The following is a 72,089-nucleotide window of genomic DNA, read 5'->3' as shown; positions in this document are numbered from 1 at the left end:
CGACGTCGCACGACCGCGCAATTGTCCGTTAAATTCGCACAGCGCCGAATCGCAAAAAGTGGCCTGGATGTAAAGCAGGAAAATCCTCCGATGGTAAAGTGGTTAAAGGGGCACTCTGACGGGAACACTGGTGTAAATGGGGCCTCTGATGGGGACACTGATGTAAAGGAGAACTCTGATGGGGACACTGATGTAAAGGGGAACTCTGATGGGGACACTGATGTAAAGGAGAACTCTGATGGGGACACTGATGTAAAGGAGGACTCTGACGGGGACACTGATGTAAAGGAGGACTCTGACGGGGACACTGATGTAAAGCAGGACTCTGATGGGGACACTGATGTAAAGAGGAACTCTGATGGGGACACTGATGTAAAGGGGAACTCTGATGGGGACACTGATGTAAAGGAGGACTCTGACGGGGACACTGATGTAAAGGAGGACTCTGACGGGGACACTGATGTAAAGGAGGACTCTGACGGGGACACTGATGTAAAGGGGAACTCTGATGGGGACACTGATGTAAAGGGGAACTCTGATGGGGACACTGATGTAAAGGGGAACTCTGATGGGGACACTGATGTAAAGGGGAGCTCTAATGGGGACACTGAGGTAAGGGGTGACTCTGATGGGGACACTGATGTAAAGGAGGACTCTGATGGGGACACTGATGTAAAGGGGAACTCTGCCGGGACACTGATGTAAAGGGGGTTCTCTGACTGGGACACTGATAGGGAACTCTGACAGGGACACTGATGTAAAGGGGGTTCTCTGACGGGGACACTGATGTAAAAGGGAACTCTGATGGGGACACTGATGTAAAGGGGGCTCTCTGACGGGGACACTGATGTAAAGGGGGCTCTCTGACGGGGACACTGATGTAAAGGGGGCTCTCTGATGGGGACACTGATGTAAAGGGGCTCTCTGACGGGGACACTGATGTAAAGGGGGTACTCTGATGGGGACACTGATGTAAAGGAGGACTCTGATGGGGACACTGATGTAAAGGGGAACTCTGCCGGGACACTGATGTAAAGGGGGTTCTCTGACTGGGACACTGATAGGGAACTCTGACAGGGACACTGATGTAAAGGGGGTTCTCTGACGGGGACACTGATGTAAAGGGGGTTCTCTGACTGGGACACTGATAGGGAACTCTGACAGGGACACTGATGTAAAGGGGGTTCTCTGACGGGGACACTGATGTAAAAGGGAACTCTGATGGGGACACTGATGTAAAGGGGGCTCTCTGACGGGGACACTGATGTAAAGGGGCACTCTGACGGGGACACTGATGTAAAGGAGGACTCTGATGGGGACACTGATGTAAAGAGGAACTCTGATGGGGACACTGATGTAAAGCAGGACTCTGATGGGGACACTGATGTAAAGAGGAACTCTGATGGGGACACTGATGTAAAGGGGAACTCTGATGGGGACACTGATGTAAAGGAGGACTCTGACGGGGACACTGATGTAAAGGAGGACTCTGACGGGGACACTGATGTAAAGGGGAACTCTGATGGGGACACTGATGTAAAGGGGAACTCTGATGGGGACACTGATGTAAAGGGGAGCTCTAATGGGGACACTGAGGTAAGGGGTGACTCTGATGGGGACACTGATGTAAAGGAGGACTCTGATGGGGACACTGATGTAAAGGGGAACTCTGCCGGGACACTGATGTAAAGGGGGTTCTCTGACTGGGACACTGATAGGGAACTCTGACAGGGACACTGATGTAAAGGGGGTTCTCTGACGGGGACACTGATGTAAAAGGGAACTCTGATGGGGACACTGATGTAAAGGGGGCTCTCTGACGGGGACACTGATGTAAAGGGGGCTCTCTGATGGGGACACTGATGTAAAGGGGCTCTCTGACGGGGACACTGATGTAAAGGGGGTACTCTGACGGGGACACTGATGTAAAGGGGGCTCTCTGATGGGGACACTGATGTAAAGGGGCTCTCTGACGGGGACACTGATGTAAAGGGGGCTCTCTGACGGGGACACTGATGTAAAGGGACACTCTGACAGGGACACTGATGTAAAGGGGAACTCTGACGGGGACACTGATGTAAAGGGGAACTCTGACAGGGACACTGATGTAAAGGGCTCTCTGACGGGGACACTGATGTAAAGGGGGCTCTCTGATGGGGACACTGATGTAAAAGGGCTCTCTGACGGGGACACTGATGTAAAGGGGAACTCTGACAGGGACACTGATGTAAAGGGGCACTCTGACGGGGACACTGATGTAAAGGGGGCTCTCTGACGGGGACACTGATGTAAAAGGGTACTCTTATTGCCTTTTAATCATAGCACAACACGTGGGTTGCAGGTGGTCACGTGTCCACACCTAAATGTGTTAGATAGGAGGTAGCCTGATATAAATTGACACATTGGCATTTACATCTGGCCCCCCAATAGAGCCCACGTAGGTTTGCAGACCAAAACTGAACAGGCACATATGTCACAAAACTTACATCTGTCCTGCTCAGCACTGATTCAACAGCGGATCTGTTCCCGGATTCCCTGCTGAACGGATTGGAGTGCTCCCATCTGAAAAGACCGTTCTGTAACATACCTTGGCGCAGGTTCTGGGGCACATCAGGAAAACAGAAAAGTCAGTCAGCAGCAGAGATGGACTGGAGGAGGCTCAGCCCCCCCTAGACCGCCAGCCAATAGGAATCCAGGAAGGTGTGCCATCCCTCCTCTAGCGAGGAGCTCTCAGCTCACACAGAAGCCAGCAGGGCGGGCTCTAGCAGGGAGAAGGCATTAGGAGCCAATCGCAGCACAGTCCTGACTCCGGACTACACTCACCCAAGTCAGTCGCTCGGTCAACGGTCATACACAATTCACGCCTTAGACACCTATTTGTCACATTTCATTGGCTACATGTCACGTGATTGGGTGACGTCACACCAGTAAGCGGGTATAAAAGAAGCGCTGACCGTTGGCTCGCCGTCTTGAATCTCTAGACTTTGCAGAGAGCGGTTGAGTTTTCTTTGGCGGAACAGAATAGCACTGATAGCCTTATATATTAGTGTCATCTGACGAGGAAAAACTATATCCAAGACTAAAAGAAGTTTCATTTAAAAATATTGTAGTTTTGCTTACAATTGCAAAAATGGAAGAACAGAGAATTCATCCAGTGTGTGAGGGAGGAGATAGCCGAGCAAATCAGAATGCAGAAATGTATGAGAGAGGAGAATGCTGCCCTGATCCGTTCTCTGAGGCGCCAGGCAGCAGAGGAGGAGAGAGAAATGCAGAGGGAGGAGCAATATGTGAGAGAGGCCATTACTGCTGACATCAATTATCTGACTGCCATGGCAGCAGAGAAGGAGAGGAACATGCAGAGGAAGGAGCAATGTGTGAGAAAGGCGAATACTGCCTACCTCATATCTCTGATGGGCCTGAGAGCAGAGGAGCAGAGGAAGGAGCAATGTGTGAGAGAGGAGAATGCTGCCCTGATCCGTTCTCTGAGGCGCCAGGCAGCAGAGGAGGAGAGAGACATGCAGAGGGAGGAGCAATATGTGAGAGAGGCGATTACTGCCGACATCAATTATCTGACTGTCATGGCAGCAGAGGAGGAGAGGAACAGGCAGAGGAAGGAGCAATGTGTGAGAAAGGCGAATGCTGCCTACCTCATATCTCTGATGGACCTGAGAGCAGAGGAGGAGAGAGACAGGCAGAGGAAGGAGCAATGTGTGAGAGAGGAGAATGCTGCTTACCTCATACATATAAAGGAGATGGCAGAGGAGGAGGAGAGGAAAAGAGAAAAGGACAGAAAGAGGAGAGAGCAATGTAGAAGAGAGGAGGATGCTGCCTACCTCATATCTCTGATGGGCCTGAGAGCAGAGGAGGAGAGAGACAGGCAGAGGAGAGAGCAATGTAGAAGAGAGGAGAATGCTGCCTACCTCATACATATAAAGGAGATGGCAGAGGAGGAGGAGAGGAAAAGAGAAAAGGAGCAGAGGAGGAAAGAAGAGAATGCTGTCTACATAAATTATATAAGAGAGCAGACAGCAGAGCAGGAGAGGGAAAGACAGATTCAGGAGCAAAGGAGAAGAGAGGAGAATGCAGCATTCATCAGACATGTGAAGGAAATGGCTGTGAATGAGGAGAGGATAAGAGATGAGGAGACACAGAGAAGAAGGGAGCAAAGGAGGAAAAATGAGGAAGGGAAGGAAAAAGAGAGAGGAGAAATGAAAGCAAAATTAAAGACAAGAGAAGCAGATTGGGAGAGAAGTGTAGAGAAAGGAAATGAAAGGGAGGAGGAGGAGAAGGAAGTAAAGAGGAAGAGAGGATTTCTGTACAAATTATGTGCAATGACAGCAGATTGCATGAGGAGAAGCAGCAAGGGAAGAATGGATGTCTAGACAAATTAGAAGAAAAGGTTTGAGAAGCATCTGAGGAAGAGAGAGGGGGGCAAGATGGGGTCGGAGGTGTGAGGACAGGGTGGGGGGAATAAGGGTGTAAGTGAGGACAGGGTGGGGGGGGGATAAAGGGGTAAGTGAGGACATGGTGGGGGGGATAAGGGAGTAAGAGAGCACAGGGTGGGGGGGGAGTAAGTGAGGACAGCGCGGGGGGATAAGGGGTATGTGAGGACAGGGTGGGGGGAATAAGGGGGTAAGTGAGGACAGGGTGGGGGGGGATAAAGGGCTAAATGAGGTCCAGGATTGGGGGGGGTAAGTGAGGACAGGGTGGGGAGGGGGTAAGTGAGAACAGGGTGGGGGGGAATAAGGGGGTAAGTGAGGATAGGGTGGGGGAGATAAGTGAGGACAGGGTGGGGGGAATAAGGGGGTAAGTGAGGACAGGGAGGGGGGGATAAAGGGCTAAATGAGGTCCAGGATTGGGGGGGGTAAGTGAGGACAGGGTGGGGGGAAATAAGGGGGTAAGTGAGGATAGGGTGGGGGAGATAAGTGAGGACAGGGTGGGGGGAATAAGGGGGTAAGTGAGGACAGGGAGGGGGGAATGTGACAATTAATTAAAAAGTGTTCACCAATGCCAGAAGTAAGCCAAGCAAAATAGGTGAGTTGGTAGCTCTGGTGCACGAGGAGAACTATGATTTAATTGGTATTGCTTTAAAAAAAGGCCTGGATTCTTTCCTAGGTGTACATAATATAAATTGGTACTAATAGTTATAGATAAACTTGATCCAGGGAATATCCGATTGCCTCTCGGGGGATCAGGAAGGAATTTTTTTCCCCTGCTGTAGCAAATTGGATTATGCTTTGCTGGGGTTTTTTCGCCTTCCTCTGGATCAACTGTGGGTAGATTAGAGTAGAGTAGGGACTGGCCAGAGAGGGATTACTTTGACGCAGTTGGCCAGCTTAAACATGTATTGCAAAGTATGTGAACCAAAAATCCCTGTTGTTATGTAAAGTTTGATAAAAATGTGTAAGGGTAAATAAGTGTTGATTCAGATTTTTTGTTATTCACACCACACATGTGTTCACACCCCTTTAGCACCTGATAGATTATATTTATGTGTAAAGCTATGTGGATTTGAGCACAGAAATATCTTATTTCTATTGCAGTGCAGGTCAGTGACCAGACCTGAACCTGTTGGTCACCAATTTGTGTCTAATTGCCACTATAGTGGCTGAAGTAGGCTATAAGCAAGTCAGTCATTTGCATTTTGTAGAGTAGGAACTGGCCAGGGAGGGATACTTTTAATGCAGTTGGTCAGCTTTAACATGTATTGCATTATATGTGAACCAAAAATCCCTGTTTTTATGCAAGGTTAGAAATGTGTAATGATGTCTAGGGTAAGGGTGTCTAACAGGGTGCAGAGAGGTGATTCAAATTTTGAGACTGGAAAGAGGACCCTTTGCTTCCTAAGATGCATATCCTTGATACATTTCACCGCATAAAGTGGATTTCTCTTTAGGACATGTACTATTCTAACAATAGACTGTAATACAACAAAACTGAATTCCAGGTATGGTTGGTATTGCTTGGTTACAATGATCCAGCTTAGACCAATGTAAGTATACATATTCCATACCTGTGGGACTGCTGTGGAAAAAGGTAATTACTGTAGTTATCACAACTACCACAGTGATCGCCACAGTCTTCTATGTCCTGTGCATTCTGCATAGTGAATATAGGGGGTGCTCACTCAGCACAGCCACCATTTAAACAACGGGGTGGGGGTATTACAATCTCCACCTCGCCCAATCATAGCATGCCCATATATATATTGTGACAGCAAGCAGGTAAAATCGCCTGGTTGCATCCAGGATGGCAGGTATGTGTGTCCTACATTCAGGCTCTAGGTGGATTTGTTCCACCAGGGAGAAGTGCTTGGAGTCATTCAGTGGTAGAGGTAATGAGCCCAGCTGAAATAAGTTGGCTCATTAGAGCCTCTACAAAAATTCCCAACATAAAGAGTTGCTCCATCCTAGAACCAGTTTTGTGCTTGTGTAAACTGGGGAGCTTGATACCAGCCTGTGTGGCAATCCTCTTAGACAAGGAGATAGGGGCTGGGGGCAGAACAAGGCTGCACCTAGTTGATAGCCAGGGAATCTATGTGCGTAATAAGTTGCCAAGTTGGCAAGGGTTTATTTTCATGTTTCTTTTTGTTTTTGTTGCCATTTTTTCCCTTGTATATAGTGTAAATAAACGGCACTGTTGTTTCTCTATCATTCATTGACGGGCGCAGTCTCTGATGCATATCAGTAGGTTATACTGCCCCCTACAGTAGTAGGACATTAGGCAGGAAAAAAGGCCTTAGCTCTGCACTGGGTCGACCGCGACATAGTCCCATTGGATGGGGACTGGCCCCGCGAGTTAAACGTCTCACCAACTCGCATACGATCGTGTCTAGGCCTGAGTCGCAGCGTTCCTATTTGGACAATAGACCCTCGGACCCTCTAATTCCCAGGTTCCCCTCTGTCCTTTCACACACACCCTCTTCGACCCACCCCCCTCCTCACACTGGGGGCTATTTGGCCTACTCCCGGGGGCTGGGACCAAGCTCCGGGCCAGATGTGGGGGCGGGAGGTGCGCCGCCGGCGCCAGACAAATGATCATGCGGGGGAGGGTCTCTATCTGTTCCTCCAGGGCTCACCTGCCAATCAATCCCGTTTTGGAGTCTGGGGTGGTCCCCATGAGGGTCCTCGGCTGCTCTGCAGGATGCGCGCAGCCGTAATTTTCTTGTAGCCTCATGTGCTGAGGAGATCGGCGACCATCTTGGCACACCCGGCACTGCCATTTTGTGGTGGTTTTCTCTATAGGAATCAGAATAGAAGTTCCTGGAGGCGTTTTTTTTTTTCATGGGTCGAGCCCCTTCCTATACCCTGGGCTGTTTCTCAGATCCTTCTTTTTTTGGATCGAGCTGCTGCTGACACATGCTGTGCAGATGTCCTGGGCCTCCTGCTGCATCTGGGTACAGTGAGTCTGGGGGTTTCTCTCTCTCTCACTGCTGGGGGACTCCAGTGTGCTTGCCTAACCTCCGGGGGACGCTGTAGCGCTGTGCGGACTTTTTGAAAAGCGTTTGTGTTCCGGGTAGAGGTGGCCTTTAAAGGGCGAGATGCTAAGAAATGCCCTCCGCCTACCCCTGCCTCATCTGATGTCTCAGGTTCTGAGTCTTATTCAGCCACCGCAGACACGGATCTCCCTGTCGGGTCCGCTACCTCGCGCCCTGTCTCCTCTGATAGTGAGGATGACATTTCTACCTCCACTGCCACGCAAGATAAGGCGCTGGTGGACGCACTAGTTGTTTCTGTGCGTGCAACCCTAAACATGGAGGACCTAGCTGCGACTGAGGCGCAGGTCACGTATGGCACTCACAAGCCATCCAGAGCGGCAAAGGTTTTTCCCTTACCCGCGTATTTTGACGCCATGCTTAAAGAAGAATGGGACCACTCAAAGCGTTCCTTTGGGGTGCCTAAGTGGATTGCTAGATGCTACCCCTTTGGAAGAGTCCCTGATAAAAAAGTGGACTGTGCCACCTACAGTGGACCCTCCGGTCTCTAGGCTGAATAAAGCTACCGTGATTCCAGTGGAGGATTCCCCGTCCTTTAAGGAACCCGGAGGATTGGAAGGCGGAGTCTGTGGCCCACAATATGTACTCCCTGGCGGGGTCTGCACTGAGACCGGTTTTTACGGTTGCCCTTGTCACGCAAACATTCACTAAATGGGCTAAGTTATTACGCCGTGACTTGGAGGGAAAATGTCTCCCTCCTGCCTTTGAGGAGCTGTTGGACCAGCTGGTGCAGGGGATGCAATTTGTTTGCGATGCCGCTCTTGACACTTCTCCCAATTTGGGCCAACTGTCGGTTTCGGCAGTGGTCCTCCGGCGTATACTTTGGCTAAAGTGCTGGTCTGTGGATCAGACTTCAAAGAAAGGCCTTGAGTGATCTGCCTTTTCAAGGAGATTTCCTGTTTGGAGCTACCCTGGATGACATCATTAAGGGTCCCACAGGGGGGAAGAGTGCCTTTCTTCCACAGGCTAACAAGGGTAAGGAGCCTCGTCGCAGACAGTGTCCCTCCTTTTTCAGCACACAAGAAGTTTTTTCATCCCTCAGGGTCAGTCGATAAGGCAAAACGCTTCAAGGCTCCCTCGGGCAGTTCCAAGTGACCCTGGTCTGGCAAACAAATATCTTTGCCAGTTTCTGGACCTGTGGCTATCCCGGATACCAGACATATGGGATCAGGAGGTCATACGGTCCGGTTACAAGATCGAGTTTTGATCCATCCCTCCGGTGAAGTTTTTCCCTTCCAATGTGCGACTGTCCCCTGATCGCTTTCTGGTGCTCTATGGGGCAGTTCAGGACCTGGTACAATGGAGGGTAATAATAGTTCCAGTTCCGTGTGTGGAACATTTCAGGGCTTATATTCAAACCTGTTCACAGTTCCCAGGAAGGAAGGCAAGGTGCGTCCAATCCTGGACCTGAAAGCACTAAATTGCTTCGTGCAAGTTCAAAAATTCAAGATGGAATCGGTTCGCACGGTGGTGGCCTACATCAGGGGGATTTCCTGGCCTCCATAGACATCAAAGATTCCTATCTTCACATCCCAATCTGTGAAGGACACCAACGGTTTTTCAGTTTTGCCGTGGGAGAGGATCAATATCCGTTTGTGGCGTTGCACTTTGGTCTCGGGTCTCCAGAAAGGCGTTGGCTCCGTTCCTGGCGCTGTTGCAGCAGCAGGGGATATATCGGTCCTGGGTTACCTGAATGATATGCTTCTCTGTGCAGAGTCTTCTACGGTGCTGGAAACAAATTTGGAAATCACCATGAGAACTCTGGAGGAGTTTGGGTGGATTCTGAACCTTCAGAAGTCATCCTTGGTCCCTTCCATGAGACTGGACTACCTGGGCCTGACTTTGGACTCAGCCAGGGTGTTTCTTCCTCCGAAAAAAACTCCAGACTGCGGTTCAGCTGTTGCTGGCCAGCAAATGGTCATCCCTTCGGACCTGCAGGAGAGTTCTGGGACTGATGGTGTCATCCTTTGAGGCGGTCCCCTTTGCTCATTCCACACAAGGATCATCCAGAAGGAAATCCTTCTCAAATGGAACAAGAATCCAAATCCCCTGGACATTCAGATCCAGCTGAGCCGAGTGACCAAGGAGTCCCTGATCTGGTGGCTTTGGTCCCCGATGCTCAAGCAAGGGAAATCCTTCCTCCCTATATATTGGACAATTGTCACCATGGAGTTCTCGGCAGGTTTTCTGCTCAAGGAGTCTGGTCCCTGGAGGAATCAAGGTTACCGATCAATGTTCTGGAGTTGAAAGTGATCCAGCTTTGCCTAGTCCACTGGACCGAGTACCTGCAGGGTTGTCCAGTGCGGATTCAATCGGACATTGCCACGGCCGTCACCCATGGCAAGGATTCGATAGTTCACTGCCTCATGCCTCCTCAGGGTATAAATGTTCTATTTTACAGGAAAAGCCGTGGGCACCTCCAGGGGCGGACTGAGCCTCCTATGTGGCCCCCTGACCCCGGGCCCTTGGGCAGTGCCCGAGTGTCCGAATGGTCAGTCCGCTCCTGGCTTCACTGCTTCTGCTGCAGACATGCCTAAATGATTCCTGGTGAAGGGAAGTAAAAAGTCCACACTACTGACCTACTGAGTGCAGGATGAAGACAAGGACAGAGCGCAGCCCACCCCCACCCCCCTCCCCCCCAGCATGGATGGTGTACACTGTGTCTGAGCAGAAGCCGGTTCCATGCCCCACTGGAGACTCTCCCCCCCAGCCCCAACCAAGCTGTCCCAGCTCCCCCCAACTGCCTTCTGCTGGCCAGGTTGGGAACCCGGATTCAGCTAGTGGGTAGAGAGTACTTGGGGTGGAGCTTCAGCCTGGAATGGGGAGGAGGCCAGAAAGAAGGAGGGGGGCCGAGTCACTGCACCATGGGCCTCTGGATTGTACTTGCCCTCTAGACCGAAAGTTGCCAGTCAGACCCTGTCCCTGACCCTCTGTCTTGACAGTGCTGATTGGCCCTGTGCTGATCACTTTCACTCTCCCAAGAAAAAAAAAAAAAAATCTCTATTCATACATTCCAAACTGAGCATGTGCAGCTTGTCCCCTAGACTCTGTTCTATCAGGAGATAGATTGGGGATTGTGGAAGAAGGGCAGGATCAGAGATGACAGAATCAAACAGCCTTTTTTTTACAATGCAGAGGATTAATCTCTTAGGTTCCACAGTGAGTATAACAAACATGCTTTACTGTATATACAGACTGATTTTACTGTTGTGGGTTTAGTAACACTTTAAGTCAACATTTTGAAAAAAAAAAAACATACTTATTACACGCTGGGCTTGTATGGCGTGCGGTGGCTGAGATTTTTCTCTTATTGGTTCTGTGGACATGGCTGCCAGCCCCTACACATGTGGGGGGCCTGGGAGCATTTCCAAACATCAGTAAATTCCCAGTTCCAGGGGCCAACTGCTGCCGCCGCCCACAGTCCACCTCTGTCAAATTACTGGTTGCTAGGACCACCTAGCATCTAGCAACCAGTGAAGTGCATGCAGAGGTCCCAGAATTCAGAGCGGAGGAGTAAATTCCTCCTCCAGAGCTGACCTCCGCTACAGAGCATGGCTGGGACCTGGGAGGTAGGTGTGCAGCTGGCCAAGGCTTCTCCCCAGGGCCGGGACAAGAGTGAAGTGATTAACTGTGAGAGGAGGGCACAGTCTGCCCGGTACTGCTGTGACCAGTGCAAAATACATTATGTATCTTATTAGACAGGGGGTCATTGGTGCGCATGTAGAGCAGATTGCAGCCCTACACCCGCCCCTGTCTGCACTTTACTATTCCACCTGCAGAGTGAAACAGGCAAGGCATGTAAGTTTGGCATCATAGAAAGGCATCAGTTATCAATGCTTTCCTACATGAGGCATTCCCACCCCCCTGCTTGCCTGCACAGTGGGTTCTCTCTCCCCGCTCACTGCATTTGTTTCACCACTAGGGATGTTCGAAATTTTCAAAAGTTCGGTTCGACCAGAACACCCGAACTTCCCGAAAGTTCGGCCCGGATTTCAGAACCCCATGAAATCAATGGGACCCGAACTTCGGTAATCAAAAAACACAATTTTGAAGCCCTAAAACCCAATAAATGCCCCTAAAAAGTGCCTAGGGTTCTGGGTCATGCCCCAGGGACTATTAATCACACAAAAAAAGTTCTTAAAAATTGTCATTTTTGATAGAGAGCCAATTATTGAAAAAATTATTGAAAAAAAAAATGAGATTTCTTTGGATTTAGTGTCTGGGGGGGTCTAAAAAGTGTACCTGTGAAGTTTCAGCTCTGTAGCATGTCCAGAACCATAAAAAAAAAAGTTTGTTTGTATTAGAATTGCAATAGAACAGGATAGTGGCTCCGCTATTTTCACACCTTGCCGGTTTTGTAGCAGGCGTTTTTTTGGGCATTTTTTGGGGGTCCTTGGAGGCAGGCATAACATCAGAACTTCTGTGTAGGGGTAAATATACACACACACACACATGTATGTATATATACACATACACATATATAGGTGTGAAAGTAGCAGAAACCTATGCTTGCGCTAATGATATAATTAACACCCATATGGCTTCTCTGCTATAACACCTATATATGTGTATGTGTATAAATACATATAAGTGTGTGTGTGTATATATACCCCTATACAGAATTTCAAATAATGTTTTGCCTGCCTCCTGGGCGTTTTTGTAGCTGGTGTTTTTTTGGGCGTCTTTGGAGGCAGGCATAACATCAGAACTTCTGTGTAGGGGTATATATACACACACACATGTATGTATATATAGCATGGGCATTAACATATTGTACAATGTACCACCCAAGCCATGAGATCTTTCTTTACCCTTTGTTAGGACAGACAATGTGTGCATCTGGTTTACAACTGATAATGAGCTCTACCAGCACAGTGCAAAGAGGGTTAACTTGGTACACATCTTAACAACACAGCTGTGTGGGCACTGAAAACTTACCACCCACAGGAGGCAAGTATAGTGGGGACCAGAAGGGTGAAGGGTATTAGTTCACCTTTTAATTTTCACTGAAAAGGTAGACACTTTAAGCAACAAATTAAAGGTTAACTCCAGATACAGCAACAGTATGTTTTGTTGACAAGGAAAAGGTTTAAGTCATATCAATAAAAGCTGACCGTTGTAAGCACTCCATCAGTGTTTATGGTTTGTTCCAACCCCTCTCACAGCCACATTCGGTGGACAGCGCAAAACCTGGTGCAGCTGTGCATGGTAGCCAATCAGCTTCTACATTCAGCTTCTTCAATTAAGCTTTGACAAAAAGAACCTGGAAGCCGATTGGTTTCTATGCAGAGCTGCACAAGATGTTGCACTCTAGTTTTAGTAAATCAACCCCTTTGTAGTAAATACAATTTTTTTGGGTGTTAAAGTCACCTCCTGCACCCCCACAACCACCAGCCAGGGTTGTGGGTAAGAGGCCCTTGTCTCAATCAGCATGAGTACAAGGTGATTTTGGGGGCCTGGTATGGATTGGAAGGGGACCCCAATGCTGTTTTTTTCCCAACGTTTTTTGTTTACATTCAGCTGGGAACCATTAGTTGTTAAGAACAGGGCGGCCGGCTTGCTGGTCCACTCCTCAACAACCACCCGCCAAGGTTGTGAGGAAGAGCCCCCCCCCCAAGTTGAGGACATATACCCTGTTATGGTTCTGAGGGGGGGGGGGGCGCTCGTTTGTTGGATTAGGCTGCATGCTCAGGTAATGGTCTAGTATGGATTGGGGGGGGGGGGGGAAGGTGGAGGAGCCAGGTCATTTTATTATTTTTATTTTTTTATTTGGCGTGGGGTTCATTTTGACATAGGGTTCCTCTTTATATCCATACCAGACCCGAATGGCCTGGTATGAATTGGAAGGGGACCCCCCATACTGTTTTCTTCCCAAATTTTATTGCAGGCAATTTTTTTGTTTAAATTAAGCAGTCAGTGGGGAATCATCCAACAGCTGATGAGTCATCGGTTGTGAAGGATGCAGCAACCGGCTTGCTGGCCCGCTCCTTAACAATTAGCTATTGCTAAGGATGCCAGCAGCTGCTTACTCCTAAAATTTGCATCAGAACCATATCTAAATCACAGCTGGCGTGGGGTTCTTCTAAAAATCTATACTAGACCTAAGAGTCTGGTAAGGTTCTGGGGGGGGGGGGTTAAACAGCTACTTTGGAAAGTCGCAGTTAAAACGGACCTCAAATTCGCATTTTGGAAACCGGCCTCAACCTCTAGTATGTGGACCACTGGGCATGCCCTCACTCCCCCTCCATTATTCAGCTACTTTATGATTTGCTCAGTGCAATGCTCTCTGGATTACATGAACCTAAGTTCTCCACCATCCCATTGTGGATCAACTGAATGCACATTTCTTCAGCAAGTGATATGTTAGATCTACCCATTGATGACTATCAGTCCTTGTCCTGACCCTCCATGTAAAGTTAGGGATAATTATAAATACAAATCAGGCCAAAACAAGCTGGAAGTAAAATAGGCATTGCTGTCCTTAGCATTCAGATTGCACTGGTAAAATAATGCAACCAACATGAGTGGTTGCCACGTGGCTCCATCAGCTCCACGTATTCTTGGATGGTTGGTATAGGAAGTGGCACCACTGTTGTTTCTGTTTTCTTTGCTCCACTTTTCATAATCAACCCCTGTTAAAAGGACATTTTTTTGTTCACAGTGCTCTTCAAGATGACCAATAAAAGTTCCATTGGCTGTTCACCCACTAGTGTGTCTATTGGGCATATTGGATCCTGAACCATTTAAAACAGGGACCTATACTATGATTCAGCGATTGATGTACTTAGCTAGAAAGATGATTGCTCCTACGGTTGCACAATGGATAACTCAGGTTAATTCAATCTTGTTGAGGGAACAATTAGCTTATCGCCACCGCAATGCTGTTCGGAAATTCTATACGGTCTGGCAGGGATGGTTAGACCACCCGAGACTGGCTCCGTCACAACTGATGATGAGCAGGATCATGCAGGTTTAACTTTAGAAGTTGCTCTTGGCCGGGTTTTACTGGGCCTTCACCTGTTTTCTCCCTTTTGTTCTATTCTCCCTTCTTTCCTTCCTACCCTGTTATCAAGCCATACTTACTTTTCATCTTTATGTGATATGATGTGCCTCCTCACAAGATGAGTAAAGTTGATTTATTCTATGCTTGAAATGTTGGAGGCCACTAGTGGTCTGGATCAGAGATGTATAGTAACTAAGTAGAACTACTTCACTACTGTACTTAAGTACCGAAAGGCGGTATCTGTACTTTCCTAGAGTAGAATTTTTTTCTCCTACTTCCACTTTTACTTCACTACATTTTTTCGATGATTTCAATACTTCTACTCTGATATTTTTTTTTTTTTTGTGCTGCATAGTTACTCGTTACTATTATAAAAATTACCACTGCCAGAACAGTAGATGGCAGGTTTCATGAAGCTCAAAACATGTGTATTATCAGCGCATACGAAAATAAATGCTACTGTATGTATAAATAAAAGCTGCACTTGAAATAATAAAAAACAATATGATGTTCAAACTTTTGACTTCTTTCTTTAATAACTACATAACACAGTACTTGTACTTTTACTTTCAGTACTTGAGTAGCAAATTTTTTTAAAAAACTACTTGCAATACTTAAGTACAAAAAATGTTGAATATTTTAGTACTTCTACTCAAGTCACTTTTTGATTGAGCACTTGTACTTTTACTCAAGTATGGGTTTTGAGTACTTTATACAACTCTGGTCTGGATGTTGGACCCTACTGACCTATGCTGTTATTAGCAGATGTGTAACTTGGAATTCACTGACTGGGTTCTACTGCACTGCATTTCTAACGATGTTTTTTCTATTTGCTAGATTGTGAGATCATTGTTACTGTATGACATGTTCATGTACCATTCTCTGTATGTTTTTAATGTCCGTCTTTCTGGTTGTCAATCAATAAACTATAAAAAAAAGATGACCAATAAAGTTTGTAAATACATAAAAAAAAACACAGCAGACAAGTTCCTTTATCACCTTTAGGGCTCCGTAGGCAGATCTGTGTTGCTCAGCGGGGATCGATCCGCGATCCCCGTTGAGCCGGCGGATGACAGCTCCGTCTCCGCTTGCAGAGCGGACAGGGAGGTGTCTCAGCACCCGCTGCCCTCTATGGGGGATCGGATGAGAGCGGACCGCTTGTCCGCTCTCATCCGATCCGATTACTGAATGGATGGAAAAATAGGGTTTCCATCCGTCCAGATTTCACGCACAGGATCGGATGCGGATGGCAGCGGGTGTCAGCAGAGGTGTCTCCGCTGACACCCGCTGCCCCATAGAGCTGCATGGAGGATCCGATCAGATCCGCCTAAAAAAACTGACAGGCGGATCTGATCGGATCGCCCGTGTGAAAGAGCCCTTATTGATACATGTGACTACTCTTACATAGGCAACTTGCTACACACAGCCTTGTATTAATATCTTTAACACTTTTCATTCACTAGACAAACCGTTATAAGAAGCGCCAATCTTGTGGATGGCGACCACTTCTGCTGTCTGATCTGTGTAAAGATTACTTGGCAAGAGTACGTGCATATAACATGTAACTGAAGAACACTTTGCCACTAAAAAGTAATGCACATAAACATAATAATAATACAGTACTTTATGCAATCAGTTCAAATAAATACCCACTTACAGATGAAATTATTTGCCGTAAAAATATTTTAAAGGATCAATACTGTAAAAGATGAGAATATAAAATCCCAACAACTAGAATTTATACTGTTTTTCCAGCAAACAGAAATCTTTTTTTCCCCCTTTTATTATGCAATTAGAATTTCACGTTACTATATCTGTCATCTTACAAAAATGACATTCTTGTAGTGAGTACCAATTTAAAACAATTGCTTTGGCCTCAAAAAACTGTTGCCTATCCTCCAGGCAGGGCTTGTTGATGCGCGATCAGTTTCTGTTTCCTGCAAACAACAGAGCTTACCTAGGACATGCAAAGAGCAAAGATCAATGTGTTGTTCCTCACATTTGCCAGCCATAGAATATCAAGGCCGCATCCACCACTGTGGAAAGAAGACGGAGTCCGCATATCCCACCATTTGGTGGACAGCCACCACAAATGTATAAGTAATACATCTTGTGTTAATAATAATTAAACAAAAATCAAAGCTATTAATTTTGGTTTGCAATCTTTATTTTCCTCAATCCCTGAATAAGCAAGGATCTGCGCTGAAAAAAAAAAGAATCACTGACCAACGGAATTTTTTACAATTTTTATTTTTCCGTAAATATATACTAAATTTTCCTAAAAATATACAAGATGGTGTTTTTTTTTTTTAAATGTTTTTTTTTTTTTTTAAAATGTTTCATTTGCACTTATTGCTCCATATGCTTTCATTAGATTTCAGAACTGTTTTTTTAATCTTTGCCCTGTCAAAGCTAGTCTAAGATTCCCTCTTCTGTAATATAAAAGGCACTACTGGTATCCGTAACAAAGGCTTACAAAACTTGGTAATCGAATTGAGAATTTAACTTTCTAGGTGTACCATAATTTAGCACGATAATAAAGAAAGCAAAAAACAAACAACTCCACTGGCAACAAAAGGGAGTACACCCCTAAGGCCCCTTTCACACAGGCGGACCGTTCAGATCTGCCTGTCCGTTTTTTTTGGCGGATCTGAACGGTCCCCCCATGCATTCCTATGGGGCATCGAATGTCAGCATGTCCGCTGACACCCAATCCGATCCGTCAAATCTGGACGGATGGAAACCCTATTTTCCATCTGTCCAGCGGATCGGATCGGATGAGAACGGACCGACGGTCCGTTCCCATCTGATTTATCCCATAGAGATGCAAGGGAAACTGACAGCTGTGTCTCCGCACACAGGGCGGAGACACAGCTGTCATCCTCCTGCTCAGCGGGGGATCGGCGGCTCGATCCCCCGCTGAGAAAACCGGAATTCGGCCGACGGACGGATAGTGTGAAAGGAGCCTAAGTGAAAATGTCCAAATTGGGCCCAATTAGCCATTTTCCCTCCCCAGTGTAATGTGACTCGTTAGTGTTACAAGGTCTCAGGTGTGAATGGGGAGCAGGTGTGTTAAATTTCGTGTTATTGTTCTCACTCTCTCATACTGATCACTGGAAGTTCAACATAGCACTTCATGGCAAAGAACTCTCAGAGGATCTTAAAAAAAGAATTGTTGATACACATAAAGATGGCCTAGGCTATAAGAAGATTGCCAAGACCCTGAAACTGAGCTGCAGTATGGTGGCCAAGACCATATAGCAGTTTAACAGGACAGGTTCCACTCAGAACAGGCCTCGCCATGGTCAACCAAACAGGTTGAGTGCACATGCTCAGCATCATATCCAGAGGTTGTCTTTGGGAAATAGAAGTATGAGTGCTGCCAGCATAGCTGCAGAGGTTGAAGGGGTGGGGGGTCAGCCTGTCAGTGCTCAGACCATACGCCAGACAATGCATCTAATTGGTCTGCATGGCTGTCATCCCTGAAAGAAGCCTCTTCTAAAGATGATGCACAAGGAAGCCTGCAAACCGTTTTCTAAAGACAAGCTGACTAAGGACATGGATTACTGGAACCATGTCCTGTGGTCTGATGAGACCAAGATAAACTTATTTGGTTCAGATGGTGACAAGCGTGTCTTGCCTACAGTCAAGCATGGTGGTGGGAGTGTCATGGTCTGGGGTTGCATAAGCGCTGCCAGCACTGGGGAGTTCATTGAGGGAACCATGAATGCCAACATGTACTGTGACATACTGAAGCAGAGGATGATCCCCTCTGTTCAGAGACTGGGCTGCAGGGCAATATTCCAACATGATAACGACCCCAAACACACCTCCAAGACGACCGCAACTTGCTAAAGAAGCTGAGGGTAAAGGTGAAGGACTGGCCAAGCATGTCTCCAGACCTAAACCCTATTGAGCATCTGTGGGGCATCCTCAAATGGAAGGTGGAGGAGTGCAAGGTCTCTAACCTCCACCAGCTCCGTTATGTCATCATGGAGGAGTGGAAGAGGACTCCAGTGGCAACCTGTGAAGATCTGGTGAACTCCATGCCCAAGAGAGTTAAGACAGTGCTGGAAAATAATGATGGCCACACAAAATATTGACACTTTGGGCCCAATTTGGACATTTTAGCTTAGGGGCGTAGTCACTTTTGTTGCCAGAAGTTTAGACATTAATGGCTGTGTATTGAGTTATTTTGAGGGGACAGCAAATTTACACTGTTATACAAGCTGTACAGTCACTACTTTACTTGTAGCAAAGTGTAATTTCTTCAGTGTTGTCACCCCTTCTTCAGTGTTGTTAACCCCTTCCCTGCCAGTGTCATTATTACAGTAACAGTGCAAATATTTATATTTTTATCACTGATTACTGTAGTAATGTCACTGGTCTCCCCAAAAGTGTAAAAAATGTCAGTTAGGGGTCCGATCTGCTCGCCGCAATGTCGCAGTCCCGCAAAAAATCGCAGATCGCTGCCATTACTAGTAAAAAAAAAAAAAAAAACAATAAAAATGACATACATCTTTCCCGTAGTTAGTAAACGCAATAACTTTTGCGCAAACCGATCAAAATACGCTGTTTGCATTTTTTTTTACCAAAAATATGTAGCAGAAAACAAATTGGCCTAAAATGTTAAATAATTTTGATTTACATTTTTTTTTTTTGGGGAATGTTATATAGCAGAATGTGAAAAATATTGCTTTTCTTTTCAAAATTGTCGCAATTTTTTTGTTTATAGCGCAAAAAATAAAAATTGCAGAGGTGATCAAATACCACTAAAAGAAAGCTCTATTTGTGGGAAAAAAAGGACATCAATTTTGTTTGGGTACAGCGTCGCACGACCGCACAATGGTTGTGCGACGCTGTACGCAGTGCCGAATCACAAAATAGGGCCTGGTCATTAAAGTGGAGTTCCACCCTAAAATGACACTTCTGTCCATCTTCTTGGTCCGGGTCACCTTAAAAAGAAATGGATAATCGCATTTTTTTTTATTTTTACTTACCTTGTTTTAGAAGAAAATTTACTTACCTTACTTCCTCTTCCTCCCCTCGGCGGCCACGGCCCGTCATCACTTCCTGGCTTGCAATGATTCAAAAAAAAGAAGACGGAGTCCGCATATCAAAAAAAAAATTGCAGTGATCAAATACCACCAAAAGAAAGCTCTATTTGTGGGAAAAAAAGGACATCAAATTTATTTGGGTACAGCGTTGCACGGCCGCGCAATTGTCAGTTAAAGTAACACAGTGCTGTATCGCAAAAAATGGCCTGGTCATTAAGGGGGTAAAACCTTCCGGTCCAGAAGTGGTGAAAGTGGTTGTAAAGGCAGAAGGCTTTTTTTTATCTTATTGCACTGTATGCATTAAAATAAAAAGCCTTCTGTGTGCAGCAGCCCTCTTTCAGCCCTCCTATACTTACCTGAGGTCCATCTAGATCCAGCGATGTTGCTCAAGAGAGTCGGTTTTCGAAGACTCCCCTCCTCATTGGCTGAGACAGTAGTGTGGCGCCACTGGCTTCCGCTACTGTCAATCAAAGTCAGTGAGCCAAGAAAGGGGGCGGAGCCGGGCCACGGCTCTGTGTCTGAATGGACACAGGAAGCTGCAGCTTGGCTTGATTGCCCCCATAGCAAGCTGCTTGCTTTGAGGGCACTCAACAGGAGGGAGGGGCCAGGAGCACCAAAGAAGGACCTAAGAAGAGGAGAATCTAGGCTGCTCTGTGCAAAACCACTGCACAGAGCAGGTAAGTATACCATGTTTGTTATTTTTAATAAAAAAATAAATAAATGAGACTTTACCTTAGGGGTCCGTTTATAAAAGATTTGCACAGTGAATGTGTGCTGGACATTCCATGTCAGTATTTTACAGCTTTGGCTATCATTATCAAAGAGGAGTCACCTTATGTGTAATGCAGCAGGAGATGGGCTAATCTTGTTTGATTTTAAATGTGATGGTTGAATTTTAGTTTTAATTTTAAATGTGATGGACATATCTTTTTTGTTATTGAAATGTCTCCATTATGTTGTATCCTGATGCGTATGGGTGAGTCATGGTTGAATTTAAAGGCACAGGGTGAATCTTGTTGTAATTGGAATGTTGTATACTGATAGGCAGATCTTCTGAAAATGATAAGCACATGGAATGAAGCCTTGTGAAGGAATGGTGAATGCAAACAAAGGGGTGAATTTACTAAAACTGGAGAGTGCAAAATCAGCTTCTAACTTCAGTTTGTTCAATATAGCTTTGACAAAAAAGAAATGGAAGTTGATTGGTTTCTATACAGAGCTGCACCAGATTTTGCACTCTCCTGTTTTAGTAAATCAACCCCAAAATGTCCATCAAACATTTGCTGTGTGAATCACACAGAGGATCCTTTATAAGTAGACCCCTTAACCACTTTAAGACCGGAGGATTTTGCTGCTCAATGACCAGGCCACTTTTTTCAACTTTGCACTGTGGAAATTTAACTGATAATTGCATGGTCACGCAATGCTGTACCCAAACAATATTTACGTCGTTTTTTCCCACAAACAGAGCTTTCTTTTGGTGGTATTTGATCACCTCTGCGATTTTTATTTTTTGCGATATTAATAAAAAAAGAGCGAAAATTTTGCGAAAAAATTTACATTTTCTACTTTGACTGTTAAAAAATATCCAATATATTCAATTTTTGTCATATATTTAGGCCAAAATGTATTTAGCTATGTCTTTGACAAACAAATTCTCAATGAGCGTATTTTTATCCACTTTAAGAACGGAAGACTTTACCTCCTTCCTGACCAGGCCATATTTCGCGATTCGGCACTGCGTTACTTTAACGGACAATTGCACGTTTGTGCAACGCTGTACCCAAATAAAATGTCCTTTTTTCCCCACAAATAGAGCTTTCTTTTGGTGGTATTTGATCACCTGTGCGATTTTTAATTTTTGAAAAAAAGAGCGACAATTTAAAAACAAAAAACAATATTTTTCACATTCTGATACAGTGCATTGCGAAAGTATTCGGCCCCCTTGAACTTTTTGACCTTTTGCCACATTTCAGGCTTCAAACATAAAGATATAAAACTGTAATTTTTTGTGAAGAATCAACAACAAGTGGGACACAATCATGAAGTGGAACGAAATTTATTGGATATTTCAAACTTTTTTAACAAATAAAAAACTGAAAAATTGGGCGTGCAAAATTATTCAGCCCCCTTCAGTTAATACTTTGTAGCGCCACCTTTTGCTGCGATTACAGCTGTAAGTTGCTTGGGGTATGTCTCTATCAGTTTTACACATCGAGAGACATTTTTGCCCATTCCTCCTTGCAAAACAGCTCGGCCATTTTAACACCTGGATATGTTTATTTGTGAACCATTCCATTGTAGATTTTGCTTTATGTTTTGGATCATTGTCTTGTTGGAAGACAAATCTCCCAGTCTCAGGCCTTTTGCCGACTCCATCAGGTTTTCTTCCAGAATGGTCTTGTATTTGGCTCCATCCATCTTCCCATCAATTTTAACCATCTTCCCTGTCCCTGTTGAAGAAAAGCAGGCCCAAACCATGATGCTGCCACCACCATGTTTGACAGTGGGGATGATGTGTTCAGGGTGATGAGCTGTGTTGCTTTTACGCCAAACATAACGTTTTGCATTGTTGCCAAAAAGTTCAATTTTGGTTTCATCTGACCAGAGCACCTTCTTCCACATGTTTGGTGTGTCTCCCAGGTGGCTTGTGGCAAACTTTAAACAACACTTTTTATGGATATCTTTAAGAAATGGCTTTCTTCTTGCCACTCTTCCATAAAGGCCAGATTTGTGCAGTATATGACTGATTGTTCTCCTATGGACAGAGTCTCCAACCTCAGCTGTAGATCTCTGCAGTTCATCCAGAGTGATCATGGGCCTCTTGGCTGCATCTCTGATCAGTCTTCTCCTTGTATGAGCTGAAAGTTTAGAGGGACGGCCAGGTCTTCGTAGATTTGCAGTGGTCTGATACTTCTTCCATTTCAATATTATCGCTTGCACAATGCTCCTTGGGATGTTTACAGCTTGGGAAATCTTTTTGTATCCAAATCCGGCTTTAAACTTCTCCACAACAGTATCTCAGACCTGCCTGGTGCGTTCCTTGTTCTTCATGATGCTCTCTGTACTTTAAACGGACCTCTGAGACTATCACAGTGCAGGTGCATTTATACGGAGACTTGATTACACACAGGTGGATTCTATTTATCATCATTAGTCATTTAGGTCAACATTGGATCATTCAGAGATCCTCACTGAACTTCTGGAGAGAGTTTGCTGCACTGAAAGTAAAGGGGCTGAATAATTTTGGACGCCTAATTTTTCAGTTATTTATTTGTTAACAAAGTTTGAAATATCCAATAAATTTCGTTCCACTTCATGATTGTGTCCCACTTGTTGATTCTTCACAAAAAATTACAGTTTTATATCTTTATGTTTGAAGCCTGAAATGTGGCAAAAGGTCGAAAAGTTCAAGGGGGCCGAATACTTTTGCAATGCACTTTATATAACATTCCCCCCAAAAAAAGAAAAATTAAAAATCAATTTTTTTTTACATTTTAGGCCAATTTGTTTTCTGCTACATATTTTTGGTAAAAAAAAAATTGCAATAAGCGTATTTTGATTGGTTTGAGCAAAAGTTATCGCGTTTACTAACTACGGGAAAGATTTGTAATTTTTATTGTTTTTTTCTTTTTTTTTTTTACTAGTAATGGTGGCGATCTGCGATTTTTTTGCAGGACTGTGACATTGTGGCGGACAGATCAGACCCCTAACTGACATTTTTGACACTTTTGGAGAGACCAGTGACATTACTACAGTAATCAGTGCTAAAAATATGCACTGTTACCGTAATATTGACACTGGCAGGGAAGGGGTTAAATGTATGCCTCATGCTTACTGACGTGTGTGTGGGGGAGGGGGTTCTATGACACAGACACAGATCGCAGGTTCAGCCAGGGGAGGGCTGGCAGCCTTAGGCCTGGGGGGCAAGTCCAGTCAAGTGGCCCATTGAACCATGGAATCAGCTCACTATCCATGCCCACCTGGTTTTGGACTGACAGCTGTATACAGTGTCTGGCCCCTACATTAATCCAGCCCTGAGTGCGGCCTTTTTACTAGTTTTTACCACTTTTCAGAGTGGCCCGGGGGGCAATTGCCACCCTGCCCCCCTTGCCAGTCCTCCCCTGGGTTCAGCTATGCTGAATCCTGTGATCTCTCCCTGTCTGTCACTGAGAAGATCCGCCTGCTTTGTTTACACAAGCGGGCGGATCTTCTCACACTTTCCCCGACGATCGGGGGAGAGAGGCGGTGACAGCCGCCTTTCCTCCTCCAGCCCGACTCCCGCTGTGTTAAGCTTCCGGAAACGCGCGCCACTGAGACAGCTAGGAGTCCAGCGACATAGGTCTACGCCGCTGGACCCAGGGGAGCCACTGTGCCGCAGTAGCAGCACAGTGAGCGGTCGGCAAGTGGTTAAAGAAACTCATGTTGAAAAAAAATTATTCATATTTAAAACACATATACAAGGTAAATAACAGGAATATATTTTTAGCTGTGCTTTTAAATCATACCTTTGTACCATATTTTAGAATGTAGGTCATCTGGTGTTAAATTGACACGATTACTGTAATCCTTCCTATGATTTTAATCATGAAAGTAATGCAATTAATTCTGGCTGTAAGTATTCCTAGGGAAGATAAAGGCACCTTTTCTTTTGCTGTATAAGGAGATTATTATTTTCTAACATGAGCATATTACCAAGATATGGATAGTGTTTTCCCAGTCCACATAGTTAGGATTGTTTTAATTGCTTTTGTGAAAGATCAAAAGAATATACTGAATGTCATTTTTTGTTAAATACATTCAAGCTGTAGGTAATGTTCTATGAGTTCACTGAAGTTTGCGAATGTAGGCATTTTGCTATGGGAAAATACATCTAGAGAAGATATAGGTTTTGCTAGCGTTCACTAGGGCTGAATATCCATCAATGGTGTCTTGAGACACAACCTTTGCCACCCAAGAATTTTCTCTTTAGCACTGTGAATGTCTGTTTTACTGGTCCCAGCTTAGCATATTATAACTGCCTAAATAGGGAGATGACCGCACATCTGCTGATTAAAATAAATAAATAAATAAATAAAATGGGCTATCAATATGTAGAAGGGTACAATAATGCCCCGTACACACGCAACGATTATCGGCCGACCGATCGTCCGACTTTTGTCCAGAGTGATGTTTTGTTGGTTGGAATGTGCCTAGACTGCACACGAATTTTCTCGGCCAACAAAAATCAACTGCAGAAGTGATGTCATGTGCTGGTTTACTTTCCGTGTGTTTTTTCTTCTCTGAGCATGCCCAGTCTTGCTCATCAGATTTTTGTCTGCCGAAATCTGTACTGACTGATGGAAAATCGGCCGTTGTGTTGACGGCCAACAAAAAATTTATATCCTGCACACCAGATTTTTTTCGGCCGAAAAGTCGGAGTCGGTTGTCGGAAGCATCATACTAACAAGCTGAAAATCGGCCGATCGGACGTTGGCCGAAAATTCACGGCCAATTATCGACGCGTGTGTACGGGGCTTTAGTCTTTCCACCTGTAGGTAGCCTAGTGTCATTGGTGCATGGGAAGGGGAGTAAGGGAATTGATCTCTTATTGATTCCATCCAGTATCTCAAAATGGACAGTAGTCTGATTGGACAAAGAACTTGGTGGCAATTTGGGGTGAAAGAACCTTTCAAATAAGGGAACCCATATAATTTTTTTTTTTTTAACAGATAATTTTTTATTGATTTTTTAAAGAATAACATGACAAAGTGTACAAATAGTAGAATAGTCATACATAGGAACATGGGGGTAACATCAGATAACAACAAAAGCAGGAACCCATATAATTTTGGTGCACTTCTGGCGAGTGGTAAGGGACAGGGCCAGGGCCAGGGAGAAGTTCAGGTTAGAAAGGATAGCTCAAGGAAGGCTCCTTCTTCACTTCTCATACTCTCTGGTAATAAGTCCAGAGGTGTAGATCCAGTGAAGGCAACAGATTTATCCTGACATAGGAAGGGACACTACCCCTGATAATTGAAGCCATCATCTGCTAACATACCTTGTTAAATACTGATACTGTAAATTTTCTAGATTGCTATATATCAGTGCTACAAATTGGCTGATCTGTTGCTTCAAACAAGCTTGATGGCAGGTACAGATTAATGCTTCCCCAGTTGGGAAGATGTTTCCCGGTTCTTTTCTTGGCGTGCTTTCCTGGGTCCAAGCCATTCATTCTGTGTATTATAAGAGGGACAGTGGTTTCTACCCAGAGAGCGGAGGAAGTGGAGGGGGCTCAGGGACTCTCACGCACACCGAACTCCATCCTGTTGGCCTGGTGAAAATGCAAAGTTCGGGATGACAAGTGGTGCACATCTGCCCTCAGGTAACTGCTACAGTCTGAAGGAGCTGCAGAGACTTGCAGTCTGCCCTAAAGATGCTAATCCTGGACACTACCATTATAAACTCTGCCAAGAATGGATTCCTTTCTGTGCAGGTATGCTGGGGCAGCTACAAGCCTGAGTTAGGACTTGGAATGTTAGGAAAAGACTGCACTTTATGTTGAACTGTCATGTGTAATTTATTCTTTAGTAAGCCTGAGTTAGGGACTAGGAATGTTAAGAAAAGACTGCACTTTATGTTGAACTGTCATGTGTAATTTATTCTTCAGTAAAGCTTTTGAAACTTTGCCTTTGCCTGGTCTGAAGTTACTCAAGAAGTGTAATGCACGTAACTGACACATGTAGTTACAACACGGGTCACTAAGCACTTTGGGGCATGAGGATAACGGTACAAGAGTTAATACAGTGTGAAGATTCAAGTGGTTACCAAGAGTAACAAAGGTTTCTCTAGCAGCAGACTAATTTTAAGGCCTCCTACACAGCTCTAGGCCTGGGCCCAACCAGTCCTGACCACCAAAATTCCCCAGGGTCTGCCCACTGACCTTTCCACTAAATCCACCCACTGGCCATCCCACTGAGTCCTTCAGTGCACCCACTTTTATTTTAACACTCTTACACTTTTCATTTTTATATATTTAATAATATTCCAAGTCATCAGTGCTTTCAAGATTTACAGGAAGGAATTATATTTTAGCCAAAAAATATGAGGCCTGCCTCCACAACAATGTAGACTCTTTTGAGCAGGACCCTACACTAACTCTAACTGCACTACCTTTTCATTGACCCCCCCCATCTATCCTCCCCTAGCATATCTAAGAAAACAAAAAAAATAATATTTTTAGCAAAGAGACATTCCAATCCAGCAAAGAGATGTCCCAATCCAGTAGCTCTACTCACTCCTCACACCTGTATACACTTAGTTACCCCAAACCTGTACGCAATTAAGCCCTTCCTCACACCTGTACACACTCAGCCCCTCGTCACACCTGTACACACTTAGCCCCCCTCACACCTGTACGCACTCAGCCCCCTCCTCACACCTGTATGCACTCAGCCCATCTAACACCTGTACGCACTCAGCCTCCTCACACCTGTACGCACTCAGCCCCCTCCTCACACCTGTATGCACTCAGCCCATCTAACACCTGTACGCACTCAGCCTCCTCACACCTGTACGCACTCAGCCCCCCCTCACATGCGTATATATGACACACACACACGCACACACACATGTACACACACACACCTCTCACTTGTACAACAGCCCTTGTAAGATATTCTTCCTAGTCTCAGCACTTGTTTCCGGATGTCGCTGAGACACAGAGAGCCAAGTACAGTCCACAAAACCATACAGGCAGCACATATGAGGAGTGCACATGCAGGAAGTACCCAGAAGTGGCAGCAAAGAGCCCAATGTCCGCTCAATTACACAGAGCTGCAGCAGCTTCCGACTTGCACGCATACAAAAAGCCAGTGCAGCCACGGAGCGCTCCTGCACCTGCCCCTGCCTTCTCCCAGCCCTGCCAGGTGGCTGGGCCCCTCAGGATGCCCAGGCCCTCTACAAGTGTTTGGACTGTCCCCCCTGATGACAGCCCTGGGCTGTCGTAAGCATGTACATGTGACATGTGGGATAGCTTCTAGCAGAAGTAGATGTCGTTGGCACTCTCTCTCTGAGAAGGTCTTTTTCCCATAACAACGGAAGCAGATCAGCACCGCAGAGGTTCCCACCTGTACACAGGTCCAGAAGAGATAGAGTTAGGTGAAGTGCATACATGGAGTTTGTGCTAGGTGCACAGCAGGGCTCAATACCATTACTGGGAGTGACGTAGCAGTGATATGCTGGACAGGTGGAGAGGGCAAGAGCTCTGTGTGTCCCTCCTAATTGCACAAGTAACCATAGGGATTTATAATACATCAAGAGAGTTAATTAGAGTTAAGTCGTCTATTCAAGTAAAAGTACGCCGTGTGCAGTGACCCTAACCCAAGTGCCCTAAGAACCCACCCTGGGGTAGGCCACTCTTGTCACCCTTGCTTGGCACCCAATGAGGAGGGAAACATGGAGGATGTGACTTTCACCACACGACCCCTGCCCCACTACTACAAGCTTACTTAATATTCATATAAAAGACACCAGTACACTATAAACTGTGTGTGAGTGATTTCTCCCAAAATAGGTAGGCTCTGGCATTCAGGGTTGAATGTGTTGAGTTATTTTGAGGGGACAGCAAATTTACACTGTTAAACAAGCTGTACACTCACTACTTTACATTGTAGCAAAGTGTAATTTCTTCAGTGTTGTCACATGAAAAGATATAATAAAATATTTACAAAAATGTGAGGGGTGCACTCACTTTTGTGAGATACTGTATGTAAGTAGGTGTTACGTCCTTTATAGAATGACCCCACATTGTTCCCTATTTGGGTTGGAACCTTTCCCTGGGCAGTTAGAATAAAATAGGTAGGACAGGCTTGAGGAAGAACAAATATGAAGAAGTAGTAGAGGGGCATTTAGAGTTTTCCCCTTGGCAAGCCCTGTCCAGTTCACCTTCATGGTATAGAGAAGTAAAAAGTAGGAGTTGAGAACAGAATGCTAGCTGGCAGTCCGTCTGTGTAGGATGCATTTCTCTGTCAGCTGTAAGATGTTCCCTGAGACGGTGACGGGTTATGTCCTTACTAAGGCCCCGTACACACGTAGCGATTGTCGGCCGTAAATATTCGGCCACCGACCGATCGGCCGATTGTCGGCTTGTTAGTATGATGCTTCCGACAACTGACTGTGACTTTTCGGCCGAACAGAATCTGGTGTGCAAGCATTAAAATTTTTGTTGGCCAACACCAGAACGGCCGATTGTTCGCAAGTCAGTACAGAATTCGGCTGACAAACAGCAGATGAGCAAGACTGGGCATGCTCAGAAAAGAAAAAACACACGGAAAGTTAACCATCACATGACATCACTCCTGCAGTCGGCTGTTGTTGGCCGACAAAATTCGTGTGCAGTTTTTAGCACTTTTCAACCGACAGGACAGCACCGGACAAAAGACGGCCGATCGTTCGGCCGACATTCGGTACGTGTGTACGGGGCTTAAGTCAATAAACTGTTGGAAAAGGAAGATCTGACAAGTCATTCTTTGTTAGGGAAAATGATTGGGATTTCTGTTGCAGGGCTTTGGATCTGGTGTGTATGGAGACAAGGATTTAGGATTAGGTTTCATTCAGCCATGTTTTTATCGGACAAAAAAAGAAAAAAAAAACACGCTAACTCCTCCATGTTTTTCTTTCAAAAATATTTTTTTATTTTACAGTTTTTCTAGAGTTCACTATTAGTAGGTGAACTGCTTTGGTACATTTTTATAATCCAGTTCTAAACAAAATTCTAAAAATATCTCACGCCAAAACTTTTTATTTTTAGTTAGAATTCCTCAGGTTTTTATTGCTATCTATTTCATCCGGGGATAGTTGTCACTGAGACAGAAACTGATATTAAATCCAACATTTTACAGTTGTCACTGGAACAGGAAGTATGGAAAAATCTCCCAAAAGGGACATCTGCTCTGGTGACAACTAAGATAGAGACACTTTGGAAAGATTTGCTGTTTCTTCCCATTATGAAGGAAGTGAAACAATCTCCCGAGACAGCAAAAAAGAAACAATTTTAACAATTTCTTACTCTGTTCAAAACTAAAGAATAAGGTTCTGCCTTTAGGTACATTTTAAACACAGTATATACTTACATCCATAACACAGAAACTAAGCTAAAGTTACAGGTATAACAGTGAACCGCAATAAACAGATATTTTGAGTCCCATATATATATCAATATAGTCTAGAAGACAGAAAAATGTAGGTATCACCCTGATTTAACCAGTAAATACAATGATGACAATCTGGGCACCTGAAACAGTTTTAGCAATATAACCAACAATGAATGAAAATGTGTAATATTGCATTGCCATGGGATTAGCATAACTTTGGCTGAATATTTGTCACAGGCGTATATATCCTTATAAAATGAATATGTTGTAAGTGCAAGGCTTTGCAGTATATACCGTAATCAGCAGTATACCCTCACCAGCCACTTTATTAGGTACACCTTGCTACTACCTGGTTGGACCCCCTTTTGCCTTTAGAACTTAAGCCCCGGTTCACACTTGTGCGTGTGCGGGGTTCGCATGTAATGTCGGAGCGCACTGCTCCGACATTACATGCGATCGGCTGTGCGGTGCGAGTTTAGCCATACAGTTTGTATGGCTAAATTCGCACCGCAGCCGCACCAAACACGCACAGGACCCTTTTTGGCAGCCGCATCAGGATCGGATCGCACAGCGGTTCACACTTGTGCGATCCGATCCTGTGCGAACTGCACGATCGCACTGCGATATGCGATCAAACTGGGGGTGTCGTTAACATTACATTGACACCCCCAGCGTATCGCATATGGCAGTGTGAACTGCCGGGGGTGCGTGTGCGATGCGGGAACAGGCTGCAAATTCGCAGCCTTCCCGCATCGCATAAGTGTGAACCGGCACAATTCTTGCAGTGTTGGAAACATTCCTCAGAGATTTTGGTCCATATTGACATAATAGCATCATGCAGTTGCTGCAGTTATGCTAAATAAAAAAAGCCTTTTTATCAGAAATTATGACATGACGTGCTTTTTTTAAGGGACATATCACAGAATAACATTTGTAGTTATTCCTAATAAGTTTAACCCTAAATATTTCAAGTTTGTGTTTTTTTTTTTAAAGAGCCAAATTAAAAAGCTTGTGGGGACCGGTAGTAGCATTTGGCATTTTTACCTTGGGTTCCAGAGGACCTTGTCCAGTGGTGGGATTCAAAAATTTTAGTAACCAGTTCCAACTGTAGTAATGTCACTGGTCCCCCCAAAGTGTTAAAAATGTCAGTTGGGGGTCCGATCTGTCCAATGCAATGTCGCAGTCCCGCTAAAAATCCCAGATCGCCGCCATTGCTTAAACAAAAATGACATTAAACGTTCCCCTAGTTGCAGACGTGATAACTTTTGTGCAAACCAATCAAAATACGTTTACTACAATTTTTTTTTACCACAAATATGTAGCAGAATACAAATTGGCCTAAAAGGATGAAAAAAATTTATAGCAGAAAGTGAAAAAACATTTTTTTGTTCAGAATTGATATAAAAAAAAAAAACGCACAGATGATCAAATACCACCAAAAGAAAGCTATATTTGTGGGGAAAAAAGACATTCATTTTATTTGGGTACAGCGTCGTACGACTGCGCAATTGTCAGTTAAAATAACACAGTGCCGAAACGCAAAAAATGGCCCCCCGAGCGTGACTCGGGGTGAATTTTCCATGCTATTATCGGTATCCCCGAGTCACGCTCGGGGTAGATGTGCAGAGCGAGCAGCGGTGTCCCTTACCTTCTCCTGGCGATCCAGCGATGATCTCCCATTGCTGTGATCGACAGCCGAGATCCCCGCCGCTCGTCCGTCGGTCTGAGGACTTCCTGGTTCCGTTCCCTGCAGCAGCAATGCTGCATGGGAGCGGAACTTGGGAGGGAAATTCAAACGTTGCACAAAACACAAACACATAACATTTATATTATATATATATATATATATATATATATATATATATATATATATATATATTATATATATATATGTGTATATATATATATATATATACACACACACACACACATATATACATATATATATATATATATATATATATATAATATATAACGCATGAATTATAATCTAATCAATAATATAATTTTATTATATGATATATATATATATATTATAATAAACTTATATTATTGATTAGATTATAATTCATGCGTTTGTGTTTCAAATTTATCACATCTGGGATGTCTACTAGAGTCTTGTTTTGGTCAGGTTTAAGTCAGTAATTACTAAGAATTGTAGGCCTATAATACATAACGCCAAATTTCCATGCAAAAAATTGTACCGCTTTTGGTACAGAATTCCTGACATAATCATACCGCCAGGGAGGTTGAGAGGGAAAATCTTCTGGCCCAGAAGTGGGTAAGTACAGTCACTTCTTAAGGGTCAAAGAGGCCTAGGTATTTAAAAATGATGCCGCTTTGTAAAACATTTACCATGATGATTCCTATACCATGTGTGTTACACTTCCCAGGTGTCAGGAACAAATCCTCCTGAAGAGCGAACACATTAGCAGCGCTATTAATGTGTTCGCTCTTCAGGAGCATTTGTTCCTGACACATGGGAAGTGTGTGTAATGTAACACACATGGTATAGGAGTCTCTGTTGCCTATCTATCTTATTTCACTCCTTTTGCATAAAACATTTTTTACGGTCAGTCAGTGACTCATACCTGTGTAGGCTGAAGAGTGAAGAACATTGGGCGGGCGGCTGCCCCTCCAGAATCCTAGTGTTTCCACAAGTACTCCTCCTCACGTGCTGCACGCTGCGCACCTGCAGGCAGCCTGCAGACAGTGCTAACCATGCTGAAAGTGTAGTAGGCGGGGAGGCGGTGGCGCGGCGGCGGCGCGGCGCCGTGGAGGAGAAAGGAGTGACGTCACTGGTTGCTAGACGCCAAGCGGCTCTAGCAACCAGTGCTGTGTTGTGGGCTCCGGCCCGCCTTCCCGCAGCAGAGAGAGCGCCGCGGCCACAGGCAGAGAGCCAGCCAGAGCGAATGATGATCGATTCCAGATGGTCAGTAAGACAGCGGTTCGGCGAACTTGTAAATGTTTAGTAACAGGTTCTGTGGAACCGGTGTGAACCGGCTGAATCCCACCACTGACCTTGCCCTGGCTCCAGCTATAGATACATACATTTTTGGGACAGTAATAAAAACTATGGATTCTTATTCATTATTGTTATATATGCCAATATGAGATCAGTTTTGCAGTAAGGAAGATGATGTTGAACAGGGGCATACACGTAACATTAACTCATGCAGGTGCCACTTGGTCTTTACGTGAAGTAGAGCTGGCTGAATTCGTGGTCACTGTATCTGCTGAAGACACCGATTTTTCAGCCCATGGGTTCCTTCCACAGCACAGGAAAGGGATCACACATTCCTGGAACTGCAAATATAAAGATAAAAAGAAGTGAAAATCATAGACCGCACATAAAAGAAGGTACCAATCTTACTTTCTGCCCCCTTGCTATCTGGGTATGGTTCTGGGTAAGTGAGTATATATAATTATCCACAGGTAGTGACTCAGGAGTTTTGAAGAGACCACCCCAAGCATTTCTTTAGTTTTTCTCCCCAACCCAGACACACATATAGATAGAAGCCATTCCCCTTGCATTTCTGTGCTTAATAAACCTATTATACTTACCAATTTCTTATTTCCAAACATTTCTCTAAAAAAAGAGTGAGGAACCTATTTCAGGCGAACCATTGCTTTACCCACACATAGTAAACCAGTAAGTTCACTTTAGTTTAGCCCTCCTCTGCAGCATATACAGTAAAACCTTGGATTGAGAGTAACTTGATTTAAGAGCGTTTTGCAAGACAAGCAAATTTTTTTTTTCTAATTTGACTTGATTAACAAGCAATGTCTTGACATTTGGGCCCTCTGGATTGATTTTGCTGCTTCGGATGAATACCGCCGTCTGCTGAATACTTAGTCTGGACACGTACCACCCTGACATTCCTGTCTTCCGGCCGAAGTCTGGGGGAGTGCACCCACGCTCCTCTTCTCCTTCCCTCCCTATTTCTGGTTTCTATCCCCCTCTTCCTACTCAGTTTGCCTTTCCTGCTCTCCTATCTCCCTTTAAAAACCGCTTCCCCAACCCGCTGCCTCGGAACGCTTCCGGCGTCCGCCTCCCCCTTTAGTTTTTTTCCTGCCCACCCCCTAATCCCCTTTACCTCCCGTACCCATGCTCAGTGAGGAGCGGTCCGTTCACATTTGTGGATGGTGGTCCCCTGGTTCTGGACACAGCGTGTTACCTTTGGGGGTGTCCATTCCGGGGGTGTACCTTCCGAAACTGTCATTTTACTGCCCCCTGACTGCCCCCTTCCAATAAAGAGTTTTACAGATTGGCCCCTCAAAAAACAAGCAATGTCTTGAAGTAGCGTCACGTCACAACTTAGTATAAAAGAGAAGAGAGGCGCCTCTAAGTAAAGCAATATGATTACATTTAATGAAGGTACAACATTTAGCAACTCACATGGTTGATGATTGAAACAGACACATCTAAGTATGCAGGCATCTGGGGTAAAGCTGTCCCCATAGACTGTCCTCTGCACAACCATCAACGTCATCCCTTCCACACTGCGCTCCCCGAGCGGTTCAAGCCTCCCTTACAGTTCGCTCTACTGCAGGGTAGTCTTTCCCGTCACAACTGCAGATTGACGGCGGTGTGAGCCAGATGGTGCGGAGGATGGTCTATATGGACAGCTTTACCCCAGATGCCTGCATTCTCAGATGTGCCTCTTTTAATCATCAACCATGTGAGTTGCTAAATGTTGAACCTTCATAAAAAATAACCATATTGCTATACTTAGGCTGGCCAAACATTATACAATTTTCTTCTATAGTTTTCCTTTAGATTTACCAAAACCATATAATATGAGGTCAAACCTAAACACTTTCAATTCATATGCAATCAGGCAGGCCCTTTCACTACATAGTTAAAGGTAAATCTAAAGGAAATTGAGTGAGACAATTTTATAATTTATGGCCAGCCTTAGAGGTGCCTCTCTTCTCTTTTATACTCTGTAGCTCCTGCTGGATTTTACTTCTAATCCCCTTGTGGAGGCGCCATTTGTGTATGGAAATTTTATGGTTATATATATATATAATTATTTTGTATGGGGAAATTTGCTTTGATATAAGAGTGCTTTGGATTACAAGCATGTTTCCGGAACTAATTATGCTCGCAATCCAAGGTATTACTGTATTTTTCTTTCTTTTATTTTCTTTCAAACCCTCACCCCCTCTGCTTGATTCAGCCACTGGGAGAGTATAAGTCGGTGGAGTCATAGCTTGCACAGAGCTATGGATTTCCCATGAGCTGATAAGACCAGAATTGTCCAATGAGGTGAGTTACATGGTCCTCCATAGCTGGAATCCCTGGTTATTTCCTTTTGCTCTTGGTCCTGAGTGCAGCAGCAGGGAAAAAAGTGGTCAGTATATGCTGGGGTTGGGTGGGAGCGTTTAAACAAACCTGTTGCTTTGCCCTAAATAGAACATTTAAACTAAAATAGAACATTTAAACAGAAAATGGAGAACACACAGAGGATGCTGAAACAATTAGGCTCGGTTCACACTTATGCGATGCGGGAAGGCTGCGAATTCGCAGCCTGTTCCCGCATCGCAAACGCACCCCCGGCAGTTCACACTGCCATATGCGATATGCTGGGGGTGTCAATGTAATCTTATCGACACCCCCAGTTTGATCGCATATCACAGTGCGATCTTGCAGTTCACACAGGATCGGATCGCACAAGTGTGAACCGCTGTGCGATCCGATTCTGATGCGGCTGCAAAAAAGGGTCCTGTGTGTCTTTGCTGCGGGTGCGGTGCGAATTTAGCCATACAAAGTGTATGGCTAAACTCGCACCGCACAGCCGATCACATGTAATGAAGGAGCAGTGCGCTCCGACATTACATGCGATCGCCGCAGCTGCATCAGTGTGAACCGGCACTTAGACAGTTTGGGTGAGCATAGACCAATATTTTGGGTCATAGGAAAAAAGAGTGAGGTCATCATCTTCCAATATTTTGTGCAGTGACTGTCTCCTCCATTTAATAATTGCATCAAGTTTTTTTTTTAGTGTATTTCTATTGCACATGTGAAATCACTTTCCCAAGTTTATTGTACATGTTGTTCATGGGAAAACAACAGCAGTATTGGTGTGCCATTTCATTTCCATGAACCTATCTGAAGCTTTTTCTCTTGCTAACACATTTCTATATGCAATGACCGCATTGGTTTCCCACAAGCTTGTTTGGCAGCATCTTACCCTGCCTGTCCATATGTACATTGATTGAATAGTTAGTCCAATAAAAATCAATACTCTTTAAACCTTCCAAAACACAGAATAATTTCATGCATAATATCAGCCACTTATGTAACATACATATAAAACAGCTACAAATGATTTAAACTACAACCATGGTCAATGTTAAAATGGATTATGAAAAGCTAATCCTTATTTTGGATTGCTTTTTCAAAAGGTTCTGTCAAATTTGGAAATCATGGATCTTAATTTTAACACCATTCAATCCCTAATGCTCTAAGGCTACAGTTCTGCTTCCTTAACCGCTTGTCGACCGCCGCACGACTATTTACGGCGGCGATCAGCCCCTCACAGGCAAAGTGACGTAGATCTACGTCGCTCGCCTGTGAGGCTCTAGGGGGCGAGCGCGCGCCGCCGGAGGCCCGCTCCCGCCCCCGCTCGTTCCCTAAGCAGTCCTCGCGAGTGACCGGCGGACCCGATGTCCGCCGGTCACTCACGATCTCCTCATGGAGAGGGAGAAAGGCAGGCGGCTAATGTAAACAAAGCCACCTGTCATTCTCCCCTGTGTAAGAACAGAGATCATACGGTCCTGCTATGTAGGATCGTATGTCTCTGTTGTTACACCACTAGCCACACCCCTTTACAGTTAGAAGCATGCCCCTAGGGACACACTTAACCCCTTGATCACTAATAAAGTTAACCCCTTCCCTGCCAGTGTCATTTTTACAGTAACAGTGCATATGCATAGCACTGATTACTGTAGTAATGTCACTGGTAACCCCAAAAGTGTCAAAAATGTCAGTCAAGGGTCCGATCTGTCCGCCGCAATGTTACAGTCCTGCAAAAAAATCGCCGCCATTACTCGTTAAAATAAAAAACAACAAAAATGACAGAAATCTTTCCCTTAGTTAGTAAACGCAATAACTTTTGCGCAAACCAATCAAAATATGCTTATTGCGATTTTTTTTTACCAAACATATGTAGCAGAAAACAAATTGGCCAAAAATGTTAAAAAAATCTGATTTTTACATTTTTTTGGGGAATTTCATATAAAAAAATGTGAAAAATGTTGTTATTTTTTCAAAATTTACGCTCTTTTTTTGTTTATAGCGCAAAAAGTAAAAATCGCACAGGTGATCAAATACCACCAAAAGAAAGCTCTGTTTGTGGAAAAAAAAGGACGTCAATTTAATTTGGGTACTGCGTCGCACGGCCGCGCAATTGTCCGTTAAAGTCACGCAGTGCTGAATCGCAAAATAGGGCCTGGTCAGAAAGGGGGTAAAATCTTCTGGGGCTTAAGTGGTTAAAGAAGAAGTACAGCCAGAGCTTATTTGGTTGGACTTCTCCTGTGGATCACAGGAGTGCAGTTTGTTCTTAACTCCTGTGACCCATTTTCAGCAGACAGCGGGCTGAAGCCTGCTGTTGGCTGATGTCACAGAGCTGGCCCAGGCTGAGGAATGATTGCGACAATATGTTTGGGATCTGCCCACAACAACGGATCAACACCTGGCTCAGCCTCTCAGCAAGCCACTGGGAGCCCGTGCCAGCCGCTCCCGCCCCCTCCACAGCCCAGTGCTCCAGGGAGGTTTAGAGCGGACAGAGGGGACTAACAGTCACCAGCTCTCTGCTCACTGAGCTCTAAAAATCAAGTGATCAGCACTGTGTTTGATCGCTCAGTTCTCAGTCTTAGAGCTGGCGAAGAACAGGTGCAGCATCGAACCAATGCTGCATCTGCCTAGGTAAGTATGATTCTTAAAAAAAAAAGTCAAACTCAAAAGTCCTGAACTTCTCTTTTAAGAAATCTAGGATGACCCTTTTATAACTGAACAAATCATGTTTTTATTCTTGCCTCAATACTTTTTGCAATGTTACAATGTAATTAATTTCAATTAAATTGTCATGTGTGTACATTGTAGGCTTTTTATCTAAAAGATACAGATCTGAAGTTGAAAATAAAAATATCTCCAAAATACAATCACATTGCCCTCTCACCAAGATCTTGTTTTTCACTCTAAAGCCTATCTTGCTCATCCCTTTACCGATAGGAAGTTTCACTATTTTACACATTCATTCAGAGAATAACACTATATGTTATTAGCCATATATGCATACATTTCCGCTGGCTGAATAAGAAAATAGATTCCTCCATACATGCTGAATAGCTTGAATGGAAGAGTCTCCGCTGCTGGCTATTGTACTCAAGCAGCCGTGACACCCGCAGCTGCTAGCATACCTGTACAATGATGGCACCTGAGAGGATGCAATCACTGTTTCGCTTACAATCTTCCAACTGGCTCCTTTGATTTTTCAATCAAGGTTTGAACAGCTGGCTAACACTAGCTGGGCTACCCATGGCTTGAAGTTCAGACAATGTAGCAGGAAATGACCAAGATTTGTGCTTTGTATAGCCAGCATAAATTAGCTATGTCACTGATACAGAGGCAGCCCAAAAGCTATCTGAAGGAGAAGACATGGCAGGCTGACAATGCTGCTTCTAATTCCAAGGATGTGGCATAGTATTTTCTGCCTGCAACATGAAATGCTGCCACTGGTAAAACTTCTAGGCAATAAACTTTACAAAAGAAACACAAAAATTATTTGCAGAGGAAATCTGTATAAAGTATGACATGATCCCAAGAGGGTTGATTTACTAAAGTCAAATAGGCTGTTCAATATGCAGAAGTTGCAGTTTGCAAGGGAATTTTCCCCAGAGCTTAGTAAATGTGGTAAAAATTTACTTTGCAAGGAATACCCAATCACATGCATGGAAAATATAAAAAAAGCAATGTTTTTGCCTACACTTGATTGGTTGATGGAAGTCAGCAGAACTTCACCTTATTTGCTTACTTCTGGGAAATATTAATTTGCAAAGTGCAACTTCCCTTGCAAAGTGAACAAGCTATTTTCCTTTAGTAAATGAACCCCCAAATGCCTTGCTAAGTAGAATTTGGGATTACATGGCCATTAAAAAGTTTGTTCATCGAACAGGGATTCATTAGCCTGTTTTTATGTGACAAAGCTAATCAGATGAAGAGAACACTTCCACACTTGTGACTGTGTCTAGAAACACTCTCTTCCTTTAGCCTATCAGGAGCTTGATTGTCATGCCCTGCTTCTGATTACTGAATTACACTAATACTGCACTAGATAAAGAAGTGTCTGGGTAAAATTGCTTACTGTAAGTGCTATACGGTTTACATATGATTTGTTTAGCAATTCAAGAATACGTTTGCCTAGATCTAGAGCCATCCATTAACAAGTTGTCCTGCTTTGGTAAGGTTTGAATTACACTCCTACAACTCTAGGCTCATAATTTAGATAAAAACCTTTATAATGGCATTTATACATTTTTATTGAGGACAAAAGTAATTTCTTTTGGATGTTTGTCCATATAATACAATATTTAACCTGTTCATGCTTTATAGTCTTACCTGCCTGTTCATAAATATGTAGATAATGGGATTATAGACAGTGCTGGTTTTAGTTAGGTACATTGGCACAGTGGCTATAACTGGATCAATGTACATGCCAGGATTTGCCACAACCATCATTGCAAAAGCCGCATAAGGGAGCCAACAAATGAGAAATGCCAATATCATTACTAGGACCATACGGGAGACCTGGACCTCAGCTTTGCTGGTGGTTCCTCCTTCTGCCACCCCAAGTTTGGCTACCTAGGAAGAAGCAAAGAGAAAGATTTATTTTGTGAAATAAGCCATATTTAGAAAATATATAATACATGGCTTTCATTGTGAGATACCTTAAACACTTGCCGACTGCCTAACGACGATTTACGTCGGCAGTCAGCCCCTCACAGGCAAAGTGACGTAGATCTACGTCGCTAGCCTGTGAGGGTCTAGGGAGCGAGTGCGCGCCCCCGGAGGCGCGCTCCCGCGTGGTCACGGACCCCCCCGCGCGTGTGACTGGCGGACCTGATCTCCGCCGGTCACTCTGCGATCGCCGCTGCAGAGGGAGAAAGTCAGGCGGCTAGTGTAAACACACGATCTAAGTTCTACTATGTAGGACCGTTGATCATTGTTCCTACAGCCCAAGCCACAGCCAATCACAGTTAGAATCACGCCCCTAGGGACACACACAGCCCCTCCCTCTCAAATAAAGTTAACCCCTTCAGTACCAGTGTCATTTTGCAGTAACAGTGCATATGTACAGCACTGATTACTGCAGTAATGTCACTGGTAACCCCAAAAGTGTCAAAAATGTCAGTCAAGGGTCCGATCTGTCCGCCGCAATGTTGCAGTACCGCAAAAAAATCGCAGATCGCCGCCATTATGCGTTAAAAAAAAAACAACACAAATGATAAAAATCTTTCCCTTTGTTAGTAAACGCAATAACTTTTGCGGAAACCAATCAAAATACGCTTTTTGCTATTTTTTTTACCAAACATATGTAGCATAAAACAAATTGGCCGAAAATGTTAAAAAATTTTGATTTTTACATTTTTTTTGGGGAATTTCATATAAAAAAATTTGAAAAATATTGCTATTTTTTGCATAATTGACGCTCATTTTTTGTTTATAGCGCATGATCAAAAAATCGCACAGGTGATCAAATACCACCAAAAGAAAGATCTGTTTGTGGGAAAAAAAGGTTAAAGAATATGTAAATCAAACATTTCAAAACCTAGCAACAAGCTAGTAAAACCAAGTTGCATCATATTTAACTGTTTTTGTTACCTCTAACTGACTCTTTTACGAAAAAAGGCCCACAGGATTTCCTAGTTCAACCAATTCTAACAGCTGTCACACACTAATTGGGAGTATCTGGCTCTCTTAAAGTGGAACTTTACCCAAAACAATTTGATAAAAATAATGTTCTTCAGCAAGAAACTCATTAATAATCCTACCAAAATGAACGTGTGCTGTGAATTGCCTCCAGCATTGTTCATTTCTTCTTGCTGGAGGCTGCCATTTTGCTGAAGCCCTTAGACCCTGAACAGCAGTAAATCTTTAGGCTTTCAGCAGATCCGCTTCTACATTTTCAGCACAGTGCCTAAAAATAGCGAGCAACTGAGCATGTGCAGAACAGGGTGAGACAATGTATTACTGAATTTTAAACAGTATTTTAATGTTTTACATAGCTATACTTGCAAAAGGAGCCAAACTGAAGTGACCTAGTAGGACTTTATTTTCTGACTAAAGTTCCACTTTAAGCTGGCCATACACTCACTGAAATTCAGCTAGTGTACACTGTGGACCCCAAAATAAAAAGGCTGTAGCAAATTAAAATACAATATACCTACCCGAAAAAAGAAACCACTGAAACACTTGTATTAGTGTACTTAGAGAGTGACCACAGATTAGAATAACTACACTTAATAACTTAATGTAGAATACACAATATAACAATGCTAGATTACTATCAGAGTGCACTCTGCGTAATAACGGGGGCCCCCTTTATGCTGAATTGCAAACGTCTCCTGGAGAGTGAGGCCTCACTAGTCTTCTCCGGGAAGGAAATCACATCAATCCAAGGAAAGTAATTGTAATCCAATAAAGATAATGATGATGAACTGTATCCCCCAAAGCAATCAATAATTGTAATCCACAAAGATGTAGGCAAACAGATCCTGATGTGTCCCAACAACTAACAGTCTAAGACTGAGGAGAGGGCTTGAGGCCTAGTTCACCCACCTTGCACTATATGTATAACTGCAGTGTCCAGTGGTTTAACTATATGTCAGTATGGCCTTGTTGAAGCAAACAGTTTGGTAGTTTTGCCCTAACTCAGCCTAGGTCTGTGATTAATGTAGATGTAGATACTGGATGTCTCTCACCCAAACCGGGAACTCTGCTCTCCACTGTGGCCAGGCCCCACTCTGCTCCGCGGCTCCTTCTGCCTGCCAGCAACCTTCCGCTCGGTCACGCTACTGAGACTTCGCCACACACTCACACCGCTCGCTTCAGCTTCGGTGTCCGCCACTAGGCCTCATCCTATCCTCCTGCGATCCGCAGCAGCTCTTCCTTTCAGTGTGCTGTCCTCGAGGCAAGAGAGCAAGAATCGATCCTGCCTCCCTTTATAAAGACACTCCCAGCAAGCTCCGCGCATAGCATTGCTCCCTGGGAGAAGAGTCTCTCTCTCTCTCTGCAGACTATGATCCTGGCTCCTCCCGGACTATATCTCCCATTATTCCAAAGTCACTGTCTTTGCAGAACTTTAATAACAGATAACAGTTTGAACAATGCCAGCCGTGCGACCCGGCTACACTTAGAATGCACAATATACCACATAAGGTTTGTATAGCAGTTAACGCTCCATATAGACTGCCTGATATACTGAAACTACTTCAACACACACTGATACATGGCTGCTGGCAACCCAACCTATTGTAAAAACTGCCTTTATTGGCCCTGCTAAACCAGCTGATATAGGTTTAAAGGAAAGGCAGTGCATGATAGTTGCAACGAAATTAGGTGTCCAGAATTTCTTTATTATTTACCTGAACTACAAACCTTGAACATGCAGGATTTGCCTTGAACAAATGGTAGTGGTAAATCAAAATGGCATTCCAAGTTGGGAATCATGGCATGAAAATCTCACTGCTGAAGTATCAAAGACATAAAAGACCAGGCTCCTCATATAACATAAAACAGTTGACTACAGCTCGCCATATATAAGAATATCTCTGTAAAAAAAAAAAAAAAAAAATACGCCTCTTTTTAACCAATGAAAGCACCAAATCACTCATTCACTTCCTTGTTGTCTCTCGCCTTGACTATTGCAACTTCCTTCTCGTGCACAGGTTATCCTCCAATTCAGTCCATCATAAATGCTGCTGCCAGTCTCATCTACTTTACTCAACCACTCAGAGTCTGCAAACCCTCTCTGCAAATCTTTTCACTGGCTTCCAATTGCCCAGTGAATAAAACTCAATATACTAACAACATACTGTAAAGCTAATCCCAACTGTACCCCAAGCTACATCACCAAACTTATCTCAATACATCGCCTGAGTCATCCTCTTCACTCCTCCCAAAACCTCTTGCTTGCTATCTCCCTTGTCTTCTCCTCCAATGCTCATCTACAGGACTTATCAAGAGCCTTTTCCATCTTCTGGAACTCCCTACCTCAATCTGTTTGGCGATTTCCTATGCTGTCCACCTTTGCGTGATCCATGAAAACTCATCTCTTCAGGGGTGCATATCTCGCCGCTACTAGAAGAGATTGTGCAGGCACCAAGTCCTGCTAGCGGTGGATTTAAAAGGCACTTGCATAAACACAAAGTATAGGTTAAAAACCTATACATTATATAAAAAATACATACTTGACACCATAATAATTAAAAACACAACACACATATATTATGTGTTGGTTGCATATAAAGTCAGTGGCATAAAAAAAAGACCTCTACAAATGAACTTCACATGAGACGTGTAGAATGGTGTACTGTTCAACGCGTTTCGCTTCGTCCTTCCTCAAGACCAGCCACAAGTATGCCACATATATCTAATTACAAGACAACGTTTATTATTAATTTCACATTGAAAAAATTAACTTTATTTAAATTGTTTATTTTACTAGTATGATGCATAAGTTACAATCAAAGAATCATCCTCCACATACCACATAAAATCAAAACGGTCACATACGCCTGGGGGCGGACATAGGGGACAGATGGCTGCATAGGGCTCAGCTGCAGTATTGTTTTTGCTTTGAAAGCTACATATAGCAAAATGGAATTGAAAGACAAGAAACAACATATTTAAAAAATATATTCCTATCTAGCAATATGGAGTCAGTACAGAATGCATTCTACATAGTTCAGTGCTATATTGTGAATTAATAGTTTGGCAAATTTTAATATTTACATGGAAGTTACCTTAAGTTAGCAAGAGTAAAGGCATTCGTATAACTCCTTAAGGGTCAATACATCAATAGGGGGGATACTTGTATAGTATTGACATGAACTTCCTCTATCTGTATAGAGAGGAGGAACAGTCATGTCAATTACCAAAAATTGCAGTAGCCATTTCTAGCTTGTTTGCGACACTGTAAACAAGAATACATACCAGTATTATAGTTATTCAAGGAAAAAGTCTCTCCTTGAGTCCCCTTGCATAATAAATAAAAGTCTAGAGCAGATATGCCCCACGAACGCCAGCTCCCTGTTGTTGCCATTCTATCAATAAATTAATCAATGTTTAAAGATGTTCCGAGTATACACAGCTTAATGTATTGTTGATATGATTGCCTTACCTGCAAAATCTGCCCAGTTAGCAGCCAGAAAGCTGCCCCTAGAGGCAGAGGACTGAGCCCACTGCCGTTTTATCCCCCATGATGCCATAGACGCCAGCCAGTAGGCACCAGCGAGCTATCGTATGCGCCCCATCACTGCGCTTGCGCAAGATGGCGCCAATTGCAGTGAGGCTAGAACAGGGTGCGTGATTGCTAGCTTCCGCCCATAAAAGTGCAAGGAAAAGAGGCAATCGTAGCCACCCGAAGGAATTGTGCCCCTCTTTCCCAGGGGGGAAAGATACGAGGAGCATATGTCCGCCCATCAAGCATCAGGACCGTAGTTCATGCTCATGTAAAGGATGACCATTCTAATTCTAATCAAACAAAACATTATTTGAAAAAGCAGCAAAGAAAAATTACAAAATATATAAACAAACGTAAACATAGAATTATGAACTAACAAGAGAATATATCTTGAGATTAAGCTCAAACCGCAGCGGGGCCATAAGGGGCATAAATACAGGCATTGACATGGGTGAATCCCATCTACCCCCTATGTTATTATTAGAGTATATAGGACATCATTAATAGATTTTTATCATATTAATGCTTTAGCACAGAAACTCTGAGTTTTAACGAGAAAACATAAAACATAAAGGAAACAAAAGGGTCAGGTATTTGAGGTACTCATAGAAATGGTTTGAAGCTTATAGCTTCATTGAGACCTGGTGGTTTTGTCGCTTCTAACAGATACATCCATCGGGTTTCTCGTTGTAAGATTTTTTTGGCAAAATCTCCCCCTCTAGGATCTGCTATTATCCGTTTTAACGCTGCAAACTTGAATACTTCCGTATTGTGATGGGGAGCAACATGTCTGCCAATGGGTGTATCGAGGTGGTTACTAGAGATCTAGTATACATGATCTTTAATTCTACGCTAAAAATTGCGTTGAGTCTTACTGATATAAAGCGCTCTGCATATACAAAACATAATGTATACAATGCCAATTGTTTGACAATTGACATGATACGTAAGGTTGTTTAGTTTACCATTAGGTAAGTAAAAGGTCTGCTTCTCGAATGGCAGAAGTTGGCAGTCTCCCCCCTCTACCTAACAAATGATCTTTTCATTCTCCAATCAGCTCATCCTGCACATAAAACAATAAATCCTACGAGCAACCAATTGAAAATATAATTGCTGCAAACAATCCACTATCTCACACAGTGTAAATAAGATTAATAAACACAATTTCTCATGAGAGCTTTAAATTGAATAGTGGTTCAAATGATGATAACTGTGCAGGATAAGTTTAATAAACAAAATTGCTGATCATATCCCCCTGATGAAGACACTATGTCCCTTGTGCTGTCACGCGTAGGGGAGGGGCCAGGATGGACGGAACGCTAAACTGAGCATCTCTGTTAGGCTGTCAGCTGCTTGAGAGAGGATCGGGTTGAGATTTCTCACCACACCACCACGATTTGCTTTTTGATATAGAAGGCTGGTTATAGAGTGGTGCACTGGAAGCACCTTTTAAATGTGAATGTTACATTTTATTTCATCAATTAATATTTGTCTTAAGGATATCAGCACTATGTGGGTTTTCTTCCTTTGCATATGTAAAACACCTGATGGCTTAAGGGGGAATTGAGGTTTATGGAGGATCCTCACCCAGCAGCATTAAGGAAGGAGGCTATTTTCCTTGCATTGCATTTACACCTGAAAGCTTGTGGAAGGAGCCAATGTGTTAAAGGAGCCTTATCTGGGAGCATTAAGGAGATCCCATGAATCGTTTTTTGACTATTGCTTAATCGCATAGTCGCAGGTCTTAAGGTGAGCGCTCACTCACAAGGGGGTGCACGGTTTGCTGTGACACTTCATCATCACCTTGGCACTTTGAAGCACAGGTCACTTCATGTGACCTTGTCATTCTGCACTAATTTGCACTATTGGCACTTTTGGAGGATTCGGATTCATCTATTTGCACCGATTCAACAAGAACTGTTTTTCTGCACATGATGAACTTTGCATTTATTTATCAGTAGTGGTTTAGTCTGCACTATTGGCAATTTTTAAGAGGTTAATACACACTGACACTTGGTCAGTTTTTGGCACTATTCAGATAATAGTTTTTTTTTTTTTTTTTATGATTACACAGTGGGCACATTAGATTCATATTATTTTATTTACAATATTTATCACTATTATTTATAATTTCCTACTTACATCTATGTATTAATTTATTGGATATTGATTGCATTTTGGTTATATGATATTTTTGTGCAGCAATTTTGTTCAGTTCATCAGTTCAGTCACGTCAAAATGTATCCGTTTTTCATCCGTTTTTTCATCAGTTTTTCATCCATTTTTCATCCGTTTTTTCATCCGTTTTTTTATTCATTTTTTTTACATCCACTACCAATGCAAAAATAGATGAAAAACGGACCATTTGTCGGTTTACATCTGTTTTTCGTCTGATCCTTTTTTTGACGGATGAAAAATAGGGCATTCATCCGTTCCAAAAAACGGACATTGATGGAAGCGGATGATCATCCGTTGTCATCCGTTTTTACATAGAGATGCATTAATGTCTGTTTTTTATCCATCAACGAATGGATGAAAAACAGACAAACGGACCGTATGTGTGAAAGGGGCCAAGCTCATCTTGCAAAGTTCTCATCATTTGAACCACTTGAGCCCCTCCCTATTCAATTGTAGGGACCGCCCAACCTTCTTTTATTGTGCTGTAACTGTACTGTCTCGCTATATTGTAAAGCACTATGCTAACTGTTAGTGCAATATAAATCCTGTATAACAATAATAAAAATTTGTTCAGCAGGTAGCTCTGTGGCCTGGCTCCTGCCCAACATCCTTCAAATGACAAATCAAAGAATCCAGGCAGAAAACTGTGGGTCAAAATGTGGCTGCCTGCAATCAGATGCTGCCACTGTTCAGGTATTTTGCGGGTCGGCTGTCAAAACACAATAGGCACAGCGGTAGAATTGTCCATGTGCGCTGTGTATTTTCATTCAGCCTGCAGGCAAATAGTTGTATGGTCAGCTTAACTCTTTTAAGCATCATAATAAAAGTTAGAATGATAAAAATCACCTTCAAGTGCTATACTCAAAACTCTAAAAATAACCACATGATGGAATACTTAATGATCCAAAGAATTAAAGCAAACATAAATATTAATATAAATTAATTGCTTTTCACACCATTGAACGTTTTACCTAGTTTCATCTCTAGCTACATTTTAATGGTCTCTGAGTAATTATCAGCTCTCAGTAGCTATTAATTCAAAGAGAGTTTCCTCTGGTAAAGCTGGCCGATTGGATTAGATTAGAAGAACTTCTTAGGCCGTGCACAGTTCTGTGTCACCTCAGGGAACATTTAAAAAGAATCCATTTGAACAAGTGCAACCCTGGTAGCAAGCCCCTGGCACTGGCTAAGTGTTTTCATAATGCTAGAGTCCAATCATTTACATTTCTTAAAGAGACATGGATTAATGTTCATTTTATGGCTAAATGTTAAGCCGTGACATTTCATTTTATTGCAGTTTGGTCCCTACTGTTGTAGTAGATATTCTAAAGTCATTTCCTAATTTTCTTTGCTCTTCAGAAGTTTCAGAAAATTAATGCAATTCTGCTTTATGAGCATTCTTTCTTTAAATCTTAACATATTAAACAATCCCTGTAAGGGGTAACAAAGAGAAAAAAAAAGAAAATGTCAGCCGTTGCTCTTACCCCATTGTTGGATCAGTCACTACAGTCCCCACAAATACTTTGTGCTTCGGGGTATTGGCTGCCCCATGCTAAGCCTCCCTGCCTCTCATAATGAAGTACTGGTAGTTTTAATGGCCAATTGCCAGGCCCAGGGCTGTTATGTCAGGGAGTTTCCTTAGTAATAATTGTCATGGGTGTTTGGTATTAAAGCTTACTAAATGTCAAGTTGAGAATATGGTCAAAGTTACCACGTTCGGTGGCAGGAAGAATACATTTAATCAAGACAGTAGTGTTACCCAAATGTTTATATAGTAGTTATACTAAATCGATGTTTAAAAAGTTCAACTCGCAATTTATAAAATTTATATGGACTTATGGTAGATCCAAACTTTGATCGAAAACTGAAGCAGGGATGGCACTTCCAAATATATATTTATATTACCTGGCAGGTCAGTAAAAACAGCCACAGGCATGCATAAGACAGGAAAGAACAGGAGGAGTGGAAAAATACCTGTTGGAAATACTTAATGTAGAGGACTTAGTGGTAGCATTGGAGGCACAGTCAGCGAGGTTACCTAAAATGAAGATCCCCATGTTTACAATGGCACGAATGGTATGAAGAGAAGCTAAGAGAATAGTAGGGTTTAGAGATATCCCCCAGGAATTTCCCATCTGGAGTAACCCAGCATTTGAACAGCCGAGAGGAAGTCCAGATGGAAACTTCTGGAAACAGAAAGGAGTGATTGACCTAGAGCAGGTGTATGAACATGGCATACCTGAATAAACAACATAGCACATAAACACTTTTATACATTTTTAAAATTAGGACATGCCTTGCAGGTGCAATTTGGCAAGCAGAATCTTAAAATATAATACCTTCATATAGGAATTCCGAAGTTACAGGGGCCAAAGAGACTGATATCAATATTGTACTCTTTCCTATTGCAAGCTAAAATAGGCAGAGAACCATTGAAAGTAATAGATAAATGGCAGGTATTGATCCCAGAAATGACAGATAAGAAATGGGAGGAGATATGTTCCTCGCATTTGGTTGTATCGCCAATAGATACTAATAAGATGACCCATTTGTATATCATGCACCAGATATATCTTAGCCCTATTAGATTATATAAAATGGTTAGAAGGCCATTATCAGAATGTTTGCGATGTCATCAAGATGAAGCGGATTTCTGCCACTTGATTTGGTCATTTAGAGAGGCAGGGGCGTAACTACAGGGGTTGCAATTGCAACGGGGCTCCATGCTCCAGGGGGCATGTGTGGATCCCTTGTACACCTGGATAGGAGGGTGGTGGGGGTAGCATGTAGAGAAATCACTGTCCTCCTTTTTCCTCCTGTAACTGCAGGAGGAAAATGGAGGAGATTGGTTCCTCTGTATGCTCCCCACCCCTGTCACTCTTCCTATCCAGTTCACTTGTGTTCTGCTGTCTCTGGGCCCCTGTGTGCTCTCCTGGTCCCCCCAATGTGCTCCCTCCCCTCTCCTGCCGGCTGCTGCAGGGGATGTGTCACAATAGAGATCCAGGAAGGGGTCGGTAAATATGTAATTTACCAGCTCCTTTCTTTTCTGAATGGACAGAGTCATAGTCGGTGACATTGTAGAAAAATAAAATAAAATAAAATGATAAAAAATAATACCAAAAAATAAAAACTACTGACACCAGTGTGTGAACTTCCAGGATCGCAAAGGTCACACTTGCAACTGGACTCTGGCATTCCAACACCATGGGGAGGCCCCAGGATGGCAGGAAGGGGGCCCACTGCAGAACTTGTCAAAGTGTCCCGCTGTGGGACTGTTATAAAGGGCCCCACAATGAGAGTTAAGTGCCCCAGGATCAGTGGGAAGGGCCCCGGCCAAGGGTCCGGGGGGCCCTGCATGGTTTCTTGCACCGGGGCCCTGAAGGTTCTAGTTACGCCTCTGTAGAGAGGTAATGGGATATTGGAGTCAAGTTTTAAAAAAACTATCTGAAATTATTAAAAGACCGGTGCCTTGTACGCCTGAAGTATGTTTGCTGGGGGGGTTCAATGATGAAGAATGGTCAGGATATGTACAGATCTTTCTTCAGGCTTGAAAGCAAATTGATAAGAGATGGATGCAAGTTGTAACTTCTTCTATCAGAGAATAGATGAATGCAGTTAATCATATCATAGCATATGAAAAAGTTATGTATGAAAGTAGGGGAAACCTACAGAAATTTCAGAAAATTTGGAGTAAATGGTGTAGTATGGAAGGGACTAGTGAGAGATAGAGTAGATGAATAGAATGATCAACTTATGAAAACTGTAAATGTAATTTGTATTATTATTATGTTTTTGATATGCAATAAAAATAAATATATATAAAAAAAAGCTTACTAAATGTCACATAGTTTTATCAAGTGTGGAAAACCATTTTTGATACGTTCAGCAAACACTTGATGGGTGTTTTAAATACCTGTCCATAGGGTGATGAAGTGATACAGTGGATGGCATCACTAACCAAGGCCAAACTATACATTATATTGCCAAAAGTATTGGGATGCACATGAACTTCACACGCACATGAACTTTAATGGCATCCCAGTCTTAGTCCGTAGGGTTCAGTATTGTGTTGGCCCACCCTTTGAAGCTATAACAGCTTCAACTCTTCTGGGAAGGCTGTCCACAAGGTTTAGGGGTGCGTCTATGGGAATGTTTGACCATTCTTCCAGAAGCGCATTTGTGAGGTCAGGCACTGATGTTGAACGATTCTAATTCATCCCAAAGATGTTCTGTCAGGTTGAGGTCAGGACTCTGTGAAGGCCAATCAAGTTCCTCCACCCCAAACTCGCTCACCCATGTCTTTATGGACCTTAATTGTGCACTGGTCCAAATCATTTGGTGGAGGGGGGATTATGGTGTTTTTTTCCATATTATTATAATTATTATTATTTTTTTTAATAAACTAATTGTATATGTCAATTGCAGAATTAAACAGAAGCACAATATCATCTTTAGGACTGTAGTAGCATCAACAGGCTAAGGGCTGTGATTACTATAGCTGAGACCGGGTCAGACAAAAAAGGGGCCTCTCAAAGCCCCCCGATGTTAAATCCAGTGATTCTGAACACTGCCGGGTGCTGACTTCAAAGGAGACTAATAGACAAATTGTGAAGGAAAAGAATGGAAGTACAGAATGGGAGGTCACCCTGTTCCATGTGTATCACACAGGCTACAGCTTCCCCTTCTCCCAAGCCTTGCCCCTGTAACAGGTTTCATCTGACATTATAAAATAATGTCACGTATGATGAAACGCGTCGGGGTGAGCTACGCACACACGCTACCACACAAGCGTGGTCAATGTCGGCTATCTTAACTACCTGATAGACGGCTTTTTTTACTACATGCTTATCCCAAGTTTTTAACATGTGAGTGTTACTCCTTTCTATATTCGTTAAATTTTAAACAATGTTGGTAGTTTTATTTTACCTGAAATCCTGGCCACCTGAGCTCTCCTTGGCGCAACTATAACGAACGGGGGATGCTGTCTGCTTGTTTTTTGTATGTGGTGCCGTTCATCTGGCTCGAGGGAAGGCCTTCCCAGGGATTTGGATTCTGTCCCTATCCCTATCTATTGTAAACAAAGCGAATGAGACCTGTCTTATTAGGGGGGGTCACTTTATACAGGGTAAGCGCAGTGTAAGATCACAGGCTGGTGACACCTCTGCTATTTTTTCATCACGGTCCACAGATTGAGGGATTTCTTATCTTTCTTATCTCTTTTGATGGGACTGTTTTATATGGACTTTAATAGGTTCATTTACTAATCACTATCAGACCCCATTCAGACTAGCGCGACTTGTCAGGCGACTTGTCAGCCTGACAAGTCGCAGTCGGTCGCTCGCCATTGATTAGCAAAGGAGCCGTTCTAATAGGAGCGACACAAAAAGAAAAAGGGTCCTGTACTACTTTGGGGCGACCTGGGAACGACTTGCATTGACTTCCATTATGTGAAGTCCCTGCAAGTCGCGCTGAAGTCGCGGTGCACGCTGTGCACCGCAACTTCACAGGTCGCCCCTCGAAGTCGGATCGCCTCAGTGTGAACCGGCTCTTAGTGCTGCACTTTTTATGTTTATGTTAATCCGGAGTCTGGATTGTGTACGGCTGCTGACATTTTATTTGTTTTCACCATTTGCACAGATTTGTTTTTTATATACTCAATTTGCCTGCCAACTATCCAGGTGAGCCTGTACTTGTGCACTTTGCAGCATATACTGTATCTAGGTGACTCTACTATCTATAAAAAACATGCAGTGCGAAAATGTAATCATTAACACAGCCATCACAATTAATACCTGTAACTGTAAATGTGTTCAGTATGTGTGGAATTTAATTTTCTATTTATTGCTGGCTCCATCTAGTGGCCATAATGTGGGTTTACCCTAATTGTGGTATTTCAGAAAAAATATCTCATTGTGGCCACTAGAGGAAGCTGTCGATCATAAATAGATAGAAAATTACATTTCACACAAAATGCACAAATTAGGAATGTTATTTGTGATGGCTATGTGAATGCGGAGACATTCACCTAGCAGTTTTTTTTAATAAGTAAACCCCTAAGAGTGTTATTGTTTCTCTTTTTCCTTTTATTCTCTCTTAAAAAAAAAAGAAAGCTGATTACCTGACGTAGAGTCCACATGAGATACCCATAAGAGACCAGGATAGTGAGAAATGGAATTGCAAAGCAGAATGAGAAATAGCAGAGGATGTAAGACATATTGACAGGGTCAGTATTGTACCAGTCTGGAGCACAGGAGGTCTCCACCCCTTCCAGTTGATAACTACCCCAGCCAAAGAGAGGTGGCGTGTTCCATATGAGAGACCAGATCCAGGAAACAGCAATTCCAGCCAGGGCCTGCTTGGTTGTAAAGGTCATGGTACCCATAGGCTTACACACCACAAACACACGGTCCACTGCAATCACAGCAATAGTGCAGAGTGCTGCAATTCCTGCAACAAAACAGAGAATGTATTATTCTGCCAGTTAGCACTTCAAAGAGCAATGAAACAACACAATATATAAAAAAGACTCAAACTAAGGGTAAACACTAAAAACTGTCGTTCTCATTGGTTTCTTATTTCCTGCTGCCCTGGGTACTGAGTGCCCTATGGTAAATATACAGCATCTCTGCTCTGTATGCTCCAGAGTACCTCTCTTATAGCTGAATTAGTCAGTATTTCAGTTATTTACTGCCCTGTCTTATAGACCATGGGTGTTCAACCTGTGGCCCACAGGCCACATGCAGCCCAAGAGGGCTATGAATGCAGCCCAAAACAAAATCGTAAACTTACCTAAAAATGTTATTCAAATCAGCTACGTTCCAAAATTATGAAAAAAACATGAGGGTATCTATCTAATGGAAAATCCACAATGGGATCACAAAGGGGAGATGGGACTATACGATACCCAATATAAACAGAGAAAACAGCTTCTTTCCTGTTCAGGGGAAGAGTCATTTCCAGTTTGTCACACAACTTCAGGTTCTGGTCTTTGGGGATAATTCTGGTCCCCACCTTGCACATTTTTTGGAGACTCCTATTTGGAAGTTCCTTCTTCAATCCTTCAAGATTTTGGATTTGGTCTCCTGTTTGTCACATGATCCCATGCGATATTTTGGGTCCTCGGCTATTGCTTGTGAGGTGCCGTCCTTGAGCCTCCGACACACAGATGGGTTTTTTTGTTTGTTTTTTTATGTTTACACATTCTTCATGTTTGACTGGTTAAATAGATGCTTGTTAAGTCCCCATTCACACTAGCGCGACTTGTCAGGCGACTTGGTCGCCTGACAAGTCGCGGTGGGTCGCCTGCCATTGATTAGCACAGGACCCGTTCTAATAGGAGCGACACAAGTCGCTCCGACTTAGAAAAAGGGTCCTGTACTACTTTGGGGCGACCTGGAGGCGACTTGCATTGACTTCAATGATATGAAGTCCGTGCATGTCGCGCCGAGGTCGCGGTGCACACAGGTCGCCCCGGCAAGTCGTGTCGCCCCTATGTGAATGGGCTCTTAGTGGACATTTCTACCCCCAGAAGAAGACTATATGTTGAAACGCGCTGGGGTCTTTCTGTCCACATATTTCAACTGTATTTTGTAAACTGGGGTTCACCCCATAAATTTATAGTCATTCGTGTGTTTGCATTGTTTTTAGCATGCATCCATTTATGATTGTTTATTAAGATGCCTTTAAGGCTTGTCGTACAAATAAAGATTATATAATTTTTTATATATCTGTTATCTCCCTAATTTTTGCCTTTTTTGCATTTTTCCTCTTATCTGTTTGTATTGGGTATCATATAGTCCCGTCTCCCCTTTGTGATCCCATTGTGGATTTTCTATTACGTAAAAAATGTTAATTTTTTTTTTTTTGTAAAAATCCATTTACACTTAGTGAATACACGTGGCCGAAGAATAACTTTACTTTTACTGGACTTTTATCTTCACCAAAGAAAAATCCTACAAACTTCACATTCACGCCGTATTCATGTCACCAGTACACAGCAGTATCTATAGTTGGGAGCAACTATTTTCAAGGGTGAAGCATACGAAGGGCAAAATAAGAACCAAAATATCTGATGAGCACCTACATCCATCCAACCAGATATTGATATTTTAGTTTATCAAAAACCCTGTTAAATATCCGTGTCAATGTTGCTCTCTTTTGCTTTTTTATAATAAAAAATATTACAAAAAAAAAAAATTTTATTGCTCAAATCGGTACAATATCTATATCAGTGATTGTTAACTTGTGATCTGCCTGACATTCTCTGCTCATTAGCTATCCTTATTGTTAATGTATTTTATGTGTGGCCCAAGAATTTTTCCAGAATGGCTGAGGGACATCAAACGGTTGGACACCCCTGTTATAGACCTAGCCATTGGATGACATGTCTAAAATTTGTAGATGATGTAAAAGCTTGAAATATAGAACACTGCAAGCATGTAGAAATGATACAATTAGATCAAAAATATATTTTAACACCTTCCCGCCCAGCCTATAGCAGAACAGGGATTGGCAAGGTGTCCGTAAATGGACACTGGTGTCCGTGAGTGGTGCTTCCAAGGTCTCACAATGTCCTATCAATCAGTTAGGTGCTCACTGCTTGCGTTGCCCCGTCCCCAGGCCCTGACCTTCAGAGGAGGAGAACAGAACTTCCTCCTCTAACCTGCCCGTGCTCGCTGGTCTGGCGCAGTGTGACCCGGGCCCCAGCTTCCTCGTCGTGAGTCGTGTATGTTTGTGTCCTATTCTTAAGCTATAGAAGAATCAGATCATAATGGATCTATGGGGAACCCTGCTGGCCTGCTCTAAAGGGGGATCTATGGGGTCCCCTGCTCTAAAGGGAGGACCCTTGCCTGCTCTAAAGGGGGATCTATGGGGACCATGCTCTAAAGAGGAATCTATGGGGACCCTGCTCTAAAGGGGGATCTATGGGGACCCTTCTCTAAAGGGGATATATGGGACCCTGGCCTGCTCTAAAGGGAGACCTATGGGGGACCCTGCTCTAAAGGGGGATCTATGGGTATCCTGCTCTAAAGGTGGATCTATGAGGACCCTGATCTAAAGGGGGATGTATGCCATAGATCCCCTTTAGAGAAGGGTCCCCATAGATCCCCTTTATAGCAGAATCCCAATAGATTCCCCTTTAGAGAAAGGTCCCTAATGATCCCCCTTTAGATTCTATGGGAACTCTTCTCTAAAGGGGGGTCTATGGGAACCCTTCTCTAAAGGGGATCTATAGGGACCCTTCTTTAAGGGGGGATCTATGGGGACCCTGGCCTGCTCTAAAGGGGATCTATGGTGGACCGTGCTCTAAAGGTGGATCTATGGGGACCCTGCACTAAAGGGGATCTATGGGGACTCTGACCTGCTCTAAAGGGGGATCTATAGAGACTCTGCTCTAAAGGGGTATCTATGGGGGACCCTGCTCTAAAGGGGGATCTATTGGGACCCTTCTCTAAAGGGGGATCTATGGGGACCCTTCTCTAATGGGAGGTCTATGAAGACCCTGGCCTGCTCTAAAGGGGATCATATGCTACTGTGATATTCAGCCATATGAATGCATTTAAAACTTCTACAAGAAATGGCCTTGAGAACGGTTGTGTTGACGCATGTTTGCAAATTGCTACTTCATCCACGTGTACAAAGTACTTTAATGCTGCTGCTGCGTCTCAATACAACTGAAAAATACAAAAGGATAGAAAGAATTTTGAAAATCTTTTAAACATTTTATAAGAGTATACCACAAGCAGTCTTTATATAAATGTTATTGTACATTTCTTTGTACTTGTAGAACTAGGCCAGAGAGTAGACAGTGTTTTTTTTGATGGTTTTAATTTGAAATGTACCTTGGTGTCCTTTACTAAGGTCTGTATTTTGGAAAATGTCCGCCACAGCCTTGGTCCATGCCTATCCCTGTAGCAGAATGATGGCCGGGCGGGGGCTCCATTGTCCTGACTGGACGCCATATGATGTACTTCAGAACAAGCCACTTTGCGCGACCCCGTTGGCGTGAAACGCGGTGATCTCCAATTGTGGTAAAGAGCCTATGACGTAGTGTTTAATCACAGCTGATCACAGTGTAATTAGGAAGTGCTGGTGCATTCCTTTACTCGCGCTGACAGGGCAAGAATAGAGGAGAAACAATAAGTGTCTCTCCTGACAGGGGGGGTCTGCACTGATAATCAGTGTATTGATTATCAGTGCAGCGTCATCAGTGATGCCTGCCAGTGCCCGCCAGTGATGCCCACTCATGTCCGCTAGTGATGCCCACCTGTGCCCAACAGTGATGTCATTCAGTGCCCACCAGCGTTGCCAATCAGTGCCCATCATTGATGCCAATCAGTGCCCATAAGTGCTGCCTTTCAGTGCCTCCTCATCAGTGCCGCCTGTCAGTGCCATCTGTTAGTGCCCATCAGTGCCATCTGTTAGTGCCCATCAGTGCTGCCCATTAGTGCTGTTTATCAGTGACCATCAGTGCTGCCCATCAGTGCCCATCAGTGCTGCTTATCAGTGCCACCTATCAGTGACCATAAAGGCTGCCCATCAGTGCTGCCTATCAGTGCCCACCAGTGCCCATCAGTGCTGCATATCAGTGCTCATTTGTGCTCCATATCAGTGCCGCAGAAGAATATTTAGTGCTAATTCAGGGAAAACAGGCTACGTTCTGATTGGCTCCAGTTTTCATCCTGGCATTTATCTTGAGTAGCTGGCTATCCTTCTATATACTGTATATCAGAGGTGGGGGACTTGAGTCATATGACTTGACTTAAGTCAGACTTAAGTCACCAGTTTGAGGACTTGAGACTTGCTTGACTAAAATTAATAAAAGACTCGACTTGACTTTGACTTGGTATTCATGACTTGAGACTTGACTTTGACTTGAGACATATGACTCGAAATTACTTTACTTTTTTAAATTATTAAATATTTGCATTTTCTCAAGATGTGTTAAATCAAAATGAATGTGCCTGTTATGTTTCTGACACCACAGTCACTTAAAACACCTCAGTGTATTCTGATTTTAGGACACTGGCTGTTTACCAATGGAAATACTTAACATGTTTTTAGTGACTGTGTTGTTGAAACTTGACCGGACTAAGGATTTTGAGCTGTTTGGGCATTCAAAGTGTTTCTTTAATATGCCAAGAAAAAAGCACTAAGCGGTTTTGTTAATATTGAAGATAAATCAAAACCTTTCCTGACCCCTGACTTTTAACTGACTTAAAGGTGAAAATTGGGGTATAAAACATATAATTGCTGCGCTAAAATACAATAAAAATAAGTATGCGAAAAGCAGCCAACACAAATCTTTGGAACAGAAAGATCAATAATAATAAAAATACAAATGTGGCGCTAATCTGGTAGCTATAATCAAAGAAATGTCCTTGATATGCGTGGATGAAAAAGCAACAGTTCAGATTCTTTCTCGTACATAAACAAAAAACTTCACAAAGAAGGGAAGAAATGTGAAGATCCTCAGCAAGGGAGACCACCACCAGGCACCCGCACACACTGATCCTTACCAGATCACATTGACCCTCATCACAAAGGTCAAAAGAACGCCCATGGTACAAGCATTGGAAAGCCGGGATCATTCACTCCTCCTCCTAGGAAATCTTCCACCAAGCGGACAGTCCTTAGGTCCTTACAGGGTCCCCATGTGAGGAAACAAAATACCAACACATAGTGTACACTGCTATGAAGTTTATTGCTCCCCAAAGATAATAGGTACACTTACAGGATAGCCGCACTTAGAGAGCGTTGCTTTATCCACCTCCGAGCGGTCGGGTGCTCGCGCATCCCACCAAAAATATGGCCGCCGTGTCTCTTCCTGGTGTGGCGTGCGTCGCCACAGGCTCCACCCGACGCGTTTCGTCAGAGTTGACGTCGTCGTCTCTGACCCCTAGACGATGTCAACTCTGACGAAACGCGTCGGGTGGAGCCTGTGGCGACGCACGCCACACCAGGAAGAGACACGGCGGCCATATTTTTGGTGGGATGCGCGAGCACCCGACCGCTCGGAGGTGGATAAAGCAACGCTCTCTAAGTGCGGCTATCCTGTAAGTGTACCTATTATCTTTGGGGAGCAATAAACTTCATAGCAGTGTACACTATGTGTTGGTATTTTGTTTCCTCACATGGGGACCCTGTAAGGACCTAAGGACTGTCCGCTTGGTGGAAGATTTCCTAGGAGGAGGAGTGAATGATCCCGGCTTTCCAGTGCTTGTACCATGGGCGTTCTTTTGACCTTTGTGATGAGGGTCAATGTGATCTGGTAAGAATCAGTGTGTGCGGGTGCCTGGTAGTGGTCTCCCTTGCTGAGGATCTTCACATTTCTTCCCTTCTTTGTGAAGTTTTTTGTTTATGTACGAGAAAGAATCTGAACTGTTACTTTTTCATCCACGCATATCAAGGACATTTCTTTGATTATAGCTACCAGATTAGCGCCACATTTGTATTTTTATGAAAATTGGGGTAGATCAGTATTTTGACTTGATTTGTGACTTGACCAAAATAAATGACTTGACTTGACTTGCTTGACTTCTAGCAGGGACTCGACTTGACTTGCTTGATTTTCGCCACAGTAACTTGGGACTTGCTTGAGACTTGAAGGTTAAGACTTGAGACTTGCTTGTGACTTGCACATGTGTGACTAAAGGCCCGTACACACGTACCGATCGTCGGCATACAAACGTCGGTGGACGAAGGATCTGCCGATTGTACGCGTGTTAGTATGGTGCCTCCGACAGATGTCTTCGCACAATCCGCGGACAAAAGTCTTTCTTGCAAACATGAAAATATTTGTATGCCGACACCAGAACGGACGATTGTTCGCCTGTCAGTACACAATTCGGCCGACAGACCGCAGATTTGCAAGACTGGGCATGCTCAGAAAATAGAAAACACAGGGAAAGTTAACCATTACATGACATCACTTCTGCAGTCGGCGGACAAAATTCTTGTGCTGTCCTTGTGCTGTCTTTGCACTTTTCAGCAGACACCGACATCCCGGGGAGAAAAGAGGAACATTTGTAAGCCGACCATCGGTACGTGTGTACGGGGCTTTACTCCCATGTCTGCTGTACATAGTTGCTATTTATTTGCATAGCTCTTGAATCTAAGCCTAAAATATGCTGTATGTTTGCTGACTCCAGCAAGGTTCTCTTTTCCTAAGTCCAGAACAGATTTCAGAAATGCAAAAAAGCAAGATGGGAGGGTTGTCCAGAGAAGTGATCCTGTCATAAGAACACAGTCAACCGATTAACTCCAAGAATATCTCGATTAATCTGTCTGCAGGAGGATGGGTAAAACTCTGATGCCTGGTGGTAAATTAGTAAGATTGCTTGCCTCCAGCTTAGCCTAGTCCCAGTTTATTCATTGCTATATATAGATCCCAAGTCAAAAAATTCAGATTAGACCACACATTGCAGAGATGACTTGATCTGGAAGTGTGGGTTCACATGTATGTATAAATGCATGCAACAAAAAACGTAACCTCCCTGGTAGTCTGATTATGTCAGAATTTTTGTGCTAAAAGCAGTACATTGTTTTGCATGGAAATATGTTGTTTTATATTTTAGGCCTGTAATTCTTATGAATAACTCATTTAAATCTGTCCAAACAAGAGTCTAGTAGACATCCCAGGTATGATAAAGTTTGAAACATGAAATCATAAATTATAATATAATAATAATAATAAATTTCATCAAATTCTTCATTGTTTTCTAAGTGGAGATATTTCATTATGAGGGAGAATCTGTACTCTGACATGACCGCGCCAAAGAATGGAGTGGCAAGTAATGTATTGGTTGTCCAACACCACTTCTGCAGGGGTTTCCCCACCACTCCCTGAAGAATTATTAGGCCCTGAAATTTCCAAATGTCATCTTTGGTCACTGGTTCCCACTTTCTGCATCTTGCAAGCGTCCGATGCGTAGCCAATTGTTGCTCTTTGTACCGGTTGGCCTCTATTTTGGCTAACTATTTTTTTCAATAACCTCATCGGTCAGAAATAATTGTAGGTATGCCAAGGGGTTGTCATGGTCAACATCAACTTTCATACCAGGTGCTCCAGTAAATGGGAATCTTGGGGGCGCTGCCTGATCCGTACCGCAGTCAGTAGAGCACCAAGTCTGCACATCGCTGAGCTCAGTCACAGAATCGTCGCTGTTGTCACTTTCCGTATCTGATGACGAATTTTCCCACAATTCCCTATCGCTCAGTTCTTCAAATATTTCCGATTCACCGTCGCTGTTTTCCAGTTCGTCCAAAAGCGTTTTTGAGCTAAAAGAACGCTTTTTGGACACCATGGATGTTATCAATTTTCCAGGCACACAGTACCGCAAAAAGTACAGGCAGGGCACTGGAAAGGCCACTAGGTCAAATGGCATGATGCAAAATTGTAATCCTAACAGATTACACTGTATCATGTCTTTTTTTTTTATCTCCCGCCAGTTCCACCCCCCTGCGACACGGCGCTCACAGGGAAGGGAACCAGAAGAAGGTGCCGGCATCGGCCAAAAACACAGCGAGAGGACAGCGGAAGGAAGACTGGAGGAAGGCTGGGTAGGACGGCGGGGGATCGCAGGGGAAGGTGAGTATCATTCTGGGATAATCCCGAGTGTGGCTCGGGGTTACCGCTTGTGGCACTGAATATTAACCCAGAGCCACACTCGGGAATACCGCCAGGAAGGTTAATGGCAAATGGTAAATTTTATGAATGTTGCACAGACATGCCCCTGCCCCTATGATATACATGCTTTGGCATTGAGCTCTGCACTGTGAAATGCGTTAAATAATATGTAAACCCAACATTTCATATTCCTGATATGTGCCTGCTGTACCATGTACTTGTATGAAAAAAAATATCCTGTTCTCTTTGTATTGCTTGCTTTATGTGAAATCCCTGGTGTTCCTGCCAATAAATGGTTCTGTCAAAAACTGACCACACTAGGCATGAAACCACAGCGTGGTTAGTTTTTCTAGCTGCACTGGAAACTCAGCCTGCTCTCCAATGATTAGACTTGTCCTGACCCCCCCCCCCTCCCACATAGCCATTCAGTGGAAAAACCAGTGTAATGCTGTTTCTCCTCCCCCAGCTCTCGGAGCTCCTTATGCAACTAAGAACAGAGGGTATGTGATCATTTTTTAAAAAAAAGGAAAATAAATAGCCTATACACAAATGTTTTGCCTTTCATTTCTATTTTAAACAGTAAAAGTTATTTTACAAGGTGAGGGTTTACATATACTTTAAGGGGTGTACCTACTCTGCCTCTTGTGCTTTCCAGTGTTTTATTAATGGCATTGGCACATCACTGACTGATCAAATTAATGTCTGTAGACGTTCTTTAACCACTTCTGGACCGGAAGGTTTTCCCCCTTAATTTGGCACTGTGTTATTTTAACCACTTCTGGACCGGGCCTTTTTCTGACACTTGTTGTTTACAAGTTAAAATCAGTTTTTTTTTTGCTAGAAAATTACTTAGAACCTGCAAACATTATATATATATATATTTTTTAGCAGAGAACCTAGAGAATAAAATGGAGATCATTACAATATTTTTTATCACACCATATTTACGCAGCAGTCTTACAAACGCAATGTTTTTGTAAAATATATCCTTTTTTTTAATAAAAAAATAAGAAAACAGTAAGGTTTTTTTCTAGAATGTGAAAGATAAAGTTACCCCAAGTAAATAATTACCCAACATGTCATGCTTCAAAATTGCGCACGCTCGTGGAATGGCGACAAACATTAGTACTTAAAAATCCCCATAAGCGACATTTTAAAAATTTCTACAGGTTACCAGCTTAGAGTTACAGAGGAGGTCTAGGGCTCACATTATTGCTCTTGCTCTAACGATCGTGGCAATACCTCACAAGTGTGGTTTGAACACCGTTTACATACGTGGGCGCAACTTGCATATGCATTCTCTTCTGCGCACGAGCTAACGGGGGCGGGGCACTTTAATTCTTTTTTCCTATTTATTTTATCTTTTATTTATTTTTTTACACTGTTTAAAAAAAAAAAAAAATTGTATTCCTATTATGTAAACATCCCTTGTAATAGAAATAGGCATGACAGGACCTCTTTAATGTGAGATCTGGGGTCAAAAAGACCTCAGATCTCACATCTACACTAAAAAAGAAAGGAAAAAAAAAACAAGAATTTTTTTTTCATGATATATAAAATTGGCTCTTTAAATCCGTTGCTAGGAATCGATGTATGACGTCGCTCCGGTCCTCCAAGGCCATAGAGTCTAGTGAGGGCCATCTTGCCCTCACTCGACTTCCTGCCTGAGAGGAGAGCGGACCTGATAGTTTTGCCCACTACAGGTCCAGTAAGTAGGGAAAACGACCAGGAATCTGCAGGAGGGGGGGGGGGGGGGGGGGATTTTTAGCAGGAATGCGACATTGCGGATTGGACACCTTACTGACATTTCTGACACATTTGGGGGAACCAGTGACATTACGACAGTAATCAGTGCTAAAAATATGCATTGCTACTATACTAATGACACTGGCAGGGAAGGGGCTAACACCAGGGGTGATCAAAGGGCTAAATGTGTCACTAGGGGGTGCTTTCTAACTGTGTGGGGGATGGACTTATGAAATGAACACAGGGACCTATGTTCCTAAGTAGGAGGAAAACAGGAGCCCTGTGCTCATTGATGACAGAACAGCGGTCTGCCGTGTTTACAACGCTAGACTGCCGTTCTGTCTCCACAAGGAGCGATCGCGGGTGCCCGGTGGCAATCACTACCGCTGGCCCTGCACATCAGCTTCCCCTCTGGCAAATGGGCACGCGTTCGCCCCCACGAGCGCTCCCGCGAATCGATGTACGGGTGCGCTGATTCACGGGAACCTGCTGCCGTATATGTACGGCGGCTGGTCGGCAAGTGGTTAAAGTAAACGCATAGAGGTCACTGCTGGGTAGTAGAAAATATCCGGAATCAGAGCATATTTTACAGTAATCCTCCTGAGAGGGGTTCTATAGTCTCCTGAATTATTCTGACTAACAAGAGGCAGAGTAGGCACATCTCTTAATGCAACTCACAATGCAGAGCTCAACGCCTGAGCAACCTCCTACCAAGCTCAAGGACCGTCACCTGGGGGCATGAAGTGTGTCTAGGCCTATGCAAATACTGTATTATATAGATAGTACATACCGTACAGTACATAGGAACTTCAAGAGGCTCTGCCAGAGCTGTTAGGACTCTTACTACAAAAAATGTGTTATTTTATGGCTTCTTATAGTTATCTGAGTTGTCTACTTTATTTTAAGATACAGGTGTACTTTGTGCATGCAGGGAAAAACAATAAGGGTCCCTTCACACGGGCGGTCCGTATGTCCGTTTTTCCTCCCATCCGTTTGCGGATGAAAAACAGACATAATGTATGTCTATGGGATTGCGGACTTTAGCAGATAACCATCCGCTGACATCCGTTTTGCGTTCCATCACATTCAGTTCAGATTTTTGAGACGGAAGAGAACCCTATTTTTCTTCCGTTTAAAAAAGGGAATGGACGCAAAAACGGATGTCAGCGGTGTCATCCCCTAACATCCGTAATCCCATAGACATATGTTTATCATCCGCAAATGGATGGATGAAAAATGGACATACGAAACGGACCCTACAGAAGTGTCATCCGTGTCCGTTTAAAAAAAAAAAAAATAAGTCACAGAGCGGAACAAAAAACGTAGCTGACCGTGTGAAAGGACCCTTAGTTCAATTTATTGACACTCCCCACAGCTGAAATAAATATGTAATATACCTAGTGCTTCCAAGCAGGGCTGCTGTTAGAAATCATGGGGCCCTGTACAGCCAACCTGGCAGCCCCCCCCCCCCAAATATATCAGGACAATATTTTCACTAAAAATACACTAAAATCATTATTAGCGGACACAAGCATAACAGAAAACCTGTGCGAATTAAAAAAAAATGTATAATTTTTTAAAAATGTTTACAGTTATTTTATTTTACGATTTTTTAAAATAATTTATTACAATGTTATATTATTATTATTTTTTTAAATATATTTTGTTATATTTTTTACAGGACAGGGAAGAAGGCAGCGCTGTGGGAGGGGGGCACACAAGGAGAGGGGGGGGGGGGTCAGAAGCAGACAGAACAGGGAGGGGGTTCGGTGTCAGAGAAGCCCTGTGTCTGTGTCTCTCCTGGCATCAGCTGAAAGCTGGCAGGAGGGGGAGAAACTGTCTTTCAGCTGCTGCAGAGAGCTGCACAGGGCTTCCTTCTGTAATTGCCCTTCCGCCCGCCAGCACCGATTCCCCGTGCTGTTGGGGCCCCCCCTGTGTGTTCAGCCCCCTACAGGAGGACTGGTGGTCCCCCCCCCCCCCATCAGCGGCCCTGCTTCCAAGTATGGGAAGCATGTGACTCACTCCCCTTCCTGTCACAGCATTGGTGCTTGGTAATTTGCCCCTCAGTTGCTCAGCACTATCATACAGGGGCAGGGAGAGCATCTTCAGTTTTACATAAACTCAGAAGTTTGACTTGGAGCTTACACGTGGCTTCTATTTTCTATTTATCTTGTAGTTTCCTTATGTGACAAGTATATTCACAGTTTATTTTCTGTAGCATTGGTATCAAGCTCTCTGTTCTAAAGTTCTCATCTTCACTCGCATCTGTCAATTATGACAGTGTTTCACTCAAGCTTCTAGATTTCTACTATTTACATACACTAAATAAATTATAGAGATTATAACTTACAATGCTTGGCTTTCTAAAGGCCTAGGAATAAAGAAGTGACAAAAACACCAGTAGGGCAATTTTGCTGCTGGACACCCCAGGAAAGGGTTTAAAAGCCGTGAATTATTCAAACCACTAAGATGTATTCATTACACAATTTGGTTGTATTTGGCTCTTACAAATTACATACTGTTCATATAAAAAAAAAAAAAAACTTACCAAAAAAAGCCACAGCAAACCCTTCTATGACGCATCCTATTCTTCCAAGGTTAAAGTAGCCAACGGCATTGGTTTCAACGGTCAAGAGGCTTCCTAATATGGTGACTCCCAGGTCAGCAACTGCAAGGTTGACTAAAGAATAATTGATGGGATGCCTTAGCTGACGAAACTTAAATGTCACCAAAATCACCGTAATATTGAGGAAGAGGGATGCCGCACAGAATATCGCCATTATAATTGCCAATATTGTATAGCCAATTCTTGGCATAAGGACCTTTGGTGGCTGGATTGTCCCAGTGCTAAAATTCATCATTGGCAGTAGGATGTCTTCATGACCCATTTTTCCTGAGCTATAGGCTAGATAGATTCAAGGAGTTCTGTGTGCTCCCAGCTGTCCTTAAGACGCACTGCTTCCTTTAGAAGAGCAGAGCCAACTGATATTATCAGCAAATCACACTGCCCATAATGCTGGACATTTAAATCCCAAGATCCGGATTTATTTTACATAATTCCGCTTTCTCATTACAATTTTAATTATACACAGCACTTTTCAAGATTTGTACCTGGCTGTATGAATGAATGACTTTCTGCTGTCCTTACAGGATTAGCTGTGTACATGAACATAAACAAGAGTGTCTAATAAAGGTGAGAGTGGATTATTATTAGTTAACATTTCTCGGTCATTGTTGGCCAGACTTTGATAGATTTTTATGGAATAATAATTTTCCACATTCAGTTATTTATTGGGATAATCTCTGTCTCTACATTCTGCTGCACACCATTTTGTTTTAATACTGAAATGACAGTTAAAAGTAATCCAATGTAACTGTTCAAATGGTCATTTGAAGGAGATCTGCTAACAAAATGTAGCGCTACCCCCCCGTGAGGGCCGCTTAAAGATACAGTGTACCCCAATTGTTGCCCTGACCTTGCAACCAAGCCTGTCTGTATTTTTTCCTGGGTTGGGCAGAGATCCAGGGAGAGTTGGATGACTCACAGGTAGCATCACTGAGACTCCCCCCCCCCCCCACTTGTACTTACTGGAAGAGGAGTTAAGTTGGAGCTTCCTGACGTATTCTGAGGTCCCTGACCAATCCCCAACCTGGGTTTGGGTGGAAGCTAGGGCTGGAGTGTTAGGCTGTCGGTGGCCTTTGAGGGAGCTCCCCAGTCTGGGGGTGACCTTGGGCCTTGGCTCGGGTGTGGACAGGACCCTTTTCAAGACACACAGAGGTGTCCTGGCCAAAAGGTATGGGAGCAAGGAGAGGACAGCGAGATAACACTGCCAGGCAAGTCTCCAGGAGGACAAGGGAACAGCTAAGAGGGCTGGTGAGTGAGACACAGTCAGGAGGACTGGGAGGCATGGCTGAGAGGACTGGGATGGAGTAGTCTGGGATGGGTGCAGAGCCAGTCAGGAGAAATATGGTGGCACGGGCAGTGGAAAGGGGCAGCTGCAGTCAAGAGGGCTGGCCTTGCCTGAAGAAGTGGTACTGGGAGCAGTAGCCACAGATAGGACAGCTAGCACTAAAGACTTCTATTTTTGCTACATCGTAGGGGGCTGCGGCCCCTGCCTGCGCCCCCTTCCTGCGGCCCCTGCCTGCAAAAGGCATTCGTTCAGATTCAGCTGAGACTGTGCTGGATCTGAAACCTGTGCTAGCTGGTCCTAGGAGTGATAGTCTGCAAGCAAGTGTGTGCTGGAGGTAGAAGAGGAGAAAATGTATGTACTGGAATGTATATAGTTCAAGTCCCTACAGTGTTTTATTGATCAAATGGGCATCCCTCATGCACCCTTCCCCATCCAAGTTCAATTCCCCTAAATATAAAAAACAAACAAAGCTGCAAGGACTGCTTCTTGTCTCTGAGTGATTGGAAATGTGTGTGCCTGGCTGTGAAGGGGGGGGGGGGGGACGACCACATTCACCAGGGGCCCCTACGGGGGTAGCAGTACATGAACAAGAAAATGAATGGTCAACTGAAGTCCCTTGAGGAACAATAAATCAGCTTTACCAATCAACATCTATGGCTGCAGGGTAGAAGAATGCCCAATCTGGAGTCAGACTACTTACTGTGACCTCCTAAAGCCACAGCCCCTTTAACACAAACACTTAACACAGCTTAATATGACCTATGACCTTGGTCTCTAAATAAAAGGTAGTTCCTTGGTGATAAGAGGCTGGATAGACAACCCATGTTCCTGTCCTCTGTAAGGAGGGGAGAGATACAGTAGTCCTTTGATGCAGAAGTCTTGTATCTTCAGCAGGCTCTATTGACAGGGCCCAGCGTGATTTGATGAGTTTAATGAGTATAGCATTTAATCGGTACAATAGTGATGGAGAGTGTTTCTTAGTACTACTTTGAAGAAGGGAACAAAGTAATGATGTCTGCATGCAGTGTCCTTAGATGTAAAGAGGATGGGCATGCGCCCACTCACCTATCCAAGTGATACTAAACTCAGGAGGGATGGTGTGAAGATCCTGCAGCAGGCCTTCACAGATACTGTGCTCAAGGGATGGTGCACAACCCAGAATCTCCCAGTGCCGCAGCTCCTCTGGATGATGTGGGTGACCTCACGGCTACCACCCGACAACTGGTCCCTACCGACAACAGGTTGCTTTAACTGACAATTGCGCGGTTGTGTGACGCTGTACCCAAATAAAATTAATGTCCTTCTTTTCTGACAAATAGAGCTTTCTTTTGATGGTATTTGATCACCTCTGCGGTTTTTATTTTTTGCGCTATAAACAAAAAAATTCAGGCAATTTAAAAAAAAACAAAAAAACAATGTTTTTTACTTGCTGCTATAAAACATTCCCAATAAAAAAAAATAAAAAAATCGAATTTCTTTATCAATTTAGGCAAATTTGTATTCTGCTACATATTTTTGGTAAAAAAAAAATCCCAAAAAAGCGTATATTAATTGGTTTGTGCAAAAGTTATAGCGTCTACAAACTATGGAATAGATTTAAGAACTTTTTATTCTTTTTATTGTTTTTATTAGAAATGGCGGCGATCAGCGTTTTTTAGCGGGACTACGACATTGCAGCGGACAAATATGACACTAAGGGGCTGATTTACTAAAGCTGAAGATGGTGTAGCTCTCTACAGAAACCAATCGGCTTACAGGAGCTCTGTCTGCTTACAGGAGCTGCAGGTAGATCTATATTGCTCTCTGCCTATCAGGGAGCAGAATCTATTAGTAAGGTCTGCTCAATGTGCTCAGTATGCGATTAATTCAGTCTGAAGAGTGTTTCACACTGGTTCAATAAGGAGGCATGTTGGACAGTGGGAGGAAACCTGACGAATGGGTGCATAGGCTTTTGATACAGTCCTGGTGATTGGCAGAGGGCAGGTCGCCTTGGTGCATTCTGGGATACTGTATAAAAGCCGGGAGCACATGTGCTGCGGGGTCTTTGGCTGGAGAGCAGAGTCCCGGAGGGAGGGGGACGGCTGCCTCCTCCTCTGTAGAGGTTTCATTCGGTCGCAGGAGGTCGTCCTGAGGACCAGAGGAGCGGTTGAGAGGAGCTGAACCCTGAGGTCCAGGAGAACTGACTGAGAGGGGAGACACTGGAAACCCTGGGACTGCAGTACTACAGCTATTTTACATTTATTTTTTTATTAATTTATTTAAACACAGACAGCAAAAAAGTAAAATAAAATGTAAATTGATAGCACACAAAAAATAATTACACCAAAAACCCTCAATAATAATAATAATGGTAATAAAAAAAAAACATTAAATAAATCCAACTACCCTAAATAATTACAACACACACTAAAAGTAGTAGTTTTTTTCTGCAATTTTTGTCTAAGCAGCTTAATTGCACAGAGAGTTTTCTGTTTCTGCGAAATTTTGCCAAATACCAAAATCAGTTACACAGATATCAACTCCACTTATCCCTAATGCCAATGTTTCTCAGACATACATTATAAGATGTGATATCCTCTGCCAATGATACCGATCTCTCACAGCCACCCATCTAGGTTTTTCAGCAGTCTACTCTGTGCCTGCAATATATTCAGCATATCAGCATGACAGTTTAGAGACAAATTTGTGCCTAAAGCCAATCAGTGATTTTGAGAAATTGAGAGTCTCTGCTTAAAGGGGAACTAAATTCAACATTGACTATTTGTAATCATTATACTGCTAGCATCAGTAGATAGATAGGCAGGTATATTATATTTACTTGTCTTAAACGTTTTACATTTCTTCAAATCCTTCCAGGTTTCTGGCCTAGGTCAAAATTATGTCATACTTCCCAAGAGCCTTCATGGGCCATTTTTTTTTCTTTCATCTTAGCACACCCTCCTGCCTGCATGCCTGAGCTAAGGGAAGATGGATCCAGGTTGTAAATGCTACATTTTTCAACTGCCCTTCTCAATATGGCTGCAGCTAGAAATGCTAGGTGAGTGTTTTTCAAAGCAGTTTCTCAACAACATAATGCATGGAAACATGGATGGATGGGTGTGTTTGCATTAAATATTAAATGGGAATTAACGAGCCTTTTTAATTTGTGAAAATAAGATACAGTTTAGGTCTGCTTAAATCCAGGATCTGTACCTGCCAAGATGTAGGCCCATGTTGGGGAAGATTAAAAATGACCTGCTCTACACATTTTAAAGTATTTTCTTTTCCCAGGAGGAATCCTAAGCCCAAAAATATTGCACAGAGGGTTTTGATATGCTACTGCGGAAAAACTGATGGAAGTTACTGCTTAGTCTAAACTCTTGGAGCATGGAGCTATCCCACAGACCCCCATAATAGATCCAGTAAGTTCACAGGGAGTGTACAGCATACAGTACCTGCACATTGTCAAGTCCCAAAAATGGAACCTGGCTCAATCTAACCTTACCAACAATTTAACCCGAAAGATAAGTACATATTTGTTAATATGTAAATTATTGGAAGGGTTGATAAGGGACAATATCCAAGAATTTGCTAAGGACAACAGTATCATCAGTAGTAATCAGCACGGGTTTACAAAAGGACGTTCTTGCCAAACAAATCTGTTAGCAATACATTTTACGAGGAGGTAAGCTGTGTGCTAGATAGGAGGAGACCTGTGGATGTGTATCTGGATTTTGCAAAGGCATTCGACACAGTTCCCCACAAACACTTAATCTACAAACTAAAGACTGCAGGCATCGACCTCACGGTTTGTTCTTGGATAGAAAACTGGTTACATGGGGGTGTCCAAAGGGTGGTGATAAATAACGTGTACTGGTTTGGAGTGGTAAGTGGGGTCCCCCCAGGGCTCATTCCTGGGTCCAATTTTGTTAAATTTATTCATCAATAACATAGAGGACGGAATCAGTAGCTCAATCTCAGTTTTCACAGATGACACAAAGATATGCAGGGCGATAACTTCTCGTCAAGCTATAGAAATACCTACAGAATGACCTGAACAAAATAACAGAGTGGTCAACTACGTGGCAAATTAGATTTAATGTAGAGAAGTGCAATGTATTACACTTGAGCTCTGGGGAGGGGAACCTCTGGGGGAATCCAAAATGGAGAAGGATTTTGGGGTTCTAGTTGAAGATAGATTAAGTAATAGCATGCAATATCAAGCTGCAGCTGTCCAAGGCGGCAAAATATTAGCATGCGTAAAGAGGGGGATATACTCCAGAGATAAAGCTATAATCCTACCACTTTAAAAAACCCTGGTACGGTTACACCTGAAGTATTCTGTCCAGTTCTGGTTGCCAATCCTCAGGAAAGGATGTGCTGGAACTGAAAAGAGTCCAAAGAAGGGCAACTAAACTAATAAGGGGATTGGAGGACCTTAATTATGAGGAGCGATTACAAGCGGCTAATTTATTTTCCTTGGAGAGGGGACATGATAGTGATTTACAAATAACTCAATAGCGATTCCATAGGTAAAAAACTATTTAGTCTCAAGGAGTGTAAGAAGACACGTGGCCACACAATGAGATTAGAGGAGAGGCAGGTTTAACCAGCGTAAGGGGTTCTTCACTGTAAGGGCAATGAGGACGTGGAACTCTCTTCCACAATTGGTGGTAGTTCCGGGGAGTATGGCTACTTTTAAAAGACTCTTGGACGTGCATCTCACAGATCACAACATTCAGGGTTATGGGAAACATACCTGGGTACATGTTGAACTGGATGTACTGATGTCTTTATTCAACCTCAACTACTATGTAACTATGTAACTATGTAATAATAACTGCATATGTTTTATATGTAACCTTTACAGAGCGCCAATAACACAGGCAGTCAGTGACCTGTAAAACCATTATATAATGATGGAGCTAATTTAGGTTAAAGGCATCATCTTTGAATAAGTACAATTACATATAGGTGTTAGAATCATACTGTAATGAGCAGGTGGCACCAAGATTACAGAGTACGTAGAGACTGGAAAGGTGATGAAAATCCTTTTTAAGAAGATGTATGTAGGATAATATATTTGTACATTACATAATTAATGTATATCAAGTGACTGAAGTTTGTATCTCCACAGAAAGAACCAGATACCAAGCTACACCTCAAGGTTACTTGGGCTGTTATGGCAATACAGTGGTTCAGTGGTCAGTAATGGCGCCTTGCTCTTCATTATAGCACATCGTTTACAAGATAACTTAATTTCACTGAGTTTTCTTGCAGGATTGGTAGGATGCGTAGGTTCAGTGAGTCTGGAAAAGTTAAATTAAGTTAAAGTGTCACTAAACTCACAACATAATAAAAATATTAATAAATGGTGTTTTACATGCTGGTTATACTCACTCAATCACTGAGATTCGTTTTCTGTATTCTGCAAAAAACCTGGTTGATCCTGCCATTCTCTATCTCCACCTTCTGTCCAAGTCCCCA

The 72,089-nt window shown here is 43.4% G+C and overlaps 1 protein-coding gene across 1 annotated transcript; it reads right to left on the bottom strand.

Annotated features, from left to right (window-relative positions):
* Positions 1 to 32,809: 32,809 nt before the first annotated feature.
* On the bottom strand, positions 32,810 to 65,612 carry LOC309562436 (parapinopsin-like). Its single transcript, XM_082266652.1, has 4 exons — positions 65,261 to 65,612; positions 52,456 to 52,784; positions 39,314 to 39,556; positions 32,810 to 32,994 (listed from the first exon to the last, which is right to left on the bottom strand). Exons 1-4 carry the CDS (start codon positions 65,598 to 65,600, stop codon positions 32,860 to 32,862), a joined length of 1,047 nt encoding a protein of 348 aa, XP_082122778.1. The 5' UTR covers positions 65,601 to 65,612; the 3' UTR covers positions 32,810 to 32,859.
* Between the last annotated feature and the right edge of the window lie 6,477 nt (positions 65,613 to 72,089).

The sequence above is a fragment of the Pelophylax lessonae genome, assembly GCF_965119305.1.
Source record: "Pelophylax lessonae genome assembly, chromosome: 8".
In the NCBI taxonomy this organism is placed as follows: domain Eukaryota; kingdom Metazoa; phylum Chordata; class Amphibia; order Anura; family Ranidae; genus Pelophylax; species Pelophylax lessonae.
Note: the sequence above shows the minus strand (reverse complement) of the source record. Positions and strands in the feature narration are given on the sequence as shown.

Coding starts and splice junctions, on each gene's coding strand:
- LOC309562436 (XM_082266652.1), bottom strand. CDS start 65,600: ATGGGTCATGAAGACATCCTACTGCCAATGATGAATTTTAGCACTGGG. Junction 52,785..65,260: donor GTTTGCTGTGGCTTTTTTTG/GTAAGTTTTTTT, acceptor GTTTTGTTGCAG/GAATTGCAGCACTCTGCACT. Junction 39,557..52,455: donor TCATGTGGACTCTACGTCAG/GTAATCAGCTTT, acceptor GCTTCTTCCTAG/GTAGCCAAACTTGGGGTGGC.